The 71,343-nt window shown below is 37.9% G+C and overlaps 6 protein-coding genes and 1 pseudogene across 9 annotated transcripts in view; 3 read left to right on the top strand and 4 right to left on the bottom strand.

Moving 5' to 3' along the window:
* Nucleotides 1-2,345, bottom strand: part of LOC136069300 (B3 domain-containing protein Os03g0212300-like) — a 6,190-nt gene extending 3,845 nt beyond the window's left edge. Inside the window, exons 1-3 of the mRNA XM_065777656.1 lie at nt 2,334-2,345; nt 1,068-1,506; nt 886-956 (exon numbers count right to left, since the gene is read on the bottom strand). Coding sequence (XP_065633728.1) covers nt 886-956; nt 1,068-1,506; nt 2,334-2,345 — 522 coding nt within the window. The remainder of the gene's footprint in view (nt 1-885; nt 957-1,067; nt 1,507-2,333) is intronic.
* Nucleotides 2,346-2,918: 573 nt separating this feature from the next.
* LOC111995774 (E3 ubiquitin-protein ligase ATL4-like) lies at nt 2,919-4,020 on the bottom strand (annotated as a pseudogene).
* A 30,980-nt stretch (nt 4,021-35,000) lies between these two features.
* Nucleotides 35,001-44,662, top strand: LOC112013002 (protein RIK). Of its 3 annotated transcripts, none has more exons than XM_024045382.2 (12): nt 35,002-35,179; nt 37,072-37,300; nt 38,618-38,716; nt 38,843-38,877; nt 38,973-39,048; nt 39,416-39,547; nt 39,638-39,715; nt 40,169-40,262; nt 40,335-40,452; nt 40,805-41,357; nt 43,621-43,837; nt 44,017-44,662. In XM_024045382.2, the coding sequence occupies exons 1-12, from the start codon at nt 35,118-35,120 to the stop codon at nt 44,136-44,138; spliced, it is 1,815 nt and encodes a 604-aa protein (XP_023901150.2). In that variant the 5' UTR covers nt 35,002-35,117; the 3' UTR covers nt 44,139-44,662. The 3 variants fall into 3 exon arrangements, with proteins under 3 accessions (XP_065633767.1, XP_023901150.2, XP_023901149.2); XM_024045381.2 differs by having other exon boundaries at nt 43,603-43,837; XM_065777695.1 differs by lacking the exon at nt 44,017-44,662 and having other exon boundaries at nt 35,001-35,179; nt 43,086-43,668.
* Nucleotides 44,663-51,495: 6,833 nt separating this feature from the next.
* On the bottom strand, nt 51,496-54,450 carry LOC112012984 (exocyst complex component EXO70E2). 2 transcript variants are annotated; one of them, XM_065777693.1, is made up of 2 exons: nt 54,060-54,450; nt 51,496-53,733 (listed from the first exon to the last, which is right to left on the bottom strand). In XM_065777693.1, exon 2 carries the CDS (start codon nt 53,617-53,619, stop codon nt 51,673-51,675), a length of 1,947 nt encoding a protein of 648 aa, XP_065633765.1. In that variant the 5' UTR covers nt 53,620-53,733; nt 54,060-54,450; the 3' UTR covers nt 51,496-51,672. The 2 variants fall into 2 exon arrangements, with proteins under 2 accessions (XP_065633765.1, XP_065633766.1); XM_065777694.1 differs by having other exon boundaries at nt 51,496-53,730; nt 54,060-54,203.
* Nucleotides 54,451-54,574: 124 nt separating this feature from the next.
* LOC136069299 (exocyst complex component EXO70B2-like) lies at nt 54,575-55,991 on the bottom strand. Its single transcript, XM_065777655.1, has 2 exons — nt 55,588-55,991; nt 54,575-55,261 (listed from the first exon to the last, which is right to left on the bottom strand). The coding sequence occupies exon 2, from the start codon at nt 55,145-55,147 to the stop codon at nt 54,575-54,577; it is 573 nt and encodes a 190-aa protein (XP_065633727.1). The 5' UTR covers nt 55,148-55,261; nt 55,588-55,991.
* Nucleotides 55,992-62,277: 6,286 nt separating this feature from the next.
* On the top strand, nt 62,278-62,889 carry LOC112012989 (uncharacterized). The gene has a single exon (XM_024045368.1). It carries the CDS (start codon nt 62,278-62,280, stop codon nt 62,887-62,889), a length of 612 nt encoding a protein of 203 aa, XP_023901136.1.
* A 9-nt stretch (nt 62,890-62,898) lies between these two features.
* On the top strand, nt 62,899-64,089 carry LOC136069298 (uncharacterized). Its single transcript, XM_065777654.1, has 2 exons — nt 62,899-63,699; nt 63,862-64,089. The coding sequence occupies exons 1-2, from the start codon at nt 62,899-62,901 to the stop codon at nt 64,087-64,089; spliced, it is 1,029 nt and encodes a 342-aa protein (XP_065633726.1).
* Nucleotides 64,090-71,343: the final 7,254 nt, after the last annotated feature.

Genomic DNA, 71,343 nt, shown 5'->3' with positions numbered 1-71,343 from the left:
TGCTCTAGCTGTTTCATTGTTGTTCAATGGCTGGATCATTCTAAGAGCATTCACAGCAGTGAAGGCAAAATTTTAGCTATTTAGCTACACCAAAAATCACTTTATCTATTATACCTACATACGTGCTGCAGCAGTGGATCTATTTTAACTTTTAACACAATAAAATAATATAAACATTACAATAAAATAATATAACTACTTCAATAAAATAATATATCACACTCCCAAAAAAAATCAACAGCACCACCACAACCCACTCTACCATCAGCCACAGCCACAGCCACAGCCACCACCGCCACAAAAAAAAAGAAACCCATCGCCGCCCTCTCCTCTTTCATGGAGCCCGGCGACTCCATCATTGACGGCGGCAACGAATGGTACCTAAACACCAAGCGCCGTATCGAACAGGCCTCATCGCAAGGCTTGCTGTATCTCGGCATGGGCGTAACGGGCGGCGAAGAAGGTGCCCGATACGGTCCTTCGTTGATGCCCGGAGATCGACAATGGGGCTTGGGGACCAGGTCGACTCGGCGATGGGGCTTGGGGTGGGCCGGTGGAACAAATCGGCGATGAGAAAGCTGGCCGGCGAGCTGAGGGATGAGGGAGATGAGTGGACGGCAAGCCAGAGAGGAAAAAAAAAATTGAGGAAGAGAAAAGAAAGACCAGAAGCCGGAGAGAGAGAAAGAAAATAGAAAATGATTATTTAATGAGAGAGGAGAGAGAAGCCTAATAAAAAACTATTTTTTTTTTAGATGGGAGCTACAGTGCACATCTAAATATAGATGTGCACTGTAGCTGTGGAGCTAAAATTTTTAGTTTTAGCTCCACTGCTGCGGCAAGAATTTTGTGATTGTGGAGCTAAATTTTAGCAATATAGCAATATACCTCCACTACTGTGAATGCTCTAACAGCCTTAGATTTCAAGCGTTGTTTAATCGTAGAAATTCCTTTAACGCCTTTTGTTGAAAAATTAAATTAAACATGATTATGAAAACATAATAAACCAGGGACTTTGACTCAAACATGATTATATGAAATTTGTATATTAGAAGTGATTGCAATTTTACCACTTGAATTAGTTTTCATGATCTTGTGGGGTCGAAAATATGGTAATGGTGATTTATCCCTTGTTTTTGGGCTTGGTGGAAAGCTGCCTAAGAATTCAATATCACTATAACTCTCAATCTCCTCCATATTAGGAGCTATAAATTCATTGTGAAGCTTGCCCTTCCCACCATGAGAAGTATTGAAATGATAGTCTATTTCTGTTGCACTCTCATCAAATATGAGTACATAGAAGTGGGAATTTCCTTCGTATCGGAAAACTAAGAAGTGCCCCTGCTTTATTGAGTAGTACTTTGCAAATTCTGGCCAGCCCTTTTGTAACCAAACCTCACCATCACTTTCTGTCAATTCTACATTCCATCCTACACCACTCAGAAGTTTAAGAAATGCAAAGTTTGACAGCCCTTGTCCATATTTCCTTGTAAATTTTCTAGAAATTCTCTATGAAGAATGAGTCTATAATTAAGTTTTGCACATAAAATACAATATGAAGAATTAAGCGCGCACACAAACACACACATTGTTCCTAATAGGAAAAACGTAGTTTCTGTTTCTAAACAACAATATTTAGAAAATCGAAGTAATGGCTGGTTGACTTGGTTCCATCCCACTATCAAAATAATTCTTGCATCTTATCTTTATTATAATAAAATGCAAATAAAAAGCTTCATTCCTTTCTACTATTATACATTTATCACTATAAGAAAAAAGACATAATACAACAAGTATTATTGCAACAAAAAAAAATAATAATGGAAGTAATATATATATTATTGCATCTCTAGATTGTTTTTTGTTGTAGTAGTAATTTAAATTTATTACATCAATATGAAATTGTAGCAATAATTATTATGTTACATCGAAATGTGTTGTTATAATAGGTAACCCTTATTATACATTGAGATATGTTGTTGCAATATGTAATCTTTTATTTCACATCGAACTATATTGTAATAGGTTAAATCTTTATTTCACATCAAATTTTGTTGATGTAATAAAGGTGAGTAATTGAGTAGCGGAAAACTTAGGGACATTGGCGCTATTTTTTTTTTTCATTAATTTACCCTCTCTCACCCATGTCTATCCCCTTTTTTTTTCTCATCTCAATTTACCACTTTCTCTCACCACATCTATCTTCTTGTTTTCTCTCATCTCAAATTTAACTCACACTCACACCCACGCCTAGCTTTTTTTTTTCTCATCTCAATTTCCCACTCTCTCTCACCACATCTATCTTCTTGTTTTCTCTCATCTCAAATTTAACTCACATTCACACCCATGCCTATCTCTTTTTTTATTATAACGGCTTTCATCAACTTTTTTTGTCATTGCAATAACACCTATTGCAACGAGATTTTAAAAATAAATCATTGCAATATGTGGAAGTTATTGCAACGAAAATCTAGTGATGCATAAACCTATTGCCTCGGAGTTTATTACAACAGTTTGCATCGACTTTTTTATCGTTGCAATAACACCTATGACAATGACATTAGTTGTTATTGCAACGACTTATTTTGTTGTATTAAGTCTTTTTTCTTGTAGTGTATACTCCATATATCTTTGAGAACCAACTAAAGTTATTCCACTATCTTATGGTTTGCATGAATATTTACTCTGCAACTAACAATGAAAAAAAGAGAGGAAAGGGGAGCAGGTATGAGGAATTCTTTATATTCTTCTATTTTTATTATTTAAATCCCTGTAGTGTTGGCAAACAACAACCTTTTCTTTTAAGTCCATTTAGTTTTTAACATATTTGCTCATGTATAGTTTTTTAAAAAGAAAAGAAAAAGAAAAAGAAATTCAAAAATCAAAATCTTCTAAAAAAGGAAAATATCTTATTTACCATTTTACCTATCGGATAGCCATCGAAACATCTCTGCTATCTCTTCGCCGACTCTATTGCTTTTGAGGTCCCATTCTCAGGCGCCAGAGACCTCGCTCCGACAACTACTTCTGGAGAAAAACCTACCGGAACTCCGAAAAGACATCACGCATGATGAAATTGAGGTGGAGAATCTGTCTATATAGTCTTTCAGCCAACTCCGTCCAGCTGCCACGTCAAGACCTAGAGACTAGAGTTAAGTCCGACTCCGGTGGCGTCAGACGAGTCCATAAAACTCCGCTGTCGTCTTTTTCCAATACGCTTCTCTAGTGAGCGTGACTCATGCTAATCTCCGAGTCATCGTTGACGAGGTACTCGAAGGAGCCAATCGAATACGATCTCCAACCTGCTTTGCTAGAATCAAAAGCGACTCTACGGCAACTCACATTGATAATCTCTAACTAGAAACTGTCACTTGCTCTGGCATCGGTGGATTTCATGATATCCAATTCCGAAGCAATGATCGCCTACCGGAAAAGCGGACAAGTCTGGTTCGATCAGAGCCATATGTCAATACTCTCGGTGTGAAAAACGAGGCAGTAGAGAGGCAAGAGACAGAGCTAGTCATTCGACTCAAACTTCGACAAGCAAACAGCGCAGTTGGGGGAGGTCAAATTGCTGCGGCGAGTGATGGAGGAGAAGTTGAAGAGCGGAAGCGAGTCAATGATCGTGGTCTTAGGGTTCTCTAGCAAGACTCATCAGTTGGAGAGAACATGAGACTACGACTGAGACTCGAAAGCACTAGAGGTAAGAGTAGTAGTGGTAGTGGTGGAGGAGCTACTGAGGTGGCGGAGGCAGCGTCAGTTGAGGTGGTGGAGGAAGAGGCAAAGAGAGATGGAGACGACGACCGTGACGACGAGGATGAGAACGATGATGAGAATGCAAGGGTTCATCGATGAAGACGATGAATGTGGTGGTGATGGTGGTGGTGGGGTTAACGATGTGTCATATGTGGTTGTGCTAGTTCCGACGTCATTTAGCAATGGAGGCGGTGGAGGATAGGGAAAAGGAGATGAAAGAAACGACATGGTTTTGAGAGAGAGAGAGAGAGAGAGAAATGGCGCCGGGGAAGTGTGCATGTATATATATATTTATTTATTTATTGGTTAAGAATCTTTAATAAACTATTTGATTTTTTTTTCTCTCATTTAATATTTGTTTACATATAAAATTTGATTACTATAATTGTAGGGACCTAAAAATCTAAACAACCCAAGCTCACTTAGAACAGCGAATTGTACAATTCAGTCTTGGCCCAAATCAATAAATTTGTTAGAAAGGGGAACAAACAGCAAGAAAGGACTTTGCTCGAGGATAAAAATGAGGAAGAAAGGCTTAATCTTATAGAATAAATGAGCAAATGTCTAAGTACAAGCTTGCTCGAGGAGGCCAATGTTACATATAAAAAAATACACTGTTCACTTTCTTCTCCCAATGTTCTTCTTGTTACTATTCTCTTTTTGATATTTTTGTGTCCCCCTTTCTCTGAGAACTCTCTTTTCTTTAAATACTCCCCCCTCCTTCACATCTTGACCTCCCATCTTTACCTAACAAGTTTCTACTTTTGACACTTGTCCCTTTGAACATCTGAGGAAGGTTGTAGAAGGAGTTTCCTTAGCTGTGAGATACACTGTTCAGATCACTTTCTCATCAATGCAGCTGATAAAGCTGTTACCACCATTTAATGCGGGGGTAACAGGCTACTCTAAACTGGAAACTTCCTCTACTTTCACTGATTCTCTCTCTCTTTAGACCATTCTTCCCATCTGGAGTGCCTTAAAGTCCTTTGTCTCATTCCCTCCTCTCCTCGGGTGAATTTTCTCTTCGGCCACATGATGCCCCCATATTAGTACTACAACTCATCAATCCCATCCTCGGTCCTCAGCCACCCACAATAATAACTATTAATAATAATCTTTTATTATAATTGAGATTGTAAATGAATTATTTATTCTATCATTTAATGAAAATATGACTTTGACAATATGTATAAAATTGTAAAGTTTCTTAAAATAAGAGAGTGACATTGTCTATATGTGAGTTCCAGCTAGATTAGTTTATAAAGTTTTTTTATTGTCAAATAAGAGATTTAGGGATTCTCACTTACACCAAACATCAATTAATTTCTTTGTCTAATGATAAGGAATAATTATCATGAGTGTGATTTGTGGACACCACAAGTTGAAACTTTAATCTAAAAAAAAAAAGTTTTTGTTTATATATATTTTAATAATAAATTATTGATATATATTGGTAAAACTTAGTTATAATTTCATAGCTTTTTTTTCCTATGATATTTAAAATTTTCTTACTCTATATTATATTTCCTTATAAAATTTTCAATCCAATCTGAATTTAATTAAGGAACTTAATATTCTATAAATTAATAAGAAACTATACCTAATTTTCACCCTAATACTTTGATATAATTATTGGACTTGTAAAGATGAGACTGCTCATAGTCACGTGGGATCCGCACAAAAAATGCTAGAGATACAAAAAGATTCATAACTTTTGCCACAATTTGCCGCCTGACGAGTTGTAAGCAGTGGAGATAAAAGGGTAGGTCCACACCTCCACCACTCACAACTTACCACATGACAAGTTGTGACAAAAGTTATGAACTTTTTTGTACTCCTAGCATTGCTCAATCCACATTTTGTGAAGAAGAGAACAGATATATATATATATATGTGTGTGTGTGTGTGTGTGTGTGTGTGTGTGTGTGTGTGTCCAATAAATGAGACATATATTGTGTCGTGAGAGAGGTATGTGATGAGTGTACGAATGTGGTGTATTATAGGGTAAAATTGGTAGTGAAGGTGGTGTTGGTTGGAGGAGGTGTGGCCTAGGCTAGGTGGGGTGGGTGAACCAAAAAAAACTCATTCAATGTGGGTTACACTTAATTCGTGTAGACTACATTGACTACATGGAGTATGGAGTAAGGCCTAAATTGAATGAGTGAATGAATGAGAGAGTTAATGCTCTGCATTTGCTACTACTACCGCTGCACATGTTTTGAGAGAGAGAGAGAGAGAGAGAGAGAGAGAGAGAGAGAGAGAGAGAGGCAGTACTACACATAGTAGTGATGTATGTGGGTGAATTAGGAAAATGAGGAAGAAAGAGTCTGCAAAATGTACAACAGGTTGGGACCCATATATTATTGGTTTTTTTTTTAAGGGAAATGTTAATGAGTGCCCTAAGGGCATTTATTAAGAATCCAGTTAAAGAAAGTTTTTATGGGAAAAGAAAAAAAAACAATTAATGTTTTGACAGCTTTTTCATTTCCCATAAAAGTGATGTCAAAATTTTCTTAAAATAGAAGGGCACTCGTTAGCATGGCCCTTTTTTTAATAGAGCCAGGTGGGACTGGGGGTTCGTATGGTGGTTGGAGAAGGATGACATAATGAAAAAAGGGTTTTGGGTTTCCTTATGTAGTTTAACTCTGTAAGAGCATTAGCATCAGTTTGTATAAAATTTTTTGTCTATTTTAGCATAAGAACTTACTTTTTCTATTTTATATGGTCACTTTTCAAAAACACACACATCAGTTTATCTATTATATACTTTACTTATATGATCTCCACGTCTCTCTCTAATTAACATCTCTCTCTTCCCCACGTCTCTCTCTCTCAACTCCACCTCTCTTTCCCCTCAACTCTCTGCCTCTCTCGTATCCCAAACTTAGACAGTCACACACACGAAGGCAATATCGGTAGATCCGACAACAGATTTGGTGGCAGCAGTGGCAGATCTGGCATTTGTCCTTAGGTTTTTCATATGGGTTTCTGTTGGGTTTGATTTTGATTTGATGGTGGATGGGTTTTCTGGTGTGGTTTTGGTTGATGGGTGGTTCTCTCTTCTTCTTTAGGAGGGTTGTTGTGAAATGGGTTGCGGTGGTGCTGGATTGTGGTGGTGGCAGTAATGGTGGTGCTGGGTGGTTTGGGTGGTTCTCTTCTTCCTTTTATTCTTCTTCTACGTTGCTATGAAAGTTGGGGATGATAAGGATTCTTACAAGAGAAGCGGTGAGAGAAAAAAAAGAATAAATTAATGTTATGCACGACTACAGTAGCCGTGCATATTTGCATAGTTATTGTAGCAAATGTGTATATTTACACATTTATACATCCACTGTTATGGTAGTTTTGAGACCAAATTGTGTAAATTTCACCCTTTCTTCTATTTTAAAAGCACTGATGTGGATACTCTAAAAGCACTAGTAATAGTGGTGCTAAATAACTATATTGCTATTTTTAGCACCACTAATACTTAAAATACATGCTACAGCAATAGTGCTATAGTTAAAAAAATTTAGTTACTTGCTATAGTACACAGCCATTTATAGGTGTCCACTGTAGCAAGTAGCTAAAAAAAATTATATATTTTATTAAACTCTCTCTCTCTCTCTCTTCCCTTGTTAAAAAAATATTTTATCTTTTCTTTCTCCATCTCTCCTTCCTTTGTCCTTCTCATTTTTTTTTTCTGTCCCTCATCGCCAACACCCATCGCCAACATCCTTTTCATCGATCTCTAATACCCACTTCTTCATCTTCATCTTCATCTTCATCTTCCTTCCACTCACGCACCTCAAATTCCCATCTTTTGCCTCATCCAACTCGCTCAATCTCACATACCCACTTCACTGGAACTCACCTGAACCTCCTCAGGAAATAATGTTCAGAGTCGGTGGACCACAACAAAGAGGTGGACACTATCAACCTCAAGTTTGCTGAAGCCAGATAGGAGATAGAGATGGCTATGGAGTCCAAAGAGACTGTGTATTTCAATGAGGAAGCAGAGGTATATGGGGCTTAAGATTGAACAGTTGAAGGCTGAGCTTCAGCAGTTGGATGAGTAATATGTGGTGGGTCTATTTGGGTTTTTCTCAATTTTGTTTCATTTTGTGGAAAACAATTTGGAAGATGATAGAGTTGGTTATTACACTTGTGGTGGTTAAGAATAGAGATGAATTTTGGCAGTGGTTGTGGGTGGTTGTTCTTGGCTGGCAGTGGTTGTGGATTGTGCCATTGAATGGTTTGTGGGGGGTTTTTTTTTTTTGGGTAGTAAGATGTATTATTTTATTGTGATAGATATATTATTTTATTGTGTTGAAAGTTAAAATAAATTCACTGCTTCTGGATGTTTTATAAAATGAGTAGATAAAATAGCTTTTTTGTAGTACCCAATAGCTAAAAAAATAGCTCCACTGCTGTAGATGCTATAACTGTTTGGTTTTGTTTTCTTTCTCACAAGGAAAAACTGAACAAAAACAAACAAAGCCTTGAAATTATGTTTGGTGGACGCATATATAGTTTACAAGCTAGAATAATTGTATTTTTTTATCTCCTTGTATGTCTCATTGTCACTTGAACTATTTACCCATTTATTTACAAAACCCATGGTAAAACTTGTTCTCAATAAACCACAAGAATAGGACAAAAGTTCCCTCTAACCCACCCCCCACGTAAAAAGTTTGGTATCGTAGATACATGTTTAATGGGCTTAGCAAGACAAAAATCTATGGGCCTGTTTGGTAACCCTACTCAACACACATTTTTTACATTTTAAATACACTTACACATATTTCAATACAATTTTTTATCCACACGTATATCAAAATATTTTAAAATACCTTACTCAAACTTAGTTACCAAACGGGCCCTATAAGACACAAGTTGTTTATTAACTTGTATTCTAGAGTATACTCTTACATAGGGGTGAAATCAAAGACAGAACCAAGATTTTAAGGCATTTATATAGTATTAAAAAATTAAAAATACACAAAATTTTGTTTCTAAATACATGAAGATACAATCATTTACCAACAAAGGCAAAAACAAAAACAAAATAATGTTTTTTTTTTAATACTAGGTTTGTTAGGATTTTTTTTTTTTTTTTTTTGGTTGAAGTTAGAGCATTCACAGTGGTGATGCTAAAAATTTTAGCTTTTAGCACCTTAAAAAACTACTTTATCTATTTTTCCACCTCACTTTATAATACACCCAATATCAAATGTTCTATTTTTTTTTTATCACTTCATTTAAAATAATATAAAAATAATTCATTAAAATGATAAAGGAAGAGAGATAATTTGAGTTTTTTAATTGAAGGAAAATATATAATCTCAATAAAATATTGTATTTTATTTTTAACAATTTGTTACAGTCAACTGATATTTATACTGGTTTATTGTAGTTGTAAGAAATTTAGCTTTAGTTTCTCCAATTACACATGATTTTTTGGTTTTTTAGTGATAAAATAAAAAATAAAAAAAAATTTTGGCTAAAATATAATCATCATTGTGAATGTTTTCATTATGTTTGTTAAGCTTTTGGGTTTGGTAGTTGCTATTTGGGTAAGGTTAGCTAGACTTATTAAGGAGAAGGGGCCTAAGGCTTTGGAAGGGGGCCAAACTATAAAAATGAAATATATAATAACTATAAAATAAAATAAAATTGGACTCATGGGGGGCTCAGGTGTGGACCCTATATTTGTTACTGTATACTTTGGGAGCATACTCCCTCTCTCTCACATAGGGGTTAACCTGTCATGAATAGGATATACCTTCATGTGAGAGGGAGAGAATATACCCCAGAATACATAAGAAATTTTTCGTAAGACAACTTTTTTATCATAACTTTTTTCACAATCTCGTTATGGCTAATTTGAATGGTAAAGTAAAAGTTATGACATAAAAATTGTGATCCTAGAAGAACTCGTATTAAAAATAAAAAAATAAAACATTTTCAATAGTTTAGAATCACAACTCTGGTTATAAATGAGTGCCTAATTTGAGATTAATCATTGACCATTATTATATCCTCGGTTTGCTCTTGTGGGGAGAATGATGATGAGTGACACCATATCCATAATTAGATAACCATGCACTAAATTATACATGGAGATGTGGTTTATCTAATGAATTTCTCGTCAGATTAAATACATGAATACATTCAATGATTCAATACAAAATTTTTTACTCAAACATTCACCTCAAAAGTCACTAATAAAAATGCAATTTTTGATTGGTGTGCCAGACATTGTTTTCACTAAAAAAATTTACTCCACATTTGACTCAAAATAACACTAATAAAATCAAATGGAACCAGTTTTAAATGACTAAGTTTATAATAAACTTTTCTCAAAAGAAAAAGTTTATAATAAGCTAATTATGTGGTCAGCATAAAGTTTATAGGCTAATTTTAGAAAATGTAATTAAAAACTAGGGCTATTCACATGCCCTTAATCTTTTTTTGAAGCTCACACGCGCTTAGTTAATCAATTGCACTAAGGCTGCGTTTGGTTGCCGTAAAATATTTTCCGAAAAATATTTATTTTTCGAAAATGCTATTTTCAAGAAAGGAAAATATTTTCAAGTATTTGGTTGCATTATGAAAACTGTGTGTAGAAAATATTTTCATGTGTTTGGTTCTATTCTAAAAATGCTATTTTCCTACAAATTTTTCACATTTTCTCAGCTATTTTCTCAGCATCCAAACAAATTTTATTACAGAAAATTTCAAAATCACAGCCAAATCCCAACACCAAACACCACCGAAACTCCAATTAAACCCACGGCAGCAAACTCCGGCAATCAAAAGCCACAACCCACACCACCACAACAACAAAAATCAAAATCACCCAGAAAATCAAAATCATAGAGAAAGAGAGATCAGTTCGTGGGTTTCCGGCGAAGTCGAAGGCTCTGGGTCGAAGATTGGTGGGTTTTGGGTGGAAGGCTCTAGGTCGCCGGCTCTGGTTCGAAGATCGGTGGGTCGTGGGTCGAAGGCTCTGGGCTCTGGGTTCGTGGGTCGACGGCTCATGGCGGTGGGTCAAAGGTTCGTGGCGATGGGTCAAAGGTTCGTGGCGATCGGTGGGTTGACGGCTCGTGGGTCGCCGGCGATGGGTTCTCTCTCTCTCTCTCTCTCTCTCTCTCTCTCTCTCTCTCTCTCTCTCTCTCTCTCTCTGTTTTTCGGAAAATGGGATTTGAAGGTAAAATAAAAACGAAAATCAATTTACACCTGGTCACACGATCAACTAAAATGCATTTACGGACAATTTATTTTCCATGCGCAACCAAACACCCGAATTTACGGAAAACCATTTCCTAAAACTATTTTCACCCAAAACAAACGGACCCTAATTCTCATCACAATTGGTTTTACACTTTCAAGATAAACACATTAGGATTGGACCTATAAAAACCTGCCGTATATAACTACCAACTGTGCTAATTATTATTATTATTATTATTATTATTATTATTAAAAAAGGCTACTTGATTTTTATACCTATAAATCGAAAATTATTCGGTACATATGGACCTATATATAAGATTCATTTTTATATAAAAGAAGTGTGTAATCCATTGAATGTATTGAATAACTTCACTTAAGAAATATAGTTCTTGTTTCTAAAAATTAAAAAAAAAATATTATATATATATATATATAGTTCTTTTTTTTTTTCTCCCTTTTTATAAATAAGTTGACATTTTGGTGTTTAGAAAAAATAAAGTTATATAAAGTTAAAATAAGAATAGATATAATATACTTCATGATTTATTAAGGATTATTTCTAGCGTTGCATCTCTTAATTTATATAAAGTTACTATGAAGTATGAAGATCAGTATAAAAATTATAATGTAAATTATTTTCATTTAAAATTTTGAATTATTTTTTATAATATTTTTCATTAAATGAATTATGTATACTTTCTTTTTCTTTTTTTTGAGAAGGATGTATACTTCTAGTTATGTTGACCTCCTTAATATATGTTATATTGCATTAATTTTATGTTTTTATATTTTATTTGTGAATAATTTACATAGTTTTTCTTCGAGAGAAAGTTTGATTAGGAACTTGATTGTAGTCAATGGCTACAACTCTATTTAATATCTTTTTATTAGGTGAGAATTTCAACAAATCCACAATTGGATTACATTTTCTTTTTATATTCTCTAAGCTTACAAAATTTTGAGAAAATCAATAGTTATGTCATTAATCAAATGTTTAAATTTCAAATTTTTATAATCTAAAATTATGAATAAAAAATAAGTTTATGGATCAAATAATAAGTGGAAGTGCTACAACTAAGTTATAGTCAATAGCTATGACTAAGTTTTGTCCTTTTTTATATATATTTCTTTAAAATTTGATATAGCTTTTAATTGAATACACAATTCGTGTAATGAATCACTAGTTGAATCAATGATCATCCAAAGCCTATAAACTAAATGGAGTCCTAGTCAAATCTAAATTTAATAACAAATCTACACAACCAAAACGATTAAAAAAAAGGCTACAAAACCAAAACAAAAACCGATGATCTTTAGCATATGCTATAAACTCATCACAAGCATTTGGATCACTTGCAAATTTGCAATACCAATTAGTATTTTTATTTTTTCTTGCTAAGTAATTAAGGATAATGAGATGAGTCACTCTTCAATCTTCATGATGAACAGATGTATGAAATTCATCTTGAACACAAACTCTATTTCCCTATAACTATAAGCAATTAAAAATTAAAAACTCTCATCTCAATGCATCGAAACTGTATTTGAGCTAAATTTTCAATGCTCAGATATATGAGTCCACAAGCTTATTAAGGCAAGGCTAGCAAGTGGGTGAAAATATAGGTGGAAATCAAGGATTTTGCAGAAATTGATGGTCACATTAATGTTATTAAATTTTCTCTATATATAAAACAGAAATGTTATTATATATGTCACTACAAAAAAAATGGTCCTATAGTGGCGTTTTTTTTAGTGGCGTTTGTAAAAAACGCCTATAGTGGCGTTTTCTATAAACGATGCTATAAGCATATCTATAGTGGCGTTTGGAATGTCCTATAATGGCGTTTAGGAAAATGGGTCTATAGTAGCGTTTTTAAAGGCCTATAATGGCGTTTTTAAAACGCCACTATAGGTCCTAGTCTTACAAGGGCCTATAGTGGCGTTTGACAAACGCCACTATAAGCACTTTTTATTTTTTTATTTTTTTTTGGGTTGGGTAGGGCCTATAGTGGCGTTTTGCAAACACCACTATAGCCCAGCAAAAAAAAAAAAAGAATCCAGCAAAAAAATGGAGACCTATAGTGGCGTTTGGAATAGGACCTATAGTGGCGTTTGTCAAATGCCACTATAGGCAAAATTTTTTTTTTTTTATTTTGGTTGGATAGGGCCTATAGTAGTGTTTGATAAACGCCACTAGAGGCCCTTGTAACAGTAGGACCTATAGTGGCGTTTGCAAACGCCACTATAGGCATTTAACCTATAGTGGCATTTGCAAACGCCACTATAGCCCAGCCAAAAAAAAATTTCTTTGCTCTTTTGGTTTCTTTTGCTTTTTTCCTTTGTTTCTTTTTCTCCCTAGCTTGTCTCTCCACGCCAAAGTCTCAGACCTCCTTTCTCTTCTCTTTTTTTTTTTTTTTCTTTCCTTCTTTTTCTCCCTTGTCTCCAGTACTCCTCCATCTTTCTTCTTTTCTTTTTCTTTCACTCTTCTTTCACTTCACACATGAATTGATTCTTTTCTATTCCTCTCCATTTTGATTTTATTTATTTTGTTTTATTTGTGGTGGTGTTAAGGTTTGTGGGTTTTGGATTTGCAGATAGTGTTGCAGCTTATGGATTTTGTTCAAATTTGTAGATGGTGTTTGAAGCCATTGGTTGTATAGTTGCAGGTAAGCATTTTTTTTTTTTTTAAATTTATGATTGTTTTGGTCTATTTATTTTTTGATAATAGTTTTGGTCTATTCCTTGGATGTGAGCATGTTACGTTTGATTTTGAATTTTTTTAGGTGGGTTTGTGTTTTCATTTTAAATTTGCTGGGATAGTTATAGTACTGTTTGTATTTGAAGTTGCTATTTTTTATTTTTTGGATGTGAGCATGTTGCATGTGTTTGATTTTGAATTTTTTTAGGTGGGTTTGTGTTTCATTTTGAATTTGCTGGGATAGTACAGTGTTTGTATTTTGTTTTGTATCTTATAATTTAATTAAAATTGTAATATTAATTTAATTACAATCTTAATTCAATTAAAAAAACATTTNAAAAAAAGAATCCAGCAAAAAAAGGGGGACCTATAATGGCGTTTACCAAACGCCACTATAGGTCCAAAAAGTGCTTCTTCCACAATATTCCAGCACAAAAAAAAAAAAAAAAAAAAAAAAAAAAAAAAACTGAATGAGTTTGAGCGGTAAAGAAAACCATGGAACATGCCTAGGATATTCTATGGCATATTCCAAAATATTTGAATGTAATATAAATATATATATATATATATTATTATATATTTAAATGTATATATATTATTATATATTTATATAAATGAGAGATGCTATGTCCACATAATTTATGATTGTTTTGGTCTATTTATTTTTTGATAATAGTTTTGGTCTATTCCTTGGATGTGAGCATGTTACGTTTGATTTTGAATTTTTTTAGGTGGGTTTGTGTTTTCATTTTAAATTTGCTGGGATAGTTATAGTACTGTTTGTATTTGAAGTTGCTATTTTTTATTTTTTGGATGTGAGCATGTTGCATGTGTTTGATTTTGAATTTTTTTAGGTGGGTTTGTGTTTCATTTTGAATTTGCTGGGATAGTACAGTGTTTGTATTTTGTTTTGTATCTTATAATTTAATTAAAATTGTAATATTAATTTAATTACAATCTTAATTCAATTAAAAAAACATTTTCACGCCAAAAAAAAATTCTTTTGATTACCAAAAATTAATTTTTGGTAATCAAATTTTTTTTTGGTTTTTTTTGGGGCTATAGTGGCGTTTTTAGAGTCTATAGTGGCGTTTTACAAACGCCACTATTGTACCGTCACTATAGACCTATAGTGGCGTTTACAAACGCCACTATAGAGTAATTTTTTTTAAAAAAAAAAAAGCCTATAGTGGCGTTTAACAAACGCCACTATAGGTCTATCCTATAGTGGCGTTTGACAAACGCCACTACAACCTTTTTCGAAAATAAAAAATAAAAAAAAAAAAAATTGGTCTATAGTGGCGTTTGGAAACGCCACTTTAGGTCTATAACAGCAATACAAAAGTGGTGTTTTTAGTACCTATAGTGGCGTTTGTGAAACGCCACTATAGGCCCAGTTTTTTGTAGTGTGTAGGGGCATTTTTTGCTTCAAAGGAAACTCATGAGTACTCCTTTTATGCAAATTTTGCTTTTGTCCCACATTGGAAGGGTTTCCTTCCTCTTAGCACTTTATAAGGCATGAACCAATGGCATTAGTGTCCCACATTGGAAGGGTTTCCTTCCTCTTAGCACTTTATAAGGCATGAACCAATGGCATTAGAGTACCACTAGTGATTTATAAAGTGCTAAAAGGAAGGAAACCCTTCCAATGCGGGACAAAAGCAATAACCAAACTAGTGGTACTCTAATGCCATTGGTTCATGCCTTATAAAGTGCTAAGAGGAAGGAAACCCTTCCAATGTGGGACAAAAGCAAAATTTGCATAAAAGGAGTACTCATGAGTTTCCTTCGAAGCAAAAAATGCCCCCACAATATAGATTTGCTCCTAGTCAACAATCATTAATTACTATAGGAAATAATGCTCATTGCTCAATATCTTCCAAACAATTATTCCCATAAATCAAAATTTAATTTAAGTCAACCACGATTATTATTAGAACCATCTAAAGAAGCTATCACATAAATATTCTCCAAGAATCACCATTTAAGTAAAATTTAAAATTATGGGTTCTAGTTAGCTCAATTGGCAAAGTCTTTAATGGTTGAATAAGAGATTTGGGATTTAATCCCTGCCTACACCAAAAACCGATTGGTGTCTTGGTCTTACGGGAGTACTGGGTGCCAGAAATCGGGTACACTATTATTATTAGAACCATCTAAAGAAGCTATCACATAAATATTCTCCAAGAATCACCATTTAAGTAAAATTTAAAATTATGGGTTCTAGTTAGCTCAATTGGCAAAATCTTTAATGGTTGAATTAAGAGATTTGGGATTTAATCCCTGCCTACACCAAAAACCGATTGGTGTCTTGGTCTAATGATAAAGAGTTATCATCAGAATTCAGGACCGGATGCTATAGGTTGAAACTCTCTCTAAAGAAGCTATCACATAAATATTCTCCAAGATTTTTAAGTAAAATTAAAAATTCTTAATTACTATGTTACAATATAAAGCAGTTATAATCTCCTATAAAAAAATTAAAAATAACAAATAACAAATATAATCTTAATGAAATATACAAAATTTCTTCCACTATTTTATTTTCTTTCTAAAATTTATAAATAAATAAAAAATTGACAGTGAGCTTAGAAGTTAGAACTTCGGAAACTGAAAACCCTAATTGGGGGGAGATAATTTTATTTAAATAAATAAATAGAGTTAGAATACTCACTATAAGTCAAAATTCCACGACCAAAAATTAAAAGCCTTATGGTAAAAGTGGCAAGGTTCATAATGTTTAATTTTTTATTGTGAGGTTTCTCACGCCGCCAGGTTTCTCTCTGCTAGGGTTTTTGCCTTAGCTAGGGTTTAGTCTGGTTTCGTGTAGAATAATTGTCCCTAGCCTAGTCTAGGTCTTTGTTTCCCTCTTGTTCTCACGAGACAGGTAGGACGGAGTGTTTCAGCAGGAGTACTATGGCAACCTGGGATGATATGTGGTCACATTTTACTCTTTCTGAAGAAGAAGTGCACGGGGCTGATGTCCCAAGCAACAAAGATGAAAGTGTCCATCGTCTTGCAGGTAAATTCCTTACCAAACATTTCATTAACGCAGAAGCAGTAGCACGAACCTTTAAGCCCTTATGGAAACCTGTGGGTGAACTGAAAATTCGGGATGTTGGAGGGAATGTTTTGGTGTTTGAGTTTGATGATGTTTTAGATCTTGAAAGGGTTTTAGAGTTTGAACCCTGGTCATATGATAAAAGTTTAGTGATTTTCCAAAGAACTGAATCCGTGGAAATAGCACCATCCCTAGATTTCTCTGTGACATCTTTTTGGGTGCAACTCCATAATGTACCAGAAAAGAGCCTAACGCAGGAAACTGGGGCAGCAGTAGGTAACATCATAGGGACTACGATCAGAGTCGCGGACCCAGAAGACGATGGAGAGGGTTGCGAATATCTTCGGGTGAGGGTGGCCATGAACATCACTAAACCCCTACCTCGTTGCTGCAAACTCAAGAGTGAAGGTAAGCATATTGGTTGGGCCCTCTTGAAGTTTGAACGCCTCCCAAACTTCTGTTACTGGTGTGGGAGGGTAAACCATACTGAGAAAGATTGTGAGACTTGGCTAAAGGATAGAGAGAAACTTGGAAAAGAGGACCAGCAGTTTGGTGAATGGATGCAGGCTGATCAGTTCAAACCGGTTCGTAAATCCGTAATTGTGATAGCAGGTAGTTCCCGTGGTTCTTCAAGATGGAAGAAAGGTCCTTCAATGCCAAAGGATCCAGCTGTCGATCCTAATGTAACGAGTCCTAGCTCACCAACAAACTTTTCAGATGTGATAGTGGAAGCCGAGCCACCTGTGGAGCATGTAGCTGCTATTCCTGCTTCGACCTTTGCATGTGGGGGTCCGGTTCTAAGGCAAGAGAAGGAAAAGGTGATTGAGGGTTTGTATGAAGGAGTAGCTAAGTTAGGCCGTGAAGCTCAGAAGGTAGCACATCAATCCAACGCCCACACTGACCTGAAACAGGGTGATGGGAAGCCTATTCGAAAAAAGGGAGAACTAGGGATTCAAAGTGCCAGAAACCCGTTACAGGACTTGTCCAATTTTCAAACTAACCAACCTGAACAGGCAACCATCAGGACTTGGAAAAAATTGGCCCGTGAGGTCAATCCACAACAGGAAAATTTTAATAGTCCTACTAGTATGGAACGTAGACCCTTGATGGAGTTGGATGAGCCACAACCAGTGAAAAGGAGATGTATGCAGACTAGGGAGGTGATCATGAAGGAAAACTGTGAGGCGGAGGCTGGTTGCCAGCTCCGCCAGAGCCAATGAGTTGTTTAAGCTGGAACTGTCGTGGGCTTGGGAACCCACAGACAGTTGATGAATTGGTTACCTTAGTTGGTAAAAAAGATCCCACGGTGGTGTTCCTCATGGAAACTAAGTCTACTAGTGAAGTTATTGAGAAAATTCGCAGGAAAATTCAGTTTGCTCACAAGTTTGTTGTTCCACGGCCGAATCAAGGTGGCGGTTTGGCTTTACTTTGGAAAGAAGATATTCAGTTAGATGTTCAGACTTCATCTGACAACCACATCGATGCAGTAGTTGACCTAGGGATGGATGACGCCTGGCGGATCACAGGTTTCTATGGAAACCCAGACTCTGCCAGCCGGGAAGATTCCTGGTCTCTACTACGTGACTTAAGCTGTCGTTTCTCTCTACCATGGGTGTGTATTGGGGACTTTAATGAAATTCTGAGAGCAGAAGAAAAACAAGGGTGGCTTGATAGACCAGAGCGTCAAATGCAGGGGTTTCGAGATGCTTTAGACTTTTGTAGTCTCAAAGACATTGGTTATTCCGGTTTCCCTTTTACATGGTGTAATCGTAGACCTGGAGAACATAATGTTTGAGATTAGATAGAGGTGTAGCTACAGTGGATTGGATGCTAAAGTTTCCCACTACCCGTGTGCACCATTTGGAGGCATTTCATTCGGATCATAGACCACTACTACTGGTTTCGGATTCTGAGGTTAGGAGATTTTATCGAAAGGGTCGTCCCTTCAGATTTGAAGCAATGTGGCTTAAGGAAAAATCTTGTGAAACGGTGATTAAAACTTCTTGGGAAACTCCTTTGGGCTCTTCTCCGGTTGCTACTTTATCACAGAAAACTGACCTTTGCCAAATAAATCTCCGTGTTTGGAACCGCAACACTTTTGGGCATATTTTTGTTAGAATATGCTCATGAACTTTGAGTTTTTGTTTTTTTTTTTTTTTTTTGGTGTGTGTGTGTGTGTGGTAAGTAATGGAATTTTATTGATGAAAATTTAAGGATAACAAAACAAACCTTCTTAGTACAAAGGAACCAACTGAAAGTACAAAATATGAACAATAACTAAATTTCCAGAATATAAAATATCAATAACTATATCATCAATCAAATATTTAAATTAGTTTTTCTATGGAAACCCAGACTCTGCCAATCGGGAAGATTCTTGGTCTCTACTACGTGACTTAAGCCGTCGTTTCTCTCTACCATAGGTGTGTATCGGGGACTTTAATGAAATTCTGAGAGCGGAAGAAAAACAAGGGTGGCTTGATAGACCAGAGCGTCAAATGCAGGGGTTTCGAGATGCTTCAAACTTTTGTAGTCTTAAAGACATTGGTTATTCCGGTTTCCCTTTTACATGGTGTAATCGTAGACCAGGAGAACATAATGTTTGGGTGAGATTAGATAGAGGTGTAGCTGCAGTGGATTGGTTGCTAAAGTTTCCCACTACCCGTGTGCACCATTAAGGCATTTCATTCGGATCATAGACCACTACTATTGGTTTCTGATTCAGAGGCTAGGAGATTTTATCGAAAGGGTCGCCCCTTCAGATTCGAAGCAATGTGGCTTAAGGACAAATCTTGTGAAACGGTGATTAAAACTTCTTGGGAAATTCCTTTGGGCTTTTCTTCAGTCGCTACTTTATCACAGAAAACTGACCTTTGCCAAATAAATCTCCGTGTATGGAACCGCAATACTTTTGGGCATGTGCGTATTAATCTTGAAAAGAAGTTGAAAGAGTTGGATATGGCGGAAGAGATGGGGCTGTACAGCACCGATCCTGGCTGTATTGGATAGCTTCGTGATGAAATTGAAGCACTAAAAATTAAAGAAGAAGTGATGTGGAAGCAAAGGTCTTGCAACAGTTGGTTGAAGGATGGAGATAGAAACACAAAATACTTTCACAGTAGGGCTACCCAACGGAATAAACACAACTATATTTCGGGTTTGGAAGATGACAATGGAGTTTGGGTGGAAGAGGATGGGCAATTGGGTGATCTATTTGTGAACTATTTTTCCAATCTGTTTACAACCTCTAACCCAACAGGTATTGATGCTATTCTGGAGGGGATTACACCTAGGGTCACGGAGGAGATGAATTTAGGACTCACACGAAACTTCACAGCTGAGGAAATTCATTCAGCCATGCAACAAATGGCTCCACTATCAGCCCCTGGCCCCGATGGTATGCCCCCTGTCTTCTACAAGTCATTTTGGCACATTGTTGGAGAGGATGTCACCAAGGCAACCCTTGCTATCCTGAATGAAGGTATTATCCCTAAATCTATAAACTCCACTTTTATCTCTTTGATTCCTAAAGTAAAAAACCCCAAAAAAGTCTCTAAGTTTAGGCCTATTAGCCTTTGCAATGTTTTTTACAAAATTATTGCTAAGGTATTGGTGAACTGCCTGAAATCTGTTCTTCCTCATGTTGTCTCTGAATCTCAAAGTGCATTCCTTTCAGGCAGATTAATTACTGATAATGTGCTTGTTGCATTCGAAACCTTACATTATTTAAAAAGGAAAACACAAGGAAAATCAAGTTACATGGCTCTTAAACTAGACATGAGCAAGGCCTATGATAGGGTTGAATGGATTTTTTTAGAAAAAATGATGCTTCATTTGGGGTTCTCGGATAGCTTTGTGTCTATTCTTATGTCTTGCATCAAATCGGTCTCCTATGCTGTGCTGTTCAATGGGGAACCTGTGGGGCACATAAAACCTACTAGGGGACTCCGCCAAGGCGACCCCTTGTCTCCTTACATGTTTCTATTGTGTGCTATTGGCCTTCAAGGGCTCCTCCACAAAGCTGAATCTGATGGTGCAATTAGGGGGATTTCTATTTGTCGTAATGGGCCATGTGTTTCTCACCTTTTCTTTGCAGATGATAGTGTTCTCTTTTGCCGGGCAAAGCAAACTGAATGCCAAGTCATTTTAGATATTTTGGCTACCTATGAAAGAGGCAGTGGGCAGAAAATTAACAAGGACAAAACAAACCTATTCTTTAGCACCAATACTTCCCCAGAGGTGCAAGAGTGTATCCAACAGCTCCTTGGTGTAACTTTCATAAGAAACTTTGAAAAATACTTGGGCCTTCCAGCCCTTGTGGGTAGAAGGAAGAAACAAAGTTTTTCTTACATTAAAGAGCGTGTGTGGAAAAAGCTCCAAGGATGGAAAGAAAAGCTCCTATCTCAGGCTGGTAAAGAGGTATTGATCAAGTCTGTCATACAAACCATTCCAACCTATGCTATGAGTTGTTTTAAGCTCCCTAAGGGGTTGATCCATGATTTGGAAACCATGATTCGAAAATTCTGGTGGGGGTACGGAAATGAGGGAAGGAAAATTCATTGGGTAAATTGGGAACGTTTGTGTGAAGCGAAATAAAGTGGTGGTATGGGATTCAAAGAGATTGAAAAATTCAATGATGCTTTGTTAGCAAAGCAAGTATGGCGCATGATGCACAATCCGGATTCCCTTTGTTATAAAGTTTTGAAGGCTAGATTCTTCCCTAATTGTTCGATTCTAGAAGCCAATGATTGCACTGTGGGGTCGTATGCTTGGAAGAGCATCCTTAGTGCAAGAGACGTGGTGAGAAAAGGCATGGTTTGGCGGGTTGGGAATGGTCAATCTATTTGTATAAGGGAAGATAAGTGGTTGCCTGATCAAGTTTGCAAAACAGTGATGCTTCCCCCTCCTTCTCTCCCACCTGATGCTAAAGTTTGCACCCTCATTGATCCTGAGTCAGCCACTTGGAAGGTGAACCAAATCCAGCAATTGTTCACACCACTTGATACAAAGTTAATCCTTAGTACTCCCCTCAGTGCTAAACTCCCTCCGGATCGTCTAATATGGTCCCACACACCAATGGGTGTTTTTACAACCCGGAGTGCCTATAAAATGTTGGCCAATTCAGCTATGGTCAATAATGCTAGTAGCTCTAACCCAAACCCCCATAAGCAATTTTGGAGAGGACTTTGGAAGCTACAAGTTCCAAATAAGGTGAAGGTATTTGCTCGGAGAGCTTGCAACAGAGCTTTGCCCACAATGGACAATCTCACTAGGCGGCATATTGTAGAGGTGAATCTGTGTCCGATCTGCAAGACGGTAGCTGAAGATTCATTGCATATGGTGTTGCACTGTCCTAAAATGGAACAAGTGTGGAGAGAGCATGGTTCGTTCAGCCAAGCCATCTCCTCCCTACCGAGTGATTTTACTGACCTACTCTCTAGATTTTTGCAGGCAATAAAGGATAATAGAGCTAAACTTTTCATATGCATAGCGTGGAGCCTCTGGCAGCAGCGAAACAAAATGAGGATTGGACTCCCATCCCCTCCGTTGAACCTAGTTGGACCTCAAGCTGCACAGTTCTTGCACGACTACCTCAATGCACAAGATATCCAAGACTCAAGCAACTCCACGGCATCTTCAACGCAATCATGGTGCCCACCGAGCTCCATTTCTTTCAAAGCAAATTTTGATGGCGCTATATTCAACAACTCCAACTTAGCTGGTGTTAGCGTTATCATCCGCGACAGAAACGGAGAGGTGATCGCAGCCATGTCAGAATGTATATCCCTCCCTACCACAGTGCTGGAGGTCGTAGCAATGGCGTGCAGAAGGGCGGTGACATTCACTTCCGAAGTTGGCATCCAAGACGTCACTTTTGAAGGAGACTTGCTGACAGTGATCCAAGCTCTAAACCATGGTGGTGCAAGTGAGGCCCCATACGGCAACCTTATTGAGGACATTTTAGTTTATGCTTCTAGTTTTTTATCAGTTGAGTTTAAGCATGTTAAAAGATCTTGTAATAGGGTAGCAAATGCTCTAGCTAAAAAAGCCAAAGTTGGCGATGTGTTTCAGGCATGGCTGGAAGACTTACCAGCTAACATCACCCCCCTGGCTATTTTTGATGTTCACTAAGACTTTGTATTTGGTTTTTGTTTTCGAATAAATGCCCAGGCATTGAGTCTAGTTTCTAAAAATAAAATAAAATAAAATAAAATAAAATTACACATAAAAAATAAGTTTATGAATTTAATAGTAATTAAAATTCGATTAGCATGAAATTTGACATGTGTATTAAGAACTTGCAATTCAACAAGGCAACGATCGATTAGATTTTCAAAATATGTAGTCATGTTAAACTTTGTCCTATAATAAATTTTCAAACTATTACAATAGAAACAATTATCAATAGCAAAAACAAATTCATAAAAATATTTCTTGAAACTCATATTTAATAGTTTTCTCGTGCATTCAACAGGTTAGCGACTAGTTTTACAAATTTCACAATCCCAACTAGGTTATAGAAATCCATTCGGGTTACCTAGGTCATCACAAACCCACCATGTTTGACAGGGTTTGACTAGGTGTTACGCAGAAACAATCCATTAAAACATCTAGACTAGTTTGGGTACCAGGTCAGTCCAAATTTAATAACTACTAACAACTTAGCATCTATAATTTGTTATGGAGAATATTGTAGACGTAACATTTCTTAATATTTAATTGTTTATAGTTTACACACATAAAACAATACTAAAGGAGTAAAGTTTTATATTTTAAATTTTTCTTTTTCTTTTCATTTTTTATGTTTCACCAAAATGCAAGAAATATAGAGGTGTTTGTTATTGTTGTTTAAACAACAGTTTTTAGTATTTAAATAACATTACATATATTTCTATACACTTTGTAGGGGCCTTTTCATTGTGCGTTGAGCTGGACTGCCTCCCGTGGTAGTAGACTCAAGTATTCTGAGTAAGGGAGTTGAAACTGGTCCAACTGCAACTCAATTTGGTCTGGCTTGTGCGCAAACGTTGAGTCCAAGTCCAAGGGAAGAAGCTGCAAAGTGGGCTTATCTTCTGTTTCTGTCGCAGAATTGCTTTTCTCCAGTTTCTGCTGCAAGATTGACGTTTTTGCGGCAGAAGGAATTTTTCTCCAGTTTCTGCCACAAGATTGACTTTTTTGCTGTGCAGCAAAACTTTCTGCTATGTAGTAAAACCGTCTGCCGTGCAGTAAAACTTTCTGCTATGTAGTGAAACTGTCTGCTATGCAATAAAACTTTCTGATGTGCAGTATAGCTTCCTGCTGTAAAGCCTTTTGCTATGCAATAGAGCTGTCTGCTGTGCTTTAAAGCTGTCTGCTGTGCTTTAAAGCCTTCTGCTGTGTGAATGACTACCCTTCATTTTTACTACATAAATACTTTTCCACTTCCTGCACATAAACAAATCTAAAATCCAAAGAAAATACTCATCAAAAAAATGTTAGTTTAAATGGTTTAATATATTCTCAAATATGTACACATGTTCGTAAATAAAGATATATGTATATATATACACTTATGGCAAGATAATGATTAGTTTGTGTCAACCATTGTTATTAATACCGTTTCGGACCCCGTTTCGGTTTGTCCAGTGGAATGGAATATTTCGGTACCGGCCGATTCCGGCGTACCGTTTCAGGGTGTTTCGGAATTCTTAAAAAATAATTTATATATATCCTTGTTGAACATAAAATTGTCAATTCTAATAAATAAATAACTAAATATCAAATAATACAAATCATTTAGTCTTAACTCTTAAGTCTTAAACATCAATATAACATCATACAATAAGAAGATTTACAAGACAATAACTAAATATAAAAAAATACAAAATTTACTCATCCTCCTCATCATCATCCATGAGAGAATGATCAAATTCATCATCAAAAAACTCCCAAGAACTACCAACACCCATTGGACCTTTACTCTTTTTTTCTTTTCTTTTTTTTTTCTTTTTTTTTTTTTTTTTTTTTTTATTTTTAATAATAGGCCAAATCCGGTACCGGCCGGAATTTGCATCTCGGCCGGAATTGGCCGGAATTGACCGGAATGGCCGGAATGGACCGGAATGACCCGGAATTTGACCCGAGGTGGAACGTGAGTATTCCGGTACCGGTTTGCATACCGGTACGAAAAATTCCGGCCGTTCCGGCCGGAACGGAACGGAATCAATAACAATGGTGTCAACAGTAAAACACGTAATAACAAATAAAGAAAAAAGTTTCGGTAGGAAAGGTTTAGCTTGTATAATAATTAACACGGTAAATATAATAAAAAAGTACTACAGCAGAATAACTAGTACAACAAGTAAAGACACCACAGCAGGACAACTAATGCGGCGGACGTGATAAAAAGGTGCTATAGCAGGATGACTAAATACAACAGATATAAGTTATAATGAGAGAAATCAAATATATTTGCAATCAAAATTAAATATTGAATCTGCCCATAAAATAAATAAATCAAGAAAGAACCCAAACTCCAACTTGAACAACCTTGTCATAGGCTCCTACCATAAAAGTTGTTCATTTTAGAGAATAGGCCTAAATGGCTACTAGCTATTACTTTTGGAGACTTCAAAGAGTGGGTTTGCTAAAAAGGAGGAAAAAGATGGTCTATTGATGCATGCCCCTATTCCTGCCACGTTTTCTCTCTTCTTTTTCTTTCTTTGTGTTCTTTTTTTTACTCTTAGTTTCTCCCTTTTACCCCAAGGGCTTCACCAACTGTTTTTGGTTTGTTGTGGGCATCCTTTCAAGATTACCCACTCACCCATTGGTTGCCCCGACCACTGCCATCTGCTCAGAACATGTTTGCTGCACGACAAAATTCTCTTTTGTTTGTTCTTGCTGTATACCTCTACCTCCAGGTTCAAAGATCAGGATTGGGCTACCTCACTACCTAGCTCTATAGCATACATCAGATGGTCACAACCATTTATTACTTCTTTTGGGTAAGATACCATCCCAGCAGGATATATTCCCAAAAGAAGTTATGGCAAGAAACCAAATATAGACCCCCTTTTCCCCCCACCACCAAACCACGCCCTTTGAATCCTTTTGACCATGGGCCCACCTACCTTGTATTGGCTGGGTACAAGTTGGTGGGGCTCCGGCCTTTCTGTTTTTGTTTTCTTTCGTTCCCACGCCGTTCCTGCCGTAGCAAATTAGTTCTATTTCATCCTGCTGCATGTCTCTGTCTTATTTCTTCACATGTTTTCTGCTGTGTTTGTCATTTCCTTTAGCTTGGCTTTTCCTTCACGCGTTTCCTGCTGCTGACACTTCCTGCTGCTCCTTGTTTCTTTTTATCGTTCTTTTTCATATCAGTTTTCAGGCCTGTCTTTTTTATACAAAAGGATTTGGACCTTTGTGAGCCAAATAATGTTGACTGGATTAAAAGGGTACTTGGCCCAACTTATCTTCATCTGCCGAGGCCATTCTGCTAAAGAACTGTATTCTGCGGCAAGTCTGTATTCTGCTGAAGAACTATATTCTGCGGCAGATCTTTATTTTGCGACAATAAAGCCTTCTGCCGAAGAATAGGGACTTATGTCTTCATCTGCCGAAACCATTCTGTCAGAGAACTATATTCTGCGGTAAAGCTATATTCTACAGCAGATTTGTATTCTGTAGCAGATTTGTGTTTTGCTGTAGATTACTTTCACTTGCATTTCTTTCCTTAGAAATTTCTTGCTCTTCGGTCTTCTTGATGGATCTTTGGGCCTTGCTTCTCATTGGGCTTTCTTCCTCATGGGTCTTTGGGGACAGATTTGCAAAAATGGGCATTAACACACTTTTTCACCTATACAAATTTTCACAAAACAACAATAACGTTACTAAAAATCACTTACCAAATGGCTCATAGGGTTAGCCAAATAAAACAAAACAAAAGCTATGCAAAATAAAATCTGTGTGTCATCCCATGAAAAAAATAAATCTGTGTTTCATAAGAGACAAAAAGGGCATTTGGTCTAGTGGTATGATTCTCGCTTAGGGTGCAAGTGGTCCCGAGTTCAATTCTTGGGATGCCCCATTTTATTTTTCTTTTATGCTCTATCTGTCTACAATACACACTGTCACGACGCCAATCATTAGTCAAAAGAATGAGTTATTACGACACTAATCCCAATGGTCCTCTCTCATTTCCGAGTTGGCCCGCCTACATTTTATTTTATTTTTAAAATTTTAAGGATTGGCCTATATTGTATTTGTTCTGTGATTTGGTGTTAATTTTATTTAAATATTTTTGGGTGGGCTTTAACTCCATTTCTTGACCACAGAAAATGAGTATTTTTAAGACAATCAACTTGAGATAAACAATAAGGGTAGTATTTGAAATAATGACATGGTAATTTTGTGGGCTTTAACTCCATTTCTTGACCACAGAAAGTGAGTATTTTTAAGACAATCAACTTGAGGTAAACAATAAGGGCAGTATTTGAAATAATGATACAAATCTTATTTCAATGGCAATTTTCACTTAATAATGCTTTTTAAAAAAATATATTTTGTTAATTAAAAATGCTTTAAAAGTACTCGAGATATATATATTTTTTCTAAATGAAACTTAATCGATAAGATTCAAAAGATGTCATTTTCCAAAATAATTTTCTTTAAATAAAGCAAAATAACTTTCAAATATTTATATGTTGTTAAATATATGTATTTTTTATTATAAATATTAACAAAAATGGGCTTTTAAGTAATTCAACATATGAGAGTCCAAAATAAATTTTCTAAGTAAACTAATATAATTTTCAAACATTACAACTATGTCAAATATTTAAAAAAAAAAAAAAATTATGTAACAACAATTAATGGTGTGCATAACATCAAGATATTAACTATTTATATACAATTATTATTGATATAAAATTATATATATATATATATATATATTTGTGGGGCCTGAAAGTTTGATAGCCTCGGTCCATTTTGCACCCGGCCCAAAGCCCATGCCGAGGATGGAGAATTGCTCGAGGACGTTGTGTTGAGGCCTGGGCTGTAAGGACCACGTCGAGGATGACCCTGTCCTCGGCGGACTAAGGACAACACGAAGTTGGGGAACGAGCCCAGTACAGGTTGTCATCTCCATAATAAATGCGCTCACCTAATCCCCTGACAGCCCTAATGGAGATGTGACTCTTGGACAGGGTAACCTTGGCCACTACAAATCACATGATTACTGATAACACAGCTGATAGGACGGGTGGTCAGGAGTGAAGCGCACATATGATTAACAAGTGGAAGAAAGAGATGGTGAGAAGAGGGCTATATAAGGGGAACCAAACAGAACAGTAAAGGGGGGGGGCTGGAGAAAGGAGGATTCTCGGACGAATGCCGAGAAGGAGCCTTGGTGAATAATCTTAATGTGCCAACCTTCAATGAGTGAAGATCCGACTTTTGGGCGTTGTCCGTTTGTTAGGGCCTAGTCCTTGAACCCACTCTCTAAAAATTTATTATTTGGGCTTGTTGGGCTAGAAACCCATCCTTATTATGAGTCCAATCCCAATTGAGTCCTTACAATTGGCGCCGTCTGTGGGAATGACTAGGGCGTTAGCAGGCACAACAACTAGCGATTTCCACCATTGGGGGCTTGCGTAAGCTACCCCGAAGAAAAAAAAAAAAAAAACGAAGAAACAACTAACAAGAACGCTTTTGCACAAGATATGATCGTTGCAGGAAAGTAAGAAATTCAGAGAATAGGAGAAGGAAACAAACACAATAACATTTTATTAATCGAAAAGCAAATACAAAATACAAACAGAGACTCAGATAGGCGTGTTTTAAAGCTAAGGCTACAAACAAAGGCCCAGAGGGGCCTGTCCTAAAACTAACTTGAAGGAGGGGGGTCGAGGCAAGCTTGTTTTAAGGTTGCCAACAACCTCCGGGCCGGTGCAGATGGTGCCGGTGACAAGAGAGAAGCAGACGCATGGGCGCCTGGCGACCCCTCCTCATGATGTTCCCTTGATTCTCTCCCAGCCCCACTGCGGTTGGCCGTTGGAGACGGAAACACCCGGGCACCAAACATGACGTAATCTTACGCGCCTCTACCGGCTTGGATGTGCCCCGGGGAAGGGCGATATATACTTCAAGGACCTTCCTCCTGACCGCCATACACGACACTATCAGGATGACGCCTAATTTTTGCCGCGCCGGAAGTCTGACGTGGGTTGCGGCCACAACTGCTCTCAGCCGAGGAAGGAGGACCTTTGGCCTGTGTGTCCTCATTCCCACCCAAGGCCGCCCCATATCTCCAAATCCTTGTCATAATCCTGGCACGGTTATTGAAAGGGCCCGGGGAGTTGAAGGGATGTGTTTCTTGTTTTGTTAGAGGGTTCATGGAGAGTGAGAAGGACGTTTTCCCCCAGAAAGCCTTATATAGAGGATGGAGGTTGGTGGGAATTGATCCACACAGAGTTCAAAGAAAGGGTTATCAGCGGTATTAATTCTGACCAAATTCTAAGGAGACCGTAGACCATTGGATCTGCATTGATTCACGAGGATATTAATGAGAACGCGTCTCGCGCATCGAAATGTCAGGCGTGGAACGCGAATAGTCAAGGGACGCTTTGTGATTGAGGAGGACGAAAACTTGAGCTGAATGCGAGGTTACTGCCACGTGTGAGATCAGAAGTCCGAACCACCCTTGCCCAGGGCACCGCGAGGTTAAGGATCCGGCCCGAGGATGAACCACTTCCGATGAAGCACGGCCGAGGACGTCATCAAGCCAAAAGTAAGATTCTGAGAGCCAAGGACAAACTCCTTCATTCCATACAGAAGTGTTAGACAGAACCAAGGCCTTGCATGGTCCTCGGACCCAAGCCTATGGGAAAACTAACCACTCAACTATACCTGGGTACTAGACAGAACCAAGGTATTGCATGGTCCAAGGACTCAAGCTTATGGGAAAACTAGCTACTTACAGAAGAACAGAAGTGTTAGACAGAACCAAGGCCTTGCATGGTCCTCGGACCCAAGCCTATGGAAAAACTAACCACTCAACTATACCTGGGTACTAGACAGAACTAAGGTATTGCATGGTCCAAGGACTCAAGCCTATGGGAAAACTAGCTACTTAGAGAAGAAAAGAAGTATTAGACAGAACCAAGGCCTTGCATGGTCCTCGGACCCAATCCTATGGGAAAACTAACCACCCAAATATACTTGGGTACTAGACAGAACTAAGGTATTGCATGGTCCAAGGACTCAAACCTATGGGAAAACTAGCTACTTACAGAAGAACAGAAGTGTTAGACAGAACCAAGGTCTTGCATGGTCCTCGGACCCAAGCCTATGGGAAAACTAACCACTCAACTATACCTGGGTACTAGACAGAACCAAGGTATTGCATGGTCCAAGGACTCAAGCCTATGGGAAAACTAGCTACTTACAGAAGAATAGAAGTGTTAGACAGATCCAAGGCCTTGCATGGTCCTCAGACCCAAACCTATGGGAAAACTAACCACTCAACTATACCTGGGTACTAGACAGAACCAAGGTATTGCATGGTCCAAGGACTCAAACCTATGGAAAAACTAGCTACTTACAGAAGAACAGAAGTGTTAGATAAAGCCAAGGTCTTGCATGGTCCTCGGACCTAAGCCTATGGGAAAACTAACCACCCAAATATACCTGGGTACTAGACAGAACCAAGGTCTTGCATGGTCCTCGGACCCAAACCTATGGGAAAGCTAACTATTTGCGGAAGAACAAAAGCGTTAAATAGAACCGAGTTGTGGTACAGTCATCGGATTCAAGCTTGAGGGACAGCTGATTGCCTCATGAGACTAGGTCCAGAGCAGAACCAAGGTATTGAGCAAAACATTAAAGTGTAACAAGTAAAAGGAAGCATCAATAAAAAAAAATAAAAAAAAACTAAAGGCAAACTATTGAATATATATTTCAAATAGAAAGTATGTAGTTTCGTTACAATCTCGTCGAGGCAAAAAGCAAAATGAAATGGAAAAGAGAACAAATAAGAGTGTCCTATGCCATTAAAGCGGGGTGGTCTAACAAGATGGCTTACTCCCTCAACTCGGTAAGCAGTTTGTCTTGAGGAGCCTGTTAAAAGGCTTCGACTAACACCTAGGGGCCCTGACTCGGAGGGGTTACTTCAGAGGACCCTCCCACGGTAGGAGGAATCTAAGGGATAGTGAGGGTGGCTTGGAAGTCAGCAGGAAGCCTCACCACATCTTGGGGCACTTCTTGATCGTCGGTTCCAGCTCCCTCCAACACTCCATGGGGCTCAGCCTCCTTAAAAGGTCTATTAGCTGAAGATGTGTCCTCAGCAGCTTTGGTCTGACTTTCACTTGCTGCTGGTAATGCATACTTCTCCTCGGAAGTAATGGGGATAACCTCGCGAATTGCGAGGGGGTAATATACTCTCTCTGCCCTCCTAAGGTCAGACGAGGCATCAACCCCCGCTTGGTTGAGGGCTTCATTCTAGGTCTCAAAATAAAAATGCCTGCACACTTCAGGGACTTGAGCCTTGAAGGTAGCTTTAGTCTTAGCCACCCCCTGAGCGAAGGCCTCCTCTTCCGCCTGTTCTACAGAACGCTCAATGTCTATTCTCATAAACACAGCCTCGTCTTTGGCCCTCATGGCCTCGTCTCTGGCATACTTGGCAATACCCTTCGCCCCGACTACCTCGGCCAACTTTTTCTTCAGGTCAATGATGTCCTCTTTGGCAGCCCGTAGTTGGCCCTCGACATCCTGCAAGCGTTTTGTCTGATCCTCGGCCTGCTTCGTAGCCGCGGCTAGGTCAGAGGCCACACTATCTCTAGCCTTTGTCATCTCCTCCATATTTTCAATCGCCTTTTTGAGATCTGCCTCAGATCTCTTAAGGATACTTGCAACCTTCGAGAACTTGTCGCGCTCCTGCGCTAAAGCATTACTATGGCCGTCGACCTCTTCATTCAGCCTGAAAATAGCTTGGATAGCCTGCCAACCGAAATAAATACGCTGTAAAGGGGAGGGGTGGTGCTAAGCAATAAAGTTCAAACAAAACAAACAAGTACCAGAGGTCTTACCATGCCCAGGTATGTCTTGAGGTTGCAGGTAACTTCTGGCCCACTCATGCTCCCTAGCTCAGCCATGTCAGCAGGGAGAAGAAGGGATCTCTCTAGGGCATCAGCTACGCGAGCCCCCTCACCTCCTCGGGATTCCCGGATCGTAGCGTCATCCATCAAGGGTTCTCCGTGGAGCATGGCAGCAGGCAGCCAGGCTTGGGGCTCGGGCTGTTGAGCGATTTCTTTTCCTTGATGCTGACCACCAATCCTCAGTTGTTTAGAAGGTCGGCTTGCTTCATCCTCCCCTAGAGAAGAGTGGGATTTGCCCCTATCTACTGGGTCCTTGCCTTTAGAGGATCTCTTCCTTTATGGGTCGGAGGATTTAGGCTGAGAGTCTGAAATTGGAAGGATAGATGACGACCTGGTCTGTGCAGGTGAAGGCTTAGGTCCTGGGAGAGGGGGCTTGGGCTGTAACTCCCTTGGCACACTTCTCTTAGATTTGCCCTCAAGCAGGTCAAGAAGGCTGGTTGGGGGCTGCCTCTTGAAACCCATCTCAGTCTGGGTGCCAACCCTCGGGGGTTGAAGATCGGCCTCGGACAGGTGGGGATCCCCTGGGTCACCAGAGAGGTCCTCAGACTGGTTAGGTCGGCCAAATATACCGAATTCGTCTTCAAATGAGCTCAGTTCGACCACTTCTTCCCCCTTCTCTGAACTCCCTTCTTCGGCCTGTGCTGCTTGATGAGATGAGGAAGAACCTGCTAATGGGATGCCCTTCGGAATAGAAGTTCCTTCGAAAAATGAAAATCCGTCCTCTACCACGGTGATTTGCCTAAGCCGAGGATCTCGGGCCCTAATAATGTGCTTTGGGACCGGAAATAACTTCTGGGTCGGATTACATCCGAGGATCTTATGGGCAGCTCTAACCTGATTGTTGGTCTCGTTCAGAAAAAGCTCCGCCCTAAGAACGACTTCTAAGTCCTGCTTGTTGACCAGACGAAAATGACGAGCAAAGACGTGCAGATCTGAGAAAAGAGGAACAAAACTCCTATAATTAATCAAGCAAATGAGATATACGACAAAGAAAAAAGAAAAAAAGTTAGACCATCTTCCACCTCAAATGCCCTACCTGGCTTCCCTCTACCGTCTGGCAATGAAAACCGTCGTGCCACTCCCCTGACATTATGAGAAAATCTTGAGTCAAACCCTTACTAAAATCGGGGAGGCACTGGATAAGCCGAACCCTATCATCCCTCGTCTTCATGTAATATGACTTACCCTTCAGGTGCTGAAGATTGTAGCACCAATTCACATCATGGTGGGTTAACCTCAACCCCATTGTCTCATTTAGGATATCTACACACCCTAGTATCCTAAACATATTAACAGCGCACTGGGTAGGAGTTAGCTGAAAATGCCTAAGGTAATCTCTCATCACTGGCCTCATAGGGATTCTCATGCCTCCCTCTACGAAAGCTACTATGGGAATCACAACTTCGCCCTCATTCCTTTTAGCGTACCACTCTCCTTCTTCGCAATACCTCAAGTCGACATTACGGGGTATCCCGTAATCAACCATGAATTTCTCTATCATCTCTTCAGACTCAACTAATTTCTTAAATTTACCCATCTCTAGCAACGACTTAAAGACCCAAAAAAGAGAGAACCAAAGGGGAAAAAGGAAGTAGAGAGAGGTTTGTGCTACAGAGAGAAGGAGACTTACAGAAGTAAGGAGATTCTCCTCGGACAGGCTCTTAATGCCAAAAAGAGGCACTGGTCAGTGTGGAGATTGGACTAGATTCAGAGTGTGCGCGTCGAAACTTTTAAATGCACAAATAAGGAGACCAAGCGGTTCAAATGAGTATTTATACTCTCAGTCAAAATTAATCAGGCAGAACTTCCCGCCCATAAAGGCAAAAAATCCCCACCAATTGATTGCCATCACACCGCTGGACGTGGGGAACATGGAGCCGCAAAAAATTTAATGTGAACGCGCGCCGAATATCGTGGCGCCAGAAACGTCCATTGGGCAAGCGAAAAGACTCCAATGCTGACATCAACCGATGTGGAATGAATCATGAAATAGGCCCAGGGATATCAAAACCCTCCTCCCCGTCCGAGGATGCGGGTAACAAGGTTTTGAGGGGCTATTGTGGGGCCTGAAAGTCTGATAGCCTCGGTCCATTTTGCACTCGGCCCAAGGCCCATATCAAGGATGGAGAATTGCCCGAGGATGTTGTGTTGAGGCCTAGGCTGTAAGGACCACGCCGAGGATGACCCTGTCCTCGACAGACCGAGGACAACACGAAGTTGGGGAACGAGCCTAGTACAGGTTGTCATCTCCACAATAAATGCGCTTACCTAATCCCCTGACCGCCTTAATGGAGATGTGACTCTTGGACAGGGTAACCTTGGCCACTACAAATAACATGATTACTGATAACACAGCTGATGGGACGGGTGGTCAGGAGTGAAGCGCACGGATGATCAACAAGTGGAAGAAAGAGATGGTGAGAAGAGAGCTATATAAGGAGAACCAAACAGAACAGTAAAGGGGGGGGGGGCTGGAGAAAGGAGGATCCTCGGACGAATGCCGAGAAGGAGCCTTGGTGAATAATCTTAATGTGCCAACCTTCAATAAGTGAAGATCCGACTTTTGGGCGTTGTCCGTTTGTTAGGGCCTAGTCCTTGAACACACTCTCCAAAAATTTATTATTTGGGCTCGTTGGGCTAGAAACTCATCCTTATTCTGGGTCTAATCCCAATTGAGTCCTTACAATATTATTAGATATGAATTTTAAAAATACAACCGTTGGATTGTATGTTCTTTTATATACTTCATGGTTGCAAAATTTCAATAAAATCAAAGATAAGTAATTATGTAATCAATCAAATGTTTAAATTCTAAGTTTTTTGTAATCTAAAATTATAAATAAAAAATAATTTTGTTGATTGAATAATAAATAAAATTTTATTTAAACAAAATTTGATATGCATATTAAAATGTAAGAACAAACTCATAAATTTGTAAAATTCACATCCACACAAATAAGTTTGAAAAGTTTATTTTCAAATGGATTTGCAGAAACCTTTGTGTTTATTTAAAAAAAAAATATATATATATATATATATATTCACACGCGCGAGCATAGTGTAAAATTCCGTGACTCCTATACGTGGCGCTAATTCATTGGCTACCAAAACTTCTTAGAAAAAGAAAAAAAATCAGCAGTCACCACCACCGCCTAAGTTCAACCACCGCAGCGAAACCCCCCATTCGCATTCCCAATTCTCCCCATCGCCGATTCACGCAAAAACAAAAGAAAAACTAACCAAAAAAAAAAAAAAAATGACAGAGGAGAGTGGCGCTAAGGTTTCTTCATCCGAGGATGTCTCACAAACAAGGCAAAGGTTTTGGTTTCTGTACTCTTGAATTCAATAATTTATTCTTTAAATTTTGTTCGATATTATTTATTCTCGTACTCATTGTTTTATAGTTTGGGTTCTCTTTGTTTTGGAGGGAGATAGGTTTTTTTCTTTTTAGGGATTTAGGATTTTACGTTTATGTATGAAATTGTTGGTTTTTTTTTTTTTTTTTTTTTTTGAATGAGGGATATCTGGGTTTCGTTGGTTTTTGGATTTACAATGGAATGTGATTATGAAATACCTAAGAAAATTACATTTTTTATGGCATAATTTGAGGGCATATTATGGTTTTCTTGCTTAAGACTATGGTTATTAGTTTGCAATTGAGGCTAATAATAGTTTTATAATAAACTGTGTGTTTTGTTTAATTCTGCTTAAGAGGAAAAGGAAGTTGTTGAATTGAATGTTTCAAATTCACATGATTATCTACAAATTGTTTTGGTTTGCTTCATACTTTTGAAATCGGTTTTGATGCTGGACTAAATCCTTAATGGGCTCGGAAACCGATTTTGATGTAGGTTTTTTTTTTTTTTTAAAGGAATTCAACACTAAATTAGTGTTTTTGATGAGACCTTGAAGGGTCCTTGAATAGGGTTTGATGTTTAAAGGTTTAGGTAGAGTAAGTAACAAGAAGATTGGACCTTGAATGAGTTTGATGGTTGTTTTTTTTGTTAAAACAATGAATAGAACAAGAAACACAGAAAGATAAGCTCTAGGCAATCCCAGTAGGTTTCCCAAGCAATCACACTTAGGAAGGAGAAGGCAATCACACCCACTAGAATTTTATTAAATTCATTTTTCCACTTCTTTTAATGAATGCATAAAAGACTCCTATATACACTAATTGCCACTACTACTCCTAGAAGGATTAGGACTCTGAATTAACCTTTTCCTTAGAAAGACAGCCCTAATAATAAAGAAAAGTAATTGAGAACTGTTAGAATATTGGTTAAATTCATAATTTCTTAACAACTTGAGCTTTTGGGACAAGTGGTAATTTATCATGGCATCAAAACATGTGGCCTTGAGTTTGAACCCTTTCTCCACTCTACCTCCCATTTAAAAAGTGAAAAATCTCATGTGTTGGGCACTATCTATTAGGGTGGAGTTTGGACCCACGCATGAGGGAGAATCTTAGAATAATGGTTAAATGATTAAATTCATAATTTTCAAATATGAGCTATACTCAACTGTACTTCCTCCTCCCATAATAATGGGATAGAGGGCGAGGGCGTTGGTTCAAGGCCCATTGGTTGCGTGTAGAACTTATTTTCTGAAAAAAAAAAAAAAAAAAAAAAAGCCTTTCCTAATAACTTAAGTTTTTGAAACAAGTGGTATTTTATCAAGAACTTTTATACCAAATACCAAATGGACCTAAAACATAAAATGAGACTCATGGGTCTAGTAAAACCTGTCACAGTCCATTTTAGAAAATCTAGAAATTAACAAACTACTTTTATTTTGGTAAAACTTTATTAAAACAACAAATACTTAATAATAAAATAGCCCATGGTGGCTGCCAAGAAGGCCCCACAGTCGAAGCTAGACCAAAATTCTTGAATTTTTGGTATTTAATCCTGATTTTCCTCGAGGTCCTTACCATCTGCATGAGCTTTGAGATTGAAAATTCAGATATGGAAAGATGTACATAAATTCTATCGTTTTAAAGCATATTAATCATGAAAGTCTAGATATGATTCACGTTTTTTTACCATACAGATGCTACTGTTATTACCTTATGGCTCTGTCTCAAATCAATTTAAATGTAGATTTTATTTTGGCTAGATTCCTATTCCGTTTAGTGGAATCGATATTTGTACTTTGCCAGTTCCTAGTTATGATATTTTGCAATATTTAACTTTTAGTGAGTGTTGCAGGAAGAAGAGAAAATGGGATCAACCTGCAGAGTCTTTTGTTTCAGCTGGTGTAGCGTTATCTGGGGTCCTACCACTTGGCAACATAGCCCTTGGTGGGATTGCACTTCCTGGTGTAACTCCAGTCTCCAGTGCCCTTTTAATGAATCCACTTGTGGCTAGCTGTGCAACCATACCCCAGGCGTTTCAGGCATCATCTATACAGCAACACACTGCCACCATTGTCCCTAAAGTAAGTCAATTGAGATACCTTATCTGGGTTTGTTTTGATTTCTGATGGCTTCAGCAGGTTTATGTTGGTTGAACTTTGCTGCAGTATTTGTCATTGTGGTATACTTTACAATTGGAGTCATATTCTAGCTTCAACCAAACTGTATTTGGGAAACAATTTTGTTTTCTCTTCTGGAGACAAACTCAAATTACACACACCCACATATATTTTATATATACTATTTTTTAATATCAAATATGTGGGGTGCAGCTGTGGATGTATGCATTCTCATTGAAAGTCTATGTATGTATATATATGCTTTAATAACAGGAAGTGATTTGCCATGCCAAATGCATGCTGACTTTATTTTGGTTTGGTAATAAACAAAAGTGATGATTTATATAAGAACATTTTGAAATCATCACTTTTGGTAATTTTAGGATATTATTTTTATTTTTTAAATTCAAGTCGCTCTGATTTCCCATAAAATATAACTGAAGGGTTATGCACAATATTGTGTAAGACAGAATGATGTGTTGGTGCCATTTGTCAAATTTGGAGACCATTTATTCATGTTTTCTACATCTATTTCAATTTTCCTTTTGTTTGTACGATGTTTAATATGATTTGTCACTTGGGATTTTTCTGTGTTAGTTTGAATATATTTTATTTTCTGTTTTCTGTCACAACTTACTGCCCAACTTTCAGATGTATTCAAGTCCTTCAATAAAAATGTTGTCTTTTGTTGCAGAATATGTTGTTTGACAGTTTTAGTTCCATTAGTTTGTTTTATCAGCGGGGCTGAAGTATCTTTACTTCACTTGAAACTCTGCTTCCTTAGATCTTTGTTTGATTGGTTGAGGAATATTGAGGATGTTTGTTGTTCTCCTCCTTTAGAGTTGTTTGGATTTTGTAATTGTAGGTCTTAATTTGTTGCACTGCCTTGTACCTGGGCTTTGTCCTCTTTATTTTTAATAAAATATTATATATAAAAAAATTAGTTTCATATCAGCGAGGATAAATATAGTGTTGGATCTGTTAGAAGAATGCTATGCATGCACTGTGCACATAAAAGAATGGAATATTATGGTGTAGCTGGTTGAAAATGACGATTCCATGTAAGGGACATACAAATAATATATTGGCCACGTGAATAATTAATTCCTGTTACATGTACTGCCACTGGTCTGTAATTATGATTGTAAATGTTGAACTATAGTTTACTGAAGATTTCTATTCATTATTGTTTCTTTTATTTTTCTTCCTTAGTCATCTGTTGTTTATTTTGAATGTTCATTTGTTACTCATTTCTCCTTTGGTCTGTACAAATGAAAATAGCTAAAGATTCAAGATGAGTTAATAGCCCGAGAAATTGTAATAAATGATGCTGAGTCTTCTGTTCGTTACAAGCTCACAAAACGGCAGACGCAGGAGGAGGTGAATCTGAATTTTCAAGTTTACATGACTGGCTAATTTGTTTATTATTTTTTTTAATTTAGTTGAACACTTTTTAAAAAAAAAATTTATTTTTCTATGGGGTTGACCAACTTAGCTTACTTGCAGATTCAAAAGTGCACAGGTGCCGTGGTTATAACTAGGTTTGTAGTTCTTCAAAGGCATTTCTGTGGGAGCCTCTTCAATGGGGTATTTTGGCCATCATGAATGTAATGCATAATCTGATTTCCTGTTTCAGGGGTAAGTACCGTCCACCAAATGCACCGCCTGATGGGGAAAAGCCATTATATCTTCATATCTCTGCGGGAGCTCATGTAAGTGTGATTTATGCTGTGCACAATTATGTAAGAATAGTTGGTTCGTTTTGATGTATCTGTTTGAATACTTATAACATGCACAGATGGTTAAATGAACTGTTGATGGTTCTACAGAAAAACATGGCTAGTGTAGATTTCAAAAGAAGAAATTTGATCTACAATAAATGTTTTACATAATACAGGAACCATATAACTTAAATACTTAATAAATTGAAACTGAAATAAACCAGAATATTTGTCCCATTGGTTATTTTCTCATGAGCCAGTTTAACTTACTGCTCCTTTGTATAAACCTTCGTATACGAGCCATATGGATAAAGATAAATGCCTTTGGTTTCCTTGTATTACCTGATTGCCTCTGCAGTTAAAAGACACAGCTGAACGGATACTAGCGGTTGATCGTGCTGCTGCCATGGTTGAAGAAATGCTGAAGCAAGGTCAGAGTTTGCAGCCAGCTTCTTCCACTTTTCATCTGGCTATAAGCAATGGAGTGAAGGTAGGGATGTGCTGCATTGCAAGCATTTTTGTGTTAAGGTTTAATGAGGATTACAACACATGAATTTTCTAATTGAGTATGGTTACTCAGGCACTGAGCACAAGTGTGTTTTTGGGCTTTGAACCAGACCCATCATTGAACATTGCTTCTCGTATATGTGGACCAAATGTAAGATATTGTTTTCTTTCCCATCTCCCCTCCCTTTTGCTTTGTTTTCTTTTGTTTTTTCCTCTGATAACTTAACCATGGCAATATAGTCCTCTATGGTTAATTTGTGTGTGTGTGCGTGCGCCTGAGCGCCTCTCTTTGTGCATAAGTCAGTTCCTTTCTCTCCTAAAATTTTTATAGAGAACTGTTTTTGAGGTTTAATTTAAACTTAGCACATTGCTTTTGTGTAATATTATGTTCTGATCCAATTTATTCTTTCCTGATTAATTTTCCTAATTTTTTATTTTGTTTTTACATTTCTGGTAAATGTTCTCTTTTGTTTTGTAATTTTGAACTTTGTCTTACACATTGATGAGGATGAGGGATTCTAATGTTTTAGCTTTCTCTGACATCTCCATACAATTGGGAGAGACTGTTTTTTGTGCTGGTGGCTGTTCGGTTTTGTACATGCAGGACCAGTATATAAATCACATTATGAATGAAACAGGAGCAACTGTCTTACTAAGAGGACGTGGTTCGGGAAACATTGAAAGCTCACATGGAGAAGGTACAATCTTGTTGTATGAAATATGATCTTTCTACAGGCCTTTTGATTTTCTCACTCTTATAATGCTTGCAGAAGGACAGCAACCACTGCATTTAGTTTTGTCAAGCAATAATCCAAAAAGTCTTGAAGATGCTAAGCGTTTGGCTGAAAATTTGTTAGATACAATTAGTGTAGAGTGTGGTGCTTCCAGGTAATTGAATTAAGCTAGATGTAAATTATTCTATGCATTGTATGGGTTTAGTAGGTACGGGGTTATACAGTTCCTTCCTTTTTCTTTATCACCATCTTCTATGCTGTTGTATTTTATTGTGTTGTGTAGAAACTTCTATGTTAAATATGTTACTAATGCAAACCATTTGTTTCACCTGCTCTTAAGTTTTTAACTTTAGTTTTTGTACGGTAATCTAAAGAGTTCAGCATTGCATCAGTTGTGCTCTTTGCATGAATATCTAATTCTTTCAAACAGTTCTTGATAACACCATTTGTTTGCACTGTAGTTTGTTATTTCTATTGGAAAATAACCTGTGGTTCCAACTCTTTAGGGTTTCATCATGTAAGGTTTATAGTGCTGTTCCACCCACACAGCAGGTTTATAGTGCCGTTCCTCCTCCACAGCAGTTATTGGCTGGAGTTCAGAGTTCCGGGAATGAACTAAAAGTAAATACAAGTTCTACTCCTGGTTTGACATCTGCAACTATGGGCTCTACACCATCACCCCTGGTTTCCTCAGTTGGAGTCCCTGGGATCCCTCCTGGTTTTCCTCAAGGACTAGTATCGCAATCTGGAGGATATTTGAACAATGTGCAGTCTCAAGGAAATGTAATTGGCTATCCCCAGCCTTTAGTATCTAGTGGAACAAGCTACAATGGATATGGTGGGATATATCCTCAAGCCACACCGTTACAACAAGTTGCCTTGGCCCTTAGGCAGTTGCCTTCTCCTGTCACCTCTACAATTGCTCCTACAACTTCAGTACAAAGCAAAGAATCAAAGTTGAGTGGTATCTCAGATCCTGAGACAGAGAAACGGCCTCCACAGAAGCGGAAGTTTCAGGAACTACCAACTGGCTCAAAGTTCCCAGCAAAAACCTATCAGGTATTGGTGCAGAATCCCAGCTAGATTTTTCCAAATATGGCTGAGGAATAATCTTACAAATCTTATATGGATTTTGATCACCTTAAATGGGAAAGTAAAAGAAGCTAAAATAAAGGACATTCCTTGGGTGAATCTAAGTTTATAGATTTCTTTGTTAATAAACTTTGGCTGTGAATTTAGTGAATGTAACAAAATGAGCAAATAAGGTTATAAAATATATTGCGAAGTCCACAATCTTGGCTTTCCAGATTTTGGGAAGAAATCATTTTATGAAAGCTTTTGCGGCTTTCTTAAGGTAATAACGGGAGGTTTGCAATTGGTTGCCTGAAATACTGTCTGTTAAATTTTAAGATTGTTTTGTTTCTTGCTTTAAAGTGTAGTACCAGAATAGTGTAGACAGTTAAGTTAGATTTCTATTGTGTAGATTTGATAAATGACATTGGGAGGACATGTTGAGAGGTAATAAACCCAGGATAAGATTTGGGAACATTATACTTGGTTCGGAGTTTCTTTCTCATCATTTTAGTCCTTTGCTTGAATGGAATACCACACTATTGTAGATAGTGTGGTATTGTACAACAGTCTACCTATAAAAAAAAAACTATTGTACAAAGTACAAACAATGTGCTGGACAAACTCATCTTCCTGGCCCATTTTGGGATGGTGTTGCTTGCAGGCATACACTATCTCTGGGCACATGATGGCTGAACTACCTGGCCTTTACATCAGCTGCTTGTATGCCAAGGATTGAAATGAAATGAATATTGGCTCTTTTTTGTTTTGTTTATTGCTTGGTTGAGCTATGGTGAGTTTCATGCCTATTCTAGCTTCCTTAACCCTGAGCAAGTTAGGCTTGGTTGTATTGCGAATAGCTCTGGGTGGACTCAAATGGGTGACACTATCATTAACCATGAATCTATACGTTAAAGTTGTGTTGTGTATGCATATTTTATTTTACTTTGTGTGTGTGTGTTGTTTGTTTTTTTTTTTTGGGGGGGGGGGGGGGGGGAGGGGGGGGGGGGATGTGTTGTGTGCACGTGCATGCACCTATTCCTTTTGTCCTGCATCACTTCTGTACAATATATAATTCTAACTGGGCTTCAAACAACAAACATCAGCTTGAGTGTTATTTGGACTTGTCAGCTTGCTTGTTGTATGTGATTGATTTCAAAAGAGCTGAGGGTGATGAGTTTATCGGTAGCTTGGTTCTTGCTACCTCTATTAGAGCTGAGGCTGTGCATTGTAAGCTTCCTATAGTCTTGGTAGGGATGTTGGAGCAAGTCTATTTTTACCTTTGTGTGAATTGTATGAACCCTTCCTGAGTTGTTTTTCCACTCATTTATGAAGTCTTTGTAGCTTGATGTTCAGGAGGGAAAATGTTTGGCTCCAACCGGCAATAGAAAGATGACTTGTGTCACTTGGTTGGGTTAAGTGAGTCATGTATTGCATATGACAAGGAAAAATGCCATCCTCCTATTGGTGGTTGGAGCCCAAGGCTCCAAACATGTGTGGAGCCAAACTTTATCCGTTTTGGAGTTTTTTTTTACAAAAGGTTTCATTGATGTATTTGTTTATTAGAATGTGGTTGTGTTTTCTTCGGTATCAACGTGATTGTTTACTTCAATAAGTTCTCCTGCTACAGTGTTCTTATGTGTGTAATAATTTTTCATTCTCATTGCTATAAGGCTGTCTGCTGTCTTTTGCTGACTTCAGTGCTTAATATTTCAGGTATTTTCTCTGACCTTCTATGAAGCTAACAGGCAGATTCTGGACCTCTCTATTGGGTCGTTGGTTTGTATGTTCACAGGGTTTTCAATTATGGAGGTGCCATGGCTAGGGTGCTTATGGCTTCATAGCTTTTGATCAGGGGCCAATTCTAGATTTATGCTGATTGGTTTTATGTGCCTTTTTGCTGAATTGTGTTAAAACACAAGTCCCTCTTTTTGTGTGTGTGCGCGCGTGCATGCGCGCTTGCCATTGGGCCAATGTCGGCTTCTTTAATGGGCGCCATCATCAATATTATGGACTGCCAAACTACTTCTTGAGAAGAAGTTCAGCAACCACCCAAGATAGCTTTGATTTTGACCTCATTAACATTTAGTGGTTGCAGCACAGAATTTTTTATACAAAATATTCTGTGTTGCAGTTCTGAAATTTTCTGTGATTTATTTGAGATTATTGTATATAACCATTATTTTGTTATTGAGGAATTAGGTTTGGATTGTCTTTTTCTAACTCACTGCAGGATTTGGAATTTTTAAAGCCAGCTGAACCATCTGCAGATTCAAGTGTGAGAAATGTTTCAACTATGCCGGCTCCAAAGAAGTTGGTCCAGGCAGCATCCAATGGAATGCCAATACCCCAACCAAGAAGCATGCCTCCACCACCTCCTCCGCCAAAGTTTACTTCATCAACACCTTCTGTTAAACGGCATGACAAGAACAATATTCTGAACAAAACAAAGCCCGATTCTGTTCCTGGTAGTAATAAAACTTAATCTGCTTTGTTTTTAGTTACACGTTGAATAATGATATAATGTTGATGGGATTATTGTTTCTTGTACTAGAGGCAGGGACATTCCTTGTTTTCTTCTGTTTGCAAACCCTGCTTGTTGATTTTATTTTTATTTTACAATGTATCTACAACTGTGTCATTTCAGATACTTTGGTTGGGTTGATGGAATATGGGGAGGAGGATGACGACCCTGAGGAAAACTATGAAGAACCACTTAGTGGCAACTCCAGTGCAGTAGCAGCTCGAAAGCCCTTCTGGGCCTTATAGGTTATAGGTCGTGTAAATTGGTTGATTGTTGGCAATGAGAAGGAATAATATGCTAGGCTGGTATACCAGTTACTTGCCGTTTTGAGTTTATATGCAGAGCATGGTTTAGATTTTCCGGAGTGGCCTGGTCTGAGGTGCAAGGACGTTCAGATGCAGTGCTGCTTGTTGAGTAGCAATTTGGATCTGTAGATATGTTGCTTATGCAATTCATTGGCGGCTGGGCAGGCAATGGGAAGACCTATGGTATATTATTCACAAATTGAGTATAGGTGTACATTAATGGTATTCCTTTGTTGATAGGAATAGTTTTAATTAATTGGTCATCTCGCATGAATGATAAATTCCCCCTCCTCCCCCCCTACCCCTCATTTTTCCCCTCCATATTCCTCTGTAACTCTTTGAAGCAGATATTTGAGTAGCAACTGATATTGATGAATCAGGAAGTAATCTGCTCCTTTGTATTTGCAAAATGAGTGGTGAAAAAGTAGAGAGGACTCTTGGTTGAGTTCTTGGGCTTGGCATAATTTGCAAAATGTTCGATCTGTATTGAAAGCAAATTCTTTTCCTTAAGGTTAATCCTTACAGGCCCAAAAAAAGAAAAATGAAAACAGAATCCCACATTTGTTTTGGACTTTCGTGGAAAGCATTTATTGGAAAATGTTTGTCTTGCATTTTGATGGAAAATAAATGAATTTTCCTGGTCAAATGAGGGGCACACAGCATGTGAACATGACGACATAGAATACCTCTTATTTCTAACAGCAGTGGACCACATTGTCCACGTTGCAAGTTGTAGCTCCAAATGCAATGAATCTATAATAAAATATATGATGATGACATTTGCACCAAAAGCATCCTTTTACTAGGACCTGAAGAAAATTCAAGTTGCACATGTTCAAGTCTCTTTCGGACTAGACTAGCCAAGTTCGTTAAGTCTTGAGAGTGATGGCCCAACAAACTCTGCTTGACCATTTATGCCTTAAGAGAGGTTTTTTTTTTTTATTTTTTATTTTTTTATTTTTTTAAATAAGATATGTTGTATTCAATATCCATTTTCCAATTCCATAGTTCACATTAATTTCTAACTGCATTTTTCATCTATCTACCGCACTATATTCAACATTAAAGTTTCTTTATTACAGATTATCAAAGTCCCTGCCTGGCGTCTGCCATGAATCACTCACCTTTTTGGCATGTATTTAATGGATTTAATTTAATAAAAAAAAATTCAGAAAAAAGTACAGATTTAAATTCTGTTGGACCTCTACCAAAAGTAAATGAAAATGAAATTCATAGGGGCGAACCCTAAGAGAAAAAAAGGTCTTGTTCTTCTCCAAAGACCATCAACCTCAGGCAAGGGTCATGCTTATTGCTCTATGAGATCAGCATTTGTACTTTTTTTATTATTTTTTTTTATAGGCTGCATAAATCTTATCTTCCAGCCCCAAAAAAATATCTTTTGGCAGCTCAATCTTCACGGTAATAATTATGTCAATTTTGCCTACAAATCTCTTCACGGGCCCCTTTTTTTAGTTTTTTTTAATAGAGATTATAGCTTGCTGTTAATCCTATAACTCAAACTCTTCCTCCTAAAACCTTAAGCATTTTGTGCATGAGGAAGTGCAAATTTAGCTATAAGACTCTTGACTCATCATTTGTACTTAAGTTGGTACATTTGATGTAAATTTCATAACATTTTAATCATAAAAAAAATAATTTCATAAAACACTTTTCATAGATTATGGAGCGGCAAATTATGATTAGTACAATGTTACTTTCATTAAAATCACCATTTATATTATTTTATTGTATGCCAATTATAAGATCGAATTGTTTCCCACCAGAAGATCATAAGGATAGTTCTAATAAAGATGTGCATCCTTCTAGGGATTTTTTTTTTCTTCTAGGAAAGTCAAGCGCATCCCGTAAAGGGAATTGGACGGTCGAATCTGAGCTGATTTCTTTAAGTTAGAGATGAAGGTGCCACTAGACCAAGAGATCTTTGGTGCGTCTTCAAGGTTTTTTTTTTTTTTTTTTTTTTTTTAATTTTATTTTTTAATTTTATTATTATTATTATTATTTTTAAATTTTAGTCATGAATTAGGCATATCAAGCAAGTAAGAAATTAAACTAAGCTAATTGTGCTACATTTTTTAGTTACTTTCTAATTAAGAATCAACAGATCCCAACATTATTTGTTTCTCAAATTTTTTTTTTTTTAAATCCCAACATTATTTGGTATATTAGTTTTTCCCGGTCAATGTGATTGTTTTTGTGTGGGTATAAAGTATGGATTTGTATATTGGTTTTATATGGAGGATTTAAATATGTCGTGAGGACTTGATCTTGACTTGACCCTACCAACTACAAACAAAAGTGTCAACGTTTTGATATAAACATAAAATTCAATTTTGTGTCAAACTCTCTCCTCTCAATATTGATTGTGTTGATCGTATAAAGTTTTTTCGCTGTACGTGTTAGGAAACTCCATAACTTTAAAGCCCAAAGATTAGTAGGTGGAAGCTAGCACAGTTTGTTGAAAGGAAAGCTAAAAAGAGACATGTTTAGGAGGATTAAATCAAAGTTGATCGTTGAGGAGATAAAGAAAAAATATCTTCATTTTTTGTTTCTTTGTAGGGTTGATGCATGTTTGATATTTAAGATAAAATAAAGAACAATTTTGTCCATTTTTTAGCTTAGTCCAATCCCTGGCCTGGTGACACATTCCTCACATGCTATCCTAATGCCTGCCTATGGCAATGGTGGTGGTGTATGGGGTGGGGTATAAATGAATTAAATGGAGTGGTCACCGATGATCAAGATTTTTAGGTTTGATTATTCACCTATACTTAATTGATTTTATTATATAACCTAAGTCATGAGGATCCTAAGATCCTTCAACCCAAGTTAGGTAAAATCATTTCTTGAGGCAGAATATCCAATTATTACCTTGTTTTGATTTTCCATTCTAAATGGCTACTCAATGAAGTATAAATTAGAACATTTGATTTCATTTTGAGGGTGTATGTCCCATGATGCATTAAAAGCGATGCATGTGGGGTGACATTAATGATTTGATTTAAAGGGGTTTAGTGAAAAAAGGGGGAGACATGTTCTTTCGGTCTTTTAGAAGATTTTGAAAACAATAGGATATTGAATTTGAAGAGTTAGATTCAGATTGAACTCGTAATTTCAATGTAACTTTTTTTTATATAAAGAATTTCAATGTAACTTAAAGTAAGCAAATTTCCAAACCTTAATAATTCACTGTCTAGATCTCATCACCTTGTTAGGAATGATGCAGTCTATCATTTGATAATGGATGGTCTAATTATTTACCAAATACACAAAAACATGCATAACCTATATTCTCCTTCATCAATCCTTTTTTTTTTTTTTTTGAGAGAGAGAGAGTTTCAACCTATAGCGTCCGCTTCTGATGATAGTTGTTTATCATCAGACCAAGACACCAATCGATTTTTGGTGTAGGTAGAAATTGAACCCTAAATCTCTTATTCAACCATCAGAGATTTTATCAGTTAAGCTAACTAGAACCCACCACCTTCATCAATCTGAGAGTATTCTTTTATATTATTTCTGCAATGATAATTTGGCAAGGTCTCCTAATTGGTGCACTAATAGAGTCTCACATTTGTGTGCACAATGCACGCTAAAAGCATTCTATATACATTTGGTCACTGTGCACTAGTTTGCAATAGTAGCATTCCACTTGGGAGGACACCTAGCACACGCACGAGCCACATTATTAAAGAAAAAATATCCTCTTACACTCGTTTACATTCACATCCACTATTTTATATTAATATCCACAATTGATACGAAAATGTCCATATTTAAAATATAAAAGAGGTGTAAAAAATTAGATATTAAAAAACGAGCGTAAGAGTATCATTGCTCCATTATTAAAAACCTCACTCAATATTTGGCAAGCACGTGTAGCATTGAATGAGGATCTATTATAGAGGGACATACCACCAATGGATATGCATCATTGGCTCATGTACATGCTTAAGCTAGAACCTTGGGTGTATACACTCATTTATTACCAACAAGAGTGACACACAGTTGACCAATATCGTACCATGAATGAGATGAGAACCATAGTTCAGAACATGCAAAGACACCAAGCGAATTAAGGGGACATGACGTTAATTAGGGTATAAATGAATTAAATGGAGTGGTCACCGATGATCAAGATTTTTAGGTTTGATTATTCACCTATACTTAATTGATTTTATTATATAACCTAAGTCATGAGGATCCTAAGATCCTTCAACCCAAGTTAGGTAAAATCATTTCTTGAGGCAGAATATCCAATTATTACCTTGTTTTGATTTTCCATTCTAAATGGCTACTCAATGAAGTATAAATTAGAACATTTGATTTCATTTTGAGGGTGTATGTCCCATGATGCATTAAAAGCGATGCATGTGGGGTGACATTAATGATTTGATTTAAAGGGGTTTAGTGAAAAAAGGGGGAGACATGTTCTTTCGGTCTTTTAGAAGATTTTGAAAACAATAGGATATTGAATTTGAAGAGTTAGATTCAGATTTAACTCGTAATTTCAATGTAACTTTTTTTTATATAAAGAATTTCAATGTAACTTAATTATTTACCAAATACACAAAAACATGCATAACCTATATTCTCCTTCATCAATCCTTTTTTTTTTTTGAGAGAGAGAGAGAGAAAGAGTTTCAATCTATAGTGTCTGATTCTGATGATAGTTGTTTATCATCAGACCAAGACACCAATCGGTTTTTGATGTAGGCAGGAATTGAACCCTAAATCTCTTATTCAACCATCAGAGACTTTATCAGTTGAGCTAACTAGAACCCACCACCTTCATCAATCTGAGAGTATTCTTTTATATTATTTCTACAATGATAATTTGGCAAGGTCTCCTAATTGGTGCACTAATAGAGTCTCACATTTGTGTGCACAATGCACGCTAAAAGCATTCTATATACATTTGGTCATTGTGCACTAGTTTGCAATAGTAGCATTCCGCTTGGGAGGACACCTAGCACACGCACGAGCCACATTATTAAAGAAAAAAATATCCTCTTACACTCGTTTACATTCACGTCTACTATTTTATATTAGGGTCCGTTTGGTTGCCGTAAAGTATTTTCCGGAAAATACTTATTTTCCGGAAATGCTATTTTCTGAAAAAGGAAAATATTTTCAAGTGTTTGGTTGTATTATGAAAATTGTTGTGGAAAATATTTTTATGTGTTTGGTTCTATTAGGAAAATGCTATTTTCCTACCATTTTTTCACAATTTCCGGCAACAACAACAACAGCAGCAGCAGCAAATTCCAGAACAACAACACAACAACAACAACAACAACAACAACAACAACAACAACAATCAGTTCATAAAAAAAAAAAAAAAAAAAAAACCACTTGGGAGGACACCTAGCACACGCACGAGCCACATTATTAAAGAAAAAATATCCTCTTACACTCGTTTACATTCACATCCACTATTTTATATTAATATCCACAATTGATACGAAAATGTCCATATTTAAAATATAAAAGAGGTGTAAAAAATTAGATATTAAAAAACGAGCGTAAGAGTATCATTGCTCCATTATTAAAAACCTCACTCAATATTTGGCAAGCACGTGTAGCATTGAATGAGGATCTATTATAGAGGGACATACCACCAATGGATATGCATCATTGGCTCATGTACATGCTTAAGCTAGAACCTTGGGTGTATACACTCATTTATTACCAACAAGAGTGACACATAGTTGACCAATATCGTACCATGAATGAGATGAGAACCATAGTTCAGAACATGCAAAGACACCATAGTTAAGGGGACATGACGTTAATTTCGATGCACATCATTGAATTTGAATCGATGCCTACATTTCCAGCCGACACTTTGGGTGTGTATGTTTGTTTCCTCTACCATTAAGAACCATTACTCATGAGGTATGAGGATCCATCATATTGGTTCGTATCAAATTGCCAATGGGTATGAAAATGATGAAATTAATTAGCACACATAAGTAGGTAAGGAGAGACATTGTACCACTATTGGTTTCTTTTTTTGGAGTGAGGGATTTGATTGGCAGCTATTTAAGAAGGGTTTTAGAGCAAAAAAAATTGATGAAATGAGTTGACAGGTGATGCTCTGTTCTCCTTTTATGACTCTTTTTTATTGCAAACTTCTAATATTTGTTTAAGATTTTTATTATCACTCCTAGAATGATTTTGGTAATGTTGAAAAGCTTATGAAGTCTAATTTCTAATGAAATCAATTCCATGGTATTTGGAGTTTGGACTGCGAGACAAGAAGAGACAAGAATATGTGAGCCTTAGAAGTTGGATGCTTGGTAAGAAATTTCAAGTCAAATTCCAAAGCCCTTTCGTCCAAAAGTTCTAACAAAATGCCCAATTTTTGAAACTATTTAAGGATATGCCATTGTTTTGAAATTCGCTTTTCTAAAAATCAAGTTTCAATGTAAAACTTGATTTTTAGATAATCGAGTTATAGGTAAATCAATCTAAAAATAATAAAATAATAAAAATAAAAATAAAATAATTTGTAGAACTCGAGTAATCGAGTTTCAAAACAGGGATATATCACTAAATAGTTTCAGGAATGGGACATTTTGCTGAAATTTATGAGCGAAAGAGGTATATCCCCATTTTGGCTCATTTTCTCTAGTTTAAGAAATTTCTTACTTTTTGGATAATCCATGTGTGCACTTGCAGGGAGACATCTCGTTTATTACAATCAAATAATCAGATTGTTGTTCAAAATTCAAACTTTGATCAGATCTAGTGAAACTTAAAACCTTGATAAAAAAAATTGGAAGTATTTGTTGCAATTAAATAGATGGAAGAAATTGAAGAGTTATTTCTACAAAAATTTGAAGCCAAGGTTCTAGTTTATTAACAGTGAAAATATTTACTCGGGGGATTGGAAGAGAATGAAGAACTGTTTCTACAACACTAGGAGATTCTAGATGTTGATTGTGCAAATAATTTCTGAATTGAATTTTCTTTGGAAGAACTTGAAAATTATGAATTTGTAATTTGGTGCCTGAGTATTTTTTAATATGGAAAGTCAAAAGTGAGGAATTGTATTTGGGATGGGCTTTGAGATTCATAATTTACTGGGCGTCAAAATTCTACATTGAACAAATCTTTGACCTCGAAGAAAAATTGAATACTTTTTTGGGCAAAGTACAAGGAGGGGTCATTGAAGTGGGTATCGAATATCAATTTGAGGATCCTGTGTGATTGGAGGAAGATGACTTTGAATGAGTCATTTACTGCCATGAAAGATTGCTTTGAAGACTTGCAATTGATAGATTTGAATCATATAGATGCAAACCAAGTCACAAACCAGTTTCACATTGTTTTTGCCTAGTACAATCTGTATTCTAAGGTAACAAAAAACTTACAGCTATGAACATTTTCAAACAAATCAGACTACATACACAAGACAGGAACTTAACTGGAATGAAACTGAACTTGCTTTTTACCTCCTATAGCAGTTTTGTAATGATTTTGGAGATCCCTCAAAGAGATCCAGAAGAAAACTCTCTAAATCATCGGCAGTATACTTAATATGCTTGTCACTTAAGAGACTACCATGCCTTCCAACAAATGTCCGATAAGCCTGGATCACCTTGAGGGATGTTGAAATCCGTAAATCTTCTCTAAGCTGATGATCTGGGATAAGCCATGACGTTTGCGTCTTGTATGTCTCCTCAAATGCTATATAAAAGCTCCGAATCCTTTCCTTGAGCAGAGTTTTTGAGATAGAATTTGAACCGGGATTTTGAATCCCCTCATCCTTAAGCAAAGAGAGGATTGAACTCCAACTAGCTCGCTCATAATTCATGGCATGCTGTTGGAATTTCCGGTTGCACTTTCGAATCCATTCATCTCCAAATATATGCCTTAACTCAGACCCCTTGACCTTTTGAGCCATATAATAAATATTGTTCATCAAGAAGAAGTGCTGCAGTGAAGCATCCTTATATAGCTTGGACTTACCATCAAGGTTGCTTTCCAGAATTGAAGCAATTGATTGGAAGTGGCAAGCCATTGTGGAGATACTGCTTTTATTCTCCTCTTCCTTAGTTGGACTCATGTCAGGTGACAAGGAACTGGGATCATCTTCATCACGGTCCTTGAGGAGAAAATTAAGGATCTCACAGTAGTCCGTTAGAATCTTGACATAATTCATAACATATCTGGTCAGATGGTGGATTCCGCCTCCAGCAAAAGGGTTTGTCGATACATTTGATGCAATGGCATTCTTAAATTCAAGAAATGTTGCCCTTACAGAATCACCCAATCTACTTAGAACCTCGTGACACTCGATTCTAACTGGAGAACCCACCTCATCTGAGTATAAGGCATCTATATCTGGAAGAAGATCTGATAGCACCTCATACATGTCAAGAATGCGAGACAACTTTTCTGGTTGGTGAGGACCTATAGACATGGCTTCACCAAAATTCAGAAGCTGCAACATTGAAGCCTTAGATGCCTCAACAAAAGAATCTACACAAACAGCTCCGAGCTCCCCAAAAATTTGATGACTGAGGCATTTCTCGCTAGCAAGATAGACCCGCACAAATATCTTCATTGTTCGAACCCATCGCTTTATCTTGGAATTCAAGCTAACCCATTCCATCTTCAACACATCCTCAATGCTTTGTTTCTCCATTTCAAGAATGAAGAGGCACTCATCCAAGGCATCCTTACGGGCACTGGTATAGGCCTGGTAACATTCCTGGTCGTAATTTGAATTGAACATCAAATTCGCAATGCATCTGAGCTCAGGGATCACATCCGGATGGACCAAATCAAGGATATACTCCTCTGAGGCCCTGCTGACACTGTCTCTCTGAAGTGAGTCCTCAATCGACTCATCTCCAAAAGAGATAATTGAGCCCTCATCCAAAACATCCTCTTCACTGGATCGAAAAGACACATGCTCCGGCTCAAAAGGTTGCCTGTTCTCAAAAAGCAAGTGACTGAACTCTTCCTCAAGCCTTTCCATTGCCTTCTGAAGAACATTGTGAGCCCTGTGTAACAGTTTATACTCATCGTCATCTTTATTCAGGCACAGACTCTCTAATCTTTCAGTCAATTTTCGGGCTTCATCTGCCGCATTCAAATACTCAGAAGCTTCTTCAGGTCCTGAATCCCATATCATAGATTGATCTTCCTCCCAACTCAAGATCTTCTCTTCAACAGCACAAAGTCGATCTTCAATCTCACTAACCCCATCACCCTTTGTTTCATTTAGAGCAGCGATGGTGGACAATTGGGTGCCAAGTTCTGCCAAAGTTTTCCTTGCACTAAATGTAAGCTTCTTATTTGACCCCAATGCTTTAACAATGTGCCTAGCTGCGGCAATTAAGTTTTCTTCTCCTTCAACTTCTGAAATAGTAGAATCACAGTCCCCCATAGCTAACAGGCCAAAGAGAATCACAAACCCAACTAAAAACCCTTTTAATTCAACAAGAAGAACAATGGAACCACAGACCCTTCTCACTCCTCCAGATTGGCTTTGGAAACACTACTAAAAACCCAAAAAAGAAAAAAACAGAAACATTAAAAAGCTACCCTTTTGATTAAAAACTGAAACAAAACTAATCCAAACTAATATTCATGCATTTGTATACAATAAAAAGACCACTAGTGAAATCAAGCATTTATACACACAAAGAACAGTGAAAATAGAAAACAACTAAGGAAAGAAGAGCTTTGTTATTGAAGGACTAAAAATTTCAGAACTTGTACATCAGTAGGAAATGAATTATTATATGAATAAGTAAATAACAAGAAACAATCCAATTTCTATAAAGAGCAGGAAAATTAACATAGGCAAGAACAGCTAAAGCCTACCTCTTTGAACAAAGCTTTGGCAGCTTGTAATAACAAGAGACAAACTTTAGACCCAGAAGTTCCAAAATCACAACAACAACAGTGTAACACTGACACAAAATATGTATGCTTTGTTTTGAGAAAAAAGGAAAAGGGTTGTAAAGACTAAAGAAGAAAGACACAACACAAACAGTAGGACAAGATCTATAAGGCAGTGAAAGCAGTCAATGAAAGGAATAGTACGGTTTATGGAATCGTGGAGGTGTAGACAGAAGAAAAAGTGTACGGAATGAACACAGAAAAATGGACCCTTTTTTTTAGAGAGCTTTTTTGAAAAATGGGAGTATTGCCAAGATATTTTTGGAATGGAGGCAGCAATTTCTATGGCGGATCTCCCTCTGTCTATAATAGTATAATACATGTGACTCTCATCCTATGCAACTTTTCCAATCCTTGACTTTTCATTTTATACCACATTGCCACTTCCAGTAGTGGCCTAATGGGGTTTCTTTTTTTTTTTTTTTTAATGTCATTATTTAACTCTGAAGTGAGTCCTCAATCGACTCATCTCCAAAAGAGATAATTGAGCCCTCATCCAAAACATCCTCTTCACTGGATCGAAAAGACACATGCTCCGGCTCAAAAGGTTGCCTGTTCTCAAAAAGCAAGTGACTGAACTCTTCCTCAAGCCTTTCCATTGCCTTCTGAAGAACATTGTGAGCCCTGTGTAACAGTTTATACTCATCGTCATCTTTATTCAGGCACAGACTCTCTAATCTTTCAGTCAATTTTCGGGCTTCATCTGCCGCATTCAAATACTCAGAAGCTTCTTCAGGTCCTGAATCCCATATCATAGATTGATCTTCCTCCCAACTCAAGATCTTCTCTTCAACAGCACAAAGTCGATCTTCAATCTCACTAACCCCATCACCCTTTGTTTCATTTAGAGCAGCGATGGTGGACAATTGGGTGCCAAGTTCTGCCAAAGTTTTCCTTGCACTAAATGTAAGCTTCTTATTTGACCCCAATGCTTTAACAATGTGCCTAGCTGCAGCAATTAAGTTTTCTTCTCCTTCAACTTCTGAAATAGTAGAATCACAGTCCCCCATAGCTAACAGGCCAAAGAGAATCACAAACCCAACTAAAAACCCTTTTAATTCAACAACAAGAACAATGGAACCACAGACCCTTCTCACTCCTCCAGATTGGCTTTGGAAACACTACTAAAAACCCAAAAAAGAAAAAAACAGAAACATTAAAAAGCTACCCTTTTGATTAAAAACTGAAACAAAACTAATCCAAACTAATATTCATGCATTTGTATACAATAAAAAGACCACTAGTGAAATCAAGCATTTATACACACAAAGAACAGTGAAAATAGAAAACAACTAAGGAAAGAAAAGCTTTGTCATTGAAGGACTAAAAATTTCAGAACTTGTACATCAGTAGGAAATGAATTACTATATGAATAAGTAAATAACAAGAAACAATCCAATTTCTATAAAGAGCAGGAAAATTAACATAGGCAAGAACAGCTAAAGCCTACCTCTTTGAACAAAGCTTTGGCAGCTTGTAATAACAAGAGACAAACTTTAGACCCAGAAGTTCCAAAATCACAACAACAACAGTGTAACACTGACACAAAATATGTATGCTTTGTTTTGAGAAAAAAGGAAAAGGGTTGTAAAGACTAAAGAAGAAAGACACAACACAAACAGTAGGACAAGATCTATAAGGCAGTGAAAGCAGTCAATGAAAGGAATAGTACGGTTTATGGAATCGTGGAGGTGTAGACAGAAGAAAAAGTGTACGGAATGAACAAAGAAAAATGGACCCTTTTTTTTAGAGAGCTTCTTTGAAAAATGGGAGTATTGCCAAGATATTTTTGGAATGGAGGCAGCAATTTCTATGGCGGATCTCCCTCTGTCTATAATAGTATAATACATGTGACTCTCATCCTATGCAACTTTTCCAATCCTTGACTTTTCATTTTATACCACATTGCCACTTCCAGTAGTGGCCTAATGGGTTTTTTTGTTTTCTTTTATTTATTTATTTTTTTTAATGTCATTATTTATATTAATGCTTGGATGAAGTGGTTACATATATAAAAATGTGTTGTTATTGTCAAGTTTTTAATTATATTATTTCACTCTCTATCAATTAGATACCGCCACTCCACTCATTTTTCTACAAATATAAAGTTTTTCCAAAGTGAGAATAAAGTTAGGATTTAAATTCTTAAGAGATAACTTTATATACATATACATTGCCTTTGTCTATAATATATGTGACTCTCTCTCTCTATGTAACTTTTCCAATCCTTGACTTTTCATTTTATACCACATTACCACTTCAGTAGTGGCCTAATGGGTTTTTTATTTTTATTTTTAATGTCGTTATTTACATTAATGCTTGGTTGAAGTGGTTACATATATAAAAATGTGTTGTCATTGTGAAGTCTTTAATTATATTATTTCACTTTCTATCCACTATATACCGCACTTGTTATTCTACAAATATAAAGTTTTTGTAGAGTAAGAATAAAGTTATGATTTAAGTTTTTAAGAGGGAACTTCACACACATATATATTTAGATTATGTTAGAGTAAAATTTCTATATATATATATATATATATAAAAGTGACAGACACAATAGACAACTTAAACAATTACAAAATTTGTTGTGAAAAAAGTTGGGTGAGTAATATTATATTATTTATCGTACTGGTTTGGAGTTAGAGACAGCAAGTTAATTTGTTTGGGGTAAAATATATATATTCAGTTTATTTACACTATTTAATATTTTCTTGATCTTAAATTGTTTAAAAAACACATGTGCTAATCAAGTGAATGAGAATTTATTAAATAATAATAATAATACAATGAGAATCTTATTATGATATAAATTATTTTACATTTAAGAATAAACAACAAATTTAACAATTTAAACTCGATCTCGACGTGAGTAAAAGACAAAGTATATATTTTTATCCTTTGTTTTTGTCTGTGGCATAATTTGGTGGCCTGGAGTGACCTCTTCATATGACGCAGACGAATTAAAGAAGATGCCGAAAGCATTACCATGCTCTAAGCAGAAAGGCTACTGACTTTGTATTTGTATCTAATGACCAATTACACAACCCTATGCTTCTATTTATTTATTGACTTAATTAATCATTTTTTTTAATCTAATGGCCAACTACACAACCCTATGCTTCTATTTATTTATTGACTTAATTAATCATTTTTTTTTTCTCTCCTACTTGAAAGTATCTAACAATTAAACCCTATTTGGTTGGGGTGAGAAAGAAAAGGAGGTAAAAATCATGAGTAGATAATGACTTTCTTTCTTTTGGTTGAAAGGAAAAAGGGAGGGAGGCATGACTTGGGATTTTCCACATTAATCCATCAAAATGCTCTCACCGAAAATCTCTCCAATTCAAATTTAAACTCAAACTCAAACTTAATTCTCAAGCTCTCTAGTCTACTCTCATCTTTCATTATTTTTTCCTATTTAAAAAATTTATATATTTATAGTCTTATATTTTTAATTAATTGTATTTATACAAATACAAGTATCAACCGTTTCAAGTCAAAGGCTTGGAGCATTCAATTGGAACATTGGATTTAGCACTTGAAGATCTATATTTTGACTTCTTCAAGTTGGAGTGGAATCTTGTTGCCTCAAATTTAGGAGAAAGTATGCAATACCAACTCAACATCTGTTTTAGTATTTCCTATCTAATAAATGAGTGACACTTGTTTCAAAAAACTACATTAGACTACTCCAATAAATTAATCACAATCTTCTATACTATTAGGAAGGTAAATTAATCATTTATTGGAATAGTCTGATATAGTTTTTTGAAATAGGTGTCATTGGGTAGGAAATACCAAAACAGATGCTTAGTTGGTATTACGTAAACATGGTATATTTTCTCCAAATTTAGAATTATTGGATAACAACTTTTCATAATTTTTAATTAATATTTTCTATGTTATTATTTGTGTACTTTATTTTTGTCAGTTGCTAAAATTTTTAAATTGCTTATAGAAGTGATCATATTTATTACTAGATGAATTAGAAGTAGCTGACAAGGGAAATATTATTGGTAGTAGTCCAAATCTACCATTTGTCCATGAGCGGCTCCACATGAAACCCATGGGGTTCAAATGAACCACCTGAACTGGCCCATAAAAAATATTAATAAAATTTTTTTTGGTTTTGTTTTGACCCCCTAAAATAAAAATTTGAACACACTAATTCTAAAATTTTGTTAAACATAATTGAAATAAGCTTGAATATGATGTTCTTAATAATATCTTGACATTTTTAAAGACACAAAAAAAGTTTAGTAACAAACTAATTTGATCTAATTTTTTTTTAAAAAAAAAAAGAAGAAAAAAGTGCAATAACAAAAATATAAATTTGTTAATGTCAATCTTAATTCTTAAACCTTATAAAAAGCTCATTTAGTTCTTAAAAAATTCGAAATCAATTAATCAAATGGAAGATTAGTGGATGAATGATTGTTTGTCTGTATACATTGAAAAAAATGTAATTAGTAAAATTGGTAATGAAGATATCATGCAACGATTTTAAAATATGAAATATCATAAAAGGTAATCAAAAAATTTATTTATTTATTTATTTTTTTTTTGTGATGTCAATATATTCTAGTTTACTTTTGTTTTAGATTTTATATCATTTATATTTCTTAATGAACCCCTTAGAAAATAATCCTAGAACTGCCACTGCATTTGTCACCTGTAATATACCAACCACAACTTGTACTACTATACCCACCCCAAATCCAAATCAAATCCAAATGTTACTCAAAGAAAATTTTAAGGTGAGGTTTGAAAATGTTTTAATAAGGTAGAAAATATAAATCGTGATGGTACAAAAGATATTAAAGCTATATATATATATTGCATGTGGTGATGAGTAGGCCGGCTCCCTATACGTGGGGAGTGGGACTATCCATTTAAAATGTCATACAAGTCAAAGATGTAGATGAAAAGGGCAACAAGATGTAAGAGCATCGGTTCTCAAAAAAAGATGGAAGAGCCTCCACAATACTAGAGTTAAAATTTTAGCTATTTTGCACCATAAAAAATTATTTTATCTATTTTATGAACTCATTTTACAAAACATCTAACAGAAATAGATCTATTTTAGCTTTTAACACAATAAAATAATATATTTACTACAATAAAATAATATATTTATTATAATAAATAACAATCACAATCACTACAACCGTTATCGTTGCTACTATCACCGCCGCCACCGACTCTTCCACCATCGCCGCCACATGATAGAAAATAATTGTCTAGTGTTAACAAGTGATTTTTTTAACCCAAATTATACTTATACATTTTTTTTACTAAAACAAATTTTCAATCATCATAATAGCAAATAATTATCTAGTGTAACAATAATATTTTTTTTTAACCCCAAATTATATATATACAAATTTATCTTTTGACTAGAAAAAATTTCTCAATCGTCAAGATAGCCTATTATCATCTAGTATAACAATATTTTTTTAAAAAAACCAAATTATATATATATATATATATACAAATTTATCTTTGACTAAAACAATCGTCTAAATTGTTTGGAAGCAATCTTGGAACAATATGAATTATGAAATGGAGAAACTTTATAAGAAAACATATAAAATAGAATACATATTATAGCTGGAACAATGTAGTCCATAGATTACTCACATACATAACTCAAACCAAATTACAATAAAACTCACACACTCACACAAGTTCCTATAACTCATGTTTCTCAACATATAAAAACGAAAGTTCCTACGACACTTCTTGCAATTGCCATAAATGTTCAATGAGGTCCAACTGGAGTTGAGTTTGAATTTTTCGGTCTCTAATGCGTCCATAACTCTCAATGTATGCCATAAATCCATCACTTTGTTCATGTGACACTTGCATAGGAGGATTATCCACTCCATCAATTTGCTCATAATCCAAGTCTACCACTTCATTATTATCCCACTTATCTTCAACAATCATGTTATGGAGAATTATGCATGCTTTCATGGTCTTTTGGAGTTTTTCAAAATATATACTTCCTTGCACACAAAAAATTCCTAAACTAACATTTATATCAAAACTTAAAATACTTAGAAATATAACAATAGAACATGATTATGCATAAATACTTAATTTGACATGTAGCTTAATCCCATTGATAAATAAAACAACAAAATCATTTTTAAGTATCTCTAAACCAAACTAACAATTTCTCATTAAAACTAGAATTCATGAATCAAGTTTGATTGTAAGAATTTCGAAATCCAAAAATCAATTCCAAAGATTCACCAATCATGAAAACCAACATGCACCAGATTGTGATTTCATCACACATCAAGAGCAGTAAAGACTTCACATCTTAAGAAGTGACTTACAGCCACTGTATATAAGACAACACCAAGACTTTATTATATGTGTTTGGGAAGTAACCCACCTCAGCATGTGTTGTTTGCTTCAAAGAAAAAGCTGGAGCCAGTAAATTACTTACTTATTTCTAAAATAATTTGGTTTAATTAATCATTTTACAATTAAATTTCTTGTTCAGAATAAGACAAAATATCTCCTTTCATGGAAAATGAATAAATGCACAAACTATTTGACCAATTCTACAACTTGCCCTCATTTTTATATTTGATTTTTTGAAGTATCTATTTATAGAACATGACGCGTATATATATCTATATATATACATGTACCAATCATAAATTATTCTATAGTTTTTTATTTATTATTACTGTGGGGCCAGTTATCTAAAAGGATACAGGAACCATAGGATATGGGCTTGGGGCCCAACAGCCCAATCCGAGGACATTCGCTTGTCCAAAGATGATTAAAGAAGTGTATCATAGGACCAGTCTAAGAAAGAGGGACGGAGGTCATAAGCAGTGGCCTAAATCGTATCCGAGGATAAGTCTCATCTCGGATACCATGGTCCAAGGTAGATATAACTATCCGATTATTCAGGACACCCCACAAAGTTACATTAGAACTGAATTGTGAACGTAGAATAAGGGAAGAACCGGGGGAGATAACAAATATCTTCTGGAGCTGCCATCTCCACATTAAATGCTTCCCAACTAACTCATTGGCCGCATTAATGTGGAGGTAATACCTGAACAGTAATCAAGCAGCCTTATGGCCACTAAGTGAAGGTCCCGGGAGGTGCTGGATGAGATAGGAAGGAGTCATAAGAACGAAGCCTACACGTGTACGGTGAAAATGGAGTGAGGAACGGAGTATATAAGAAGAAAGTGGGTGACATTAGGGAGGATTTTTTTGAAAAAAAAGGAAAAAGGAAGAAAAAGAGAGAAGGAAGAGGAGACTTAGAAAGATACCCCCTGAAACCTAGCCGAGGAGATTTCTTATCAAACAATTAGCTTGAAATGTCTTTGCCTACACTGTAATCGTGACCTTTTCTACCACGTAGAACTAGTTCTTGCACCCACGCTCTAAAAATTTATTGTTCGGGCTTGTTGGGCTAGAAACCCATCATTTTTCTGGGTCCAATCCAAATTGAGTCCCTACAATTGGCGCCGTCTATGGGAAGAACTTGATCTACTCACAAGGAAAGGCAAGTGCAGTGTTTGTGATGGAAGGGGGAACACCGCAGCAACCAGTGGCTGACCCACAGTAGGTGAACGCTAATCCACACCCAGCAGAGTCGAAGGGCTCTCAGCATAGTAATCCGTTGGTAGTCCATGATCATAGGGGGGATCGTGAGGGAAGTACACGAACAACCCACACAGATAGAAGTCATTCTAGAGGGAAAGGCCATGCTTCCCACGTACAGAACGAAGGGGACATGCAGAGTGAGATTAACAAGTTGAAGAGGGCATTGCGATATGAGCGACGAAGACGTATGGCTCGCAACTCCGGGCGATTCTCTAAGGAGTCAGATGACACCAGCTACAGACGGAGGTTAAGAACTCCACCCAGTAAGTCTTTTTCATATGATGAGGAGTATCACCGTGAGCGAAAGCATAAGAGCCCACCTCATCAGGGCTTGGGAAATGACACTCTGAATAAAGCGCTGAGTCAAGTTTCCAAATCGCCCTTCACGAGACGCATTGAGGACGCGAATCTTCCTCGGCGATTCCATCAGCCTGTGTTCACCATTTATAACAGTAGAACAGATCCAGTAGAACATGTTAGCCATTACAGTTAGAGAATGGCCATTCATGCCAGGGATGAGGCCTTAATGTGCAAGGTTTTCCCATCAAGCCTGGGTCCAGTGGCGATGAGATGGTTCAATGGCTTAACAACTGATACTATTGACTCTTTCGAGAAGCTCACCCAGGCCTTTGGTGCTCGCTTTATCACCTGCAGGAGAGTTGTTCAACCCTTGGGATCGTTACTATCCATGTCCATGCGGGAAGGGGAGACCCTTAAGGCCTATTCTGATAGATATTGGAAAATGTTCAATGAGGTAGACGGAGCTCATGATGACATGGCCATTAATACCTTTAAGGAAGGCCTTCCAACCGGGCATGGCCTGAGGAAATCTTTGACTGGTAAACCTGTCACTAGCATGCGTCAGCTTATGGATCGGATAGACAAGTATAGAAGAGTAGAAGAGGATCAGATACAAGGTAGAGGAAAGTCTGAGGCAGTCCCTCAGGAGAGGAGGGATTTCAGGTCGGACCGGTACAATAATAACCGACCTCGGAGGGAATTTGGAGGGCAATCAGGATCGGCGAACTCCCAGGCAGTTAATGCTGTATTCCGAGAGCCAGTGCAACGAGTTCTGGAAAAGATAAAGGATGAGCCATTCTTCAGATGACCCAATAGGATGTCAGGGGATCCTGCGAAGCGCAACCGGAACCTTTACTGCCAATACCACCAAGACCATGGACATACCACTGAAGATTGCAAAAACCTGTGGGACCACTTGGAACAGCTGGTCCGAGAAGGGAAGTTGACCCAGCTTCTACACAATTCCAGCGGCCGAGAAGGCCAGGCAGGCCTAACATTTCAAGGGAATGCTTCTTCAAGACCCCCTCTAGGCACGATAAACGTTATATTTGCTGCCCCAGGGAGAACTGGGTCTTGCCCTTCCAGGGTAATGTCGATGTCTCAGTGCTTGGACGAGGGCTCCAGTTCAAGGCCGAAGAGAGCTAGACTGAGCACCTCACTGGTGTTAGGTTTTTCAGAGGAAGATAAGAGAGGAACCATACAACCACATGATGATGCTTTGGTGGTTACGATTAGAATTAGAGGGTATGATGTGAGAAGGGTGATGGTTGATGAGGGGAGTGCAGCCGAGGTAATGTATCCTGACCTATTTAGGGGGTTGAATTTGAAGTCTGAGGATTTGACAGCCTACAGCTCCCCACTGGTGGGTTTTGAGGGCAGATCAGTCGTTCCGGTAGGGATGATTAGATTACCTGTGCAGACTGGTTTAGAAGTGGCGGAAGTGGATTTTATCATGGTGGATGCTTTTTCTTCGTATACGGCTATCTTGGGTAGGCCCTGGTTGTATGCCTTGGGGGTTGTTTCTTCCACTCTTCATCAGAAGGTGAAGTACCCCTCAGAAGGCCAGGTCTCAGAAATCTTGGGAAATCAAGCCATGGCTAGGCAGTGCTTGATAATGGTCATTCAACATTGACTAGAGACAGATGCTTCGGCCGCAACCGATGGTGACTTATAGCAATCAAAGACTCAGGGAACCTACTTTAGTATAACCGCCGAGGAAACGGAGTGTGAGAATTTGGAGAGAGTGAGTGTTGGTGACGATCCAGAAAAATACTTTCAGGTGGGAGCACAGTTACCTTCGTTAGAGAAGGAGCAGTTGGTTGAAGTCTTTAGGAGGAATATTGATATGTTTGCATGGGATGCTTACGAGGCCCCAGGGGTGGATCCAGACTTCATTTGTCACCATTTGAATGTCAATCCTTCTGTTATCCCAAAGAAACAGCCACCTCGACGTCTATCCAGAGTACATGCCGAGGCTATCAAAGACGAGGTGACCAAGCTCAAGTAGGCAGGGGCTATCAAGGAGGTGTTCTACCCTCAATGGTTGGCCAATACAGTCGTGGTGAAAAAGAAAAATGGAAAATGGCGCGTATGTGTTGACTTCACGGATCTTAATAGAGCTTGTCCAAAAGACCTGTTTCCTATGCCCCGTATAGATCAGCTAGTGGATGCAACAGTGGGCCATCCTCGGATGAGATTCCTGGATGCCTTCCAGGGCTATCATCAGATCCCACTAGCATCAAACGACCAAGAGAAGACCGCTTTTCTTACTCCCACTAGAAATTATCACTACAAGGTAATGCCCTTTGGCTTAAAGAACGCAGGGTCTACCTACCAGCGGATGATGACGAAGATGTTTGAGCCACAGCTGGGCAGGAGCATCGAGGTCTATATTGACGATATCGTCGTGAAGAGCAAGGCAATGACCGAGCATGTGACAGACCTCACCAACACTTTTGAGGTCTTAAGGAAGCATAAATTGCGACTGAACGCATCCAAGTGCTCGTTCGGGGTAAGCTCAGGAAATTTTTTGGGCTACATGGTGACTCACCGAGGAATTGAGGTAAACCCCGATCAAATTAAAGCCATAAGCAGTTTGCAGTCCCCTCGGAATCCCAAGGAGGTCCAGAGGTTGACTGGGATGACCGTTGCTTTGAACAGATTCATCTCCCGGTCAGCGGACAGGTGCAGACCTTTTTTTCCTACTGCTCCACAAATGGAAAGGATTTGAATGGACAAAGGAGTGTGCCCTGGCATTCCAGCAGCTTAAGGAGTATTTATCTCGGCCACCCATTATGTCTAGTCCTGAGGTGGATGAGGTCCTGTTTTCCTACTTGGCGATAGCCACTTACGCAATTAGTTTTGTTTTGATACGAGTAGATAATGGCGTACAACGGCCAATTTATTATGTGAGCAAGTCGCTTCATGAGGCTGAGGTACGCTATATGCCATTGGAAAATGCCATTTTGGCAGTGGTGCACGCTACAAGGAAACTCACCCATTATTTCCAAGCACATACTCTGGTTGTCCTAACCCAATATCCGCTCAAGGCAGTGCTTCGGAGTGCAAATTACACTGGTAGGATTGCCAAGTGAGGCACGATTTTAGGGGCTTTTGATATTAAGTACAGGCCCCGTACCTCTGTGAAAGGTCAGGTTCTCACCAACCTGGTGACTGATTTTGCTGAAGGCCCTGAAGAAATAGAGACCAGCCCACATGGCATGGATGAAAAATCAGTTAGCCTCATCTTCGCGTAGCATGCCTTACCCTGGAAAGTGTATGTAGATGGAGCAGCAAATCAGAGGGGGTCAGGAGTGGGGCTGGTTCTGACATCTCCTGAACAGGTCACTATCGAGAAGTCTTTGAGGTTGGGGTTCTCAGCCACTAATAATGAGGCAGAGTATGAAGCCATGTTAATGGGGATGGCGATGGTTAGGAAGTTGGGTGGAAAAACAGTGGAGATTTTCTCGGATTCAAAACTGATCATGGGCCAGGTCAGAGGGGAGTTGGAAGCCTGGGATACCAAAATGCAGGAGTACCTGGGCCGGGTTAGGCGCCTGCAAGTAAATTTTGAATCTTTTGAAGTAACCCATGTCCCTAGGAGCGAAAACGCCCACGCAGATTCTTTGGCTACACTTGCTACCTCCTCGGTGAAAAACTTACCTCGGGTGATCATGGTTGAAGACTTGAACACGTCCACCCTAATGACGGGAGACTTGCATCAGGTCAATCAAATCAGGTCAGCGCTTAGTTGGATGGATCCTATAAAGCTATTCCTTGAGAAAGATATACTGCCCGAGGACAAGTCTGAGGCAAAGAAGATACGGAGAAAAGCTCCTCGGTTTTGGCTGTCCGAGGACAAGAAATTGTACAAACGTTCTTATTCCGGGCCATATCTGCTCTGTGTACACCCCGAAGCATCAGAGGCACTTCTGGAAGAGTTGCACGAAGGGATCTGTGGTAGTCACACTGGAGGAAGATCCTTATCTCACCGGGCAATTACCCAGGAGTATTGGTGGCCAGGCATGTAACAAGAAGCGCAGGAGTATGTTAAGAAGTGTGATCAATGCCAAAGGTTCGTACCAAACATCCATCAGCCAGGGGGAGTCCTCAATCCTCTTTCTAGCCCTTGGCCTTTTGCTCAGTGGGATTTAGATATCGTCATCCCTTTTCCTAAGGCAGTAGGGAATAAAAAATATTTACTGGTTGGCATGGACTATTTTACGAAGTGGGTGGAAGCTGAGCCTCTGGCCAATATCAGGGACGTGGACGCCAAGAGGTTTGTTTGGAAAAATATTGTTACTCGGTTCGGAGTTCCCCAATCCCTCATCTCGAATAATGGTCTTCAGTTCGACAGTAAGGCTTTCAGAAAGTATTGTTCTGATTTGGGAATAAAGAAAAGATACTCTACTCCCACTTATCCGCAAGGAAACGGACAAGCCAAGGCTGTCAACAAAGTCATAGTAGGCGGGCTTAAGAAAATGTTGGACGACGCAAAAGGAAGATGGGTGGAGGAGTTGCCGCATGTCCTATGGATGTATCGAACTACACCTCGGTGGTCAATAGGAGGAACCCCGTTCTCAATGACGTATGGGGCTGAGGCTGTGATTCCCCTCGAAACAGGTTTTCCAATGCTAAGGACCAGCTCATTCACCTTGGAGGGAAATGATGAACTATTGAAAAAGAATTTGGATTTAATAGACGAACGACGAGAAAATGCGATGGTTCAACTGGCCTACTATCAGCAAAAGCTAAAGTAAGGTTATAATGCGAATGTCAAATTGAGGCCGTTAGCTCCTAGAGATTTGGTGCTTAGGAAAGTTTTGGGAGCTACCAAAAATCCAAGCTGGGGAAAGTTGAGGCCTAATTGGGAAGGGCCATATCGTATCACATCCGTAGCAGGGATAGGTGCTTATTACTTAGAAGATTTAGATGAAAAAACTGTACTCCATTCCTGGAATGTAAGCAACCTAAAGAGGTATTATTATTGACAAGTTCTGTTTTACTTCCTTTTATAACTTATCTTATTTCTGCCATGTGTGCTTTGAAGTCTATTGAAGTATTAAACAGAAACTAAGTCATGTCAGGTCCTCGGATCACAGCTTAGTGGAAATTAATACACTGAAATCCATTGAAGTATTAAACAGAAATTAAGTCATGTCAGGTCCTCGGACCACAGCTTAGTGGAAATTAATACACTGAAATCTATTGAAGTATTAAACAGAAACTAAGTCATGTCAGGTCCTCGGACCACAACTTAGTGGAAATTAATACACTGAAATCTATTGAAGTATTAAATAGAAACTAAGTCATGTCAGGTCCTCGGACCACAACACTGAAATCCATTGAAGTATTAAGCAGAAACTAAGTCATATCAGGTCCTCGGACCACAGCTTAGTGGAAATTAATACACCGAAATCCATTGAAGTATTAAACAGAAACTAAGTCATGTCAGGTCCTCGGACCACAACTTAGTGGAGATTAATACACTGAAATCTATTGAAGTATTAAACAGAAATTAAGCCATGTCAGGTCCTCGGACCACAACTTAGTGAAAATTAATACCCCGTGACCTCAATTGAAGTAGGGTACAGAGATTAAGATGTGGCAAATTGTTTATACAGAAAATTTAGTTGGGATCGATGCTTCTCAGGTGGAGTCCATGCAAATAAACTTGTATATCAAAGCAAACTCCATGAGCATCACTTAAAGCATCTAAAGATGTTCAATACCTCCCTGGGTTAAACATTTCGAATACCGCTTTAAATACTGACAATTCCTAGTACATTTAAAGCAAGCCCTTGCAGAGCTATGAGGCTTATAGTTATAGTCTGCTTTAGTTCACAATCAGTGTATATAAATTTAAGTCCTACCTTGTATCTTGAAATATTATCCTTCTATGGCGTGGGAACAGGCAAAAATAAAGACCTTTCGTGCAGAAAATTGTGCAAGTGATAAGTAAAACAACAATATCTCTTGCAAATTTAGAAAGAGAAATATACACTACAATTAAAAATGTCCTCGAAGAGTTTAAAAAAAAAAAAAAGAAAAAAAGAAGAGGAAAACAAAGAGAATTTAACTATATCAACTATTTGCTTAATTTGATCTGGAGCTTGGGCTGAGGGGCTTTGTCAGTGGCCTCGGAAGGAACACTCTTTTCCTTTGCCTTTGGATTTTCCCCAACAGGTAAGGTGGTCGAGGCTAAGGCCTGTTCAAAGCTTTGAGAAGCTGCTCCGTCCTTAGGCCTTTCTGCTCCCTTATCCGAGGGCATGTCCTTCGCACCTTCGAGCACTTCAAATTGCTCCTGCTGATTAAGAGAGGGAGGAACTTGAATTTGAGCTTCCGTGGTTGATTCAACAACTACAGAGGGTGCCTCTTCTTGTTGAGCGGAGGGGCCTGGGGCTCGGATGGCTGGGAGGAAATAAATGCTTTCAGGCCTTCTCAGTTTGGATGAGGTCTCAACTCCAGCTCGGTTGAGAGCTTCTCCCCAAGTCAAAGCACAATATACTCGGCACACCACGTTCACTTCTGCCCGAAATTTCTCCTCGGTTTCAGCAACGCTAACATCGTAGCCACGTTGCACGGCTGCGTCTCTTTCTTTTTCAACCTCGGCTTTTGCCTTCTCAACCTCGGCCTGAGCTTTTTTAGCTTGATCTCTAAGTCTATGGGCTTCTTCCAATTGTTTCTATAGAGATGATATTTGCTCCTTGGAGGTTGCCAATTGGGCGTTAGCGTCGCGCAAGAGTTTCCGCTGGTTCTCAGCTTGCCTTTAGGTGTTCTCCAAGGCGGAATCAGCGCTCTTCCGAGCATGTTCTTCCTCGGCCAGCTTTTTCTTCAATCTTTCAGCAGTTTGCTCAGCGATGGTGACCATTTGTACAGTTGTTGCCCGCCTTTTTCTCTCGTCGTCTATATGCTGATAGCAGGCGTTGGTTATCTCCTCCAACCTGAAAGTGGCTTGAACGGCCTGGAATAAAAAGAGTTAGAGATACAGTATATACAGGTGTTTGCACAACGTTCATAAAAGAAAAAATAATGATAATAATAATGATAATGACAAGAGTATCATACCATGCCCAAATATCTCTTCGTATTCTGGATCACCTCATTCCTCTTGAGGCCTCTTAGCTCGGCCATATCCTTGGGAAGAAGGAGTGTTTCCTCTAGGGCTGAGGCGACGCGACACCCAACTCCACCTCTGAAATCTCTAAGTGAAGCATCTTCCCTCAAAGGCTCCCCACCGAGCATAGGTGCGGGGAGCCAGGCCTTGGGTTCCGAGGGCTGAGTGGTTACCCTTTCCACCACCCGTTGAGACCTATGGGTAACCTTTTACTGCTTTGCAGCTCGTTGGACCTCATCTTCACGAGGTGGGCGAGGCCTCCCAGGATCTATCACCTCTTTGTCTTTGGGCTCTTTCCTCCTCTTTGGGTCAGCAAGTTCGGTTCCATGTTGTTGGGACGGCTGACGAGGGGGAGGAGGGGGGAGGTTGGGCTGAATTGACTTTCCCGATGCCTCCCTTCCAGGCTGACTTTCGATCATATCCATTAAGCTCCTCTAACTCTTCCTTTGGATGCCCATCTCTTCAGAAGTCACCTCGGGAGATTGAGGTCGGTTGAAAACTTCGAACTCGTCCGCAGAACTCAACAGTTCTACAACTCCCTCTGAAGTTTCTTCTTCTTGTTCTTCTTGTTCTTCTTGTTCTTCCTCTTCTTCCTCTTCTACCTTCACTTCCCGAGGAACGGAGCGTGATGATGAAGCTCCTGCAGAGGAAATGGCCTCAGATAACGGCTCAGTGAAGGGAACGCCTTCAGGAATCTGATCACCCTCAGGAACAATGAATCCCTCAACGGCTACACTGATACGGTGAAGCCGAGGATCTTTGGCTCTTATCACGCATTTGGGAGCTTGAAACGCCTTGGAAATTGGCTTGTATTGAAGGATTATGTGGGCTGCTCTCAGTTGATCATCCGATGGATTTACGTAAACCTCAGACCGCAGGATTCTATCCAAACTTTCCCTATTAACCAATCCGAACCGAGGTTTGGTAGCATGCCTGTCTGCAAAATCATTACAACAAAAGAAAAACTGTTAGAAATAGAGGTAACTTAAACTAAAGATCACGATTCAATTTATAAGGGCTTATAACCCAAAAACCCCACCTAGTGTCCCCTCTTCGGTCGGACAAGGTAAACCATCATGCCATTCCCCAGAAAAAATAAGGAAATCGTCTTTTAAGCCCTTATTCGATGTGGGGAGGCACTGAATCAATCTTACTTCAGGGAACCTAGATTTCAAATAGTATCCCTGACCCTTCAAATGATTGAGATTATACACCCAATTCACATCGTGATGGGTCAAACCTAGGTTCAGCTTTGTGTTTAGTACTTCTATACTCCCTAACACTCTGAACATGTTCGAGGCGCATTATGTGGGAGACAACCTAAAGAACCTAAGATAACTTCTAGTAAGGCTACCCATAGGGATAGTCATCCCTCCCTCTATAAAGGCGGTCATAGGGATGACCACTTCCCCTGTTTGCCTATCATTTAACCACGTTTCTGTGGAGGCATACCTCATACCCACTATGGGGGGAATCCTATACTTAACTCTAAACGTCTCTATATCCTCCTCGGACTAGACTAGATGCTTGAACCTACCCATTTCCTAAAAGTTACGAAGAAAAACTAGCGAAGAAGATTGAAGGCTAAGAAGGGTGAAGGAAACTTACAGGTTTGGAAAATGAACTCCTCGGACAGACTCTTAGTATTTATGAGGTCGTGGAATGATGAAAGAGAGAGGGGCAAGTGCAATGAATATGCACTGAGACGGTGTGAATTGTGTAACTGAAAAGAGAGTTGATTTGAAAAGCTCTTTATAGTGGTGTAGAAATTATAAGCGGGAAAAATCCCACTCATAAATATTGAGAGCCTTCCACCGTCGGATTCCCATCTTGCCGTTGAACGTAGGGGACAGAGAAGCCGCCATCATTTAATGATGGCGTGTTCCTCGCATCGAAGCGTCAGGAGGGTGCCTTGGGCAGATAGAAAGACACTCTGAAGGTTAAAAAAGTTCACAAAAGAAATGTGGGAAGGATATCAAAATCTCCTTTTTTTCGAGATGACAAAAAACGAGATTTTGAAGAGCTATTATGGGGCCAGTTATCTAAAAGGATACAGGAACCATAAGATATGGGCTTGGGGCCCAACGGCCCAATCCAAGGACATTCGCTTGTCCGAGGATGATTAAAGAAGTGTATCATGGGACT

The sequence above is a fragment of the Quercus suber genome, unplaced genomic scaffold (assembly GCF_002906115.3).
Source record: "Quercus suber isolate HL8 unplaced genomic scaffold, Cork oak 2.0 scaffold_161, whole genome shotgun sequence".
NCBI lineage: Eukaryota > Viridiplantae > Streptophyta > Magnoliopsida > Fagales > Fagaceae > Quercus > Quercus suber.
This window is presented reverse-complemented; position numbering and strand designations above follow the sequence as displayed.

Excerpts from the sequence above, each read along its gene's own strand:
- LOC112012989 (XM_024045368.1), top strand. The coding sequence starts at position 62,278 with ATGGCCATTCATGCCAGGGATGAGGCCTTAATGTGCAAGGTTTTCCCA.
- LOC136069298 (XM_065777654.1), top strand. The coding sequence starts at position 62,899 with ATGTCAGGGGATCCTGCGAAGCGCAACCGGAACCTTTACTGCCAATAC. Across the intron at positions 63,700-63,861 it reads CTAGGCAGTGCTTGATAATG|GTGGGAGCACAGTTACCTTC; the intron begins GTCATTCAACAT and ends AAATACTTTCAG.
- LOC136069299 (XM_065777655.1), bottom strand. The coding sequence starts at position 55,147 with ATGGGGGACTGTGATTCTACTATTTCAGAAGTTGAAGGAGAAGAAAAC.
- LOC112013002 (XM_024045381.2), top strand. The coding sequence starts at position 35,118 with ATGACAGAGGAGAGTGGCGCTAAGGTTTCTTCATCCGAGGATGTCTCA. Across the intron at positions 37,301-38,617 it reads CTGCCACCATTGTCCCTAAA|CTAAAGATTCAAGATGAGTT; the intron begins GTAAGTCAATTG and ends AAATGAAAATAG. Across the intron at positions 40,263-40,334 it reads TGAAAGCTCACATGGAGAAG|AAGGACAGCAACCACTGCAT; the intron begins GTACAATCTTGT and ends TAATGCTTGCAG.
- LOC112012984 (XM_065777693.1), bottom strand. The coding sequence starts at position 53,619 with ATGGGGGACTGTGATTCTACTATTTCAGAAGTTGAAGGAGAAGAAAAC.